Source organism: Camelus bactrianus, chromosome 28 (assembly GCF_048773025.1).
Source record: "Camelus bactrianus isolate YW-2024 breed Bactrian camel chromosome 28, ASM4877302v1, whole genome shotgun sequence".
In the NCBI taxonomy this organism is placed as follows: domain Eukaryota; kingdom Metazoa; phylum Chordata; class Mammalia; order Artiodactyla; family Camelidae; genus Camelus; species Camelus bactrianus.
The window spans coordinates 10,723,557-10,782,029 of record NC_133566.1 but is presented as its reverse complement, the minus strand read 5'-3'; the positions used below and the strand labels follow the sequence as shown (position 1 = coordinate 10,782,029).

The window sequence follows — 58,473 nt, the reverse complement described above, 5'->3', positions numbered from 1 at the left end:
GTGTTCAGACTTGCCAAGCATTCCTGTTTCATCAAAAGACAGAAGAAAGACTAGTTCAATAAATACATAATAGCCCTAAACATTTTTGTCCTGTAGTAAGATTACTTTTTCCTGGCTTTTTTTTTTTTTTTTTTTTAGTATGTTTGAACTAGGATAATTATATTTCTTTGGCTAATAATTAAGCCTTAGGAGGCTGTAAAATACCCGTTAAGGTAAAATTTATTTTCCATAAATTTTATAAAAACACCCTATCGAGCTAATAAGCCTTTGGTTACGTCTATTCCACCTTGCTATTTAATTTTTTTAAGTGAACTTAAAAAAATAAAACCTTTTCTTAAGGTAAGTTTCAGATTTATGGAAAAATTACCAGGATGGATGTCGCTTGTCTGTAACCGCCTCAGGAAGCCCCACAGATGGGTGTTTAAGGGCCATGAAGAGCACAGGTCAAAATTATCCATCATCCAAACAGTAGGGGAAATGGTACTGCGGGTGAGATGCAGTGGAAGCGTCAGGTGGGAGACAGCCTCAGAGTTTTCATGTAAATAATCAGGTAAAATCAAGCAAGTTGGCTTGCTATGTTTAGAGAAAAAAGGAAGCTTTTTTTTTTTTAACATTTTACAAAAAAATTTTTATTGAAGTACAGATGATTTACAATGTGTTAGTTTCTGGTGCACAGCACAGTGATTCAGTTACGCATACATACATTCTTTCTCAACACAAGTTATTACAAGATATCGAATACACTTCCCTGTGCTCTACAGTAGGACCTTGTTGTTTGTCTATTTTATACAAAATAAACTTTGTATGTGCTAATTTCAAACTCCTAATTTAACCCTCCTCCCCTCTTTGGCAACCGTAAGTTTTTTTCTATGTCTGTGAGTCTGTTTCTGTTTTGTAAATAAGTTCATTTGTATCATTTTTTTTTTCAGATTCTACATACAAGTGAGATCATATGGTATTTGTCTGACTTACGTCACTTGGTATGATCATCTCCAGGTCCATCCATATTGCTGCACATGGCATTATTTCATTCTAAAAAAGACAAGCTTTCAAATGACTGTTCAGTACAGGGAACTATAAAAAGTGTAACACATTTTAAGTTTTTTTTATTTTTATGAAGATATCACAAAATACTATAAAGCTTGAAAAGTCTTCTGCAGCTCAGTGACTTTACATTTATATGACTATATGTTCATATATATATATATATATATATATATATAAAACAACTCCCCAAGTCAAGATACAGAGAAAAGTTGGCAAACTTCCCATAAAGGGCCAGATGATAAAAGTTTTAGGGCTTGTGGGTCACGCCGTGTATAAATGAATGGGCATGGCTGTGTTCCAATATAACTGTTGTTAAGAAATCAGGCGGTGGGCAGGATTTAGCCCATGGGCCACGGTGTGCTAACCACACACAGAACATTTCCAGCAGCCCAGAAGGTTCCCTCAGGTCCCTTCCCAGCCGGGGGGTAACCACAGTTCTGGCTTCCATCTCCATTGCTTAGTTTTACCCACCGACATTCATCTTGTGCACTTTTATGGGTGTTTTATTTCACAACTTAATTAAAGGGTTGCTTAATGACAAGGACTATCATAGAACTGTGTTACTTTAGAGCCAGCCAGAAATACCGTGCGCTGTGAGGATCCCACGATCCCACCCGCAGATGCCTGGGGAGACGTGGGGAGAGGCAGGGGCACGTTCCGTGGGTGGTTGGACCTGGGGGGGTGTGACAGCCTGAACCTCAGCTCCCTTCTGTCAAGATTTCTCCTTCTCTCTTTGGCTTTCCCCATTTTGACTGTGATGTGTCTGGGTGTGGATCTCTTTGCATTTTTCCTACTTTGAATTTGTCCTGCTTCTTGGATGTGTGTTCTTAGATAAATGTTTTTCATCAAATTGGGGGAAGTTCCCAGCCCTTAATTCTTAAAATATTTTTTCTGTCCCTTTTCTCTCTCCTCTGCTGGGACTCCCATTAGGCATATGTTGGTACACTTAGTGATGTCCCACATTCCTCTGAGGCTCTGTTCATTTTCCTTCCTTTTTCTCTGTTTCTCAATTTCATAGTCTTTATTGATCTGTCTTCACTCATTTTTTGCCTTCTCTCAACTCAAATCTACCATTGACCTCTCTGGTAAATATTTTCATTCCACTGTAGTTTTTGACTCCAGAATTTCCACTTGATTCTTTTTTGTCATGTTTATCCCCCTATCAGTTAGTCTCTGTCTGATGAGCCATTTTTCTCATGCATGTCCCTTCAACCCTCTACATGTGGTTTCCTCTAGCTCTCTGAACACGTGTATAACACACATTCAGCAGTGTTTGTTGGGTGGGTCTGTGCGCCCAGTAAGCCCACTGCTCTTTGCTGAGGATCTGGTATGGCCTGGAGAATGCTTTCAAGTCTGTGCACATCCCACTCTGATTAAGTCCACGCCCACAGTCTCCTGGACCCCAGGGATAAGTGGGGTCCCAGGAGGGCTCTTCTCAGCTCTTTCCTCAATTCTGTGTTAGACTTTGGACTGGTCTGCCATTGTGCTTTCTGCTGTTAGCATCATGGAGCCACTAGCCCTCTCTTAACTGCTTGCCTCTAAGATCTTCATTGTTTTTGACAACCCTCTCAGGCACAGATCTTTTGGTACCAAATAAAGTCAGTGGCCTCAGGCAGAGCTGCCAGTTCACAGCCAGGGAAGTGCTGACACCTCCTTTTAAGTAACAGTTGTGATGCAAACTCAGTTAACAGGCACCCAGCTCATTTACCTGCAGTAACGTGTTGTTTACATTTAGACCCCTAATATTTCATCATTTCATACACCGCGCCTGACAAAAGATTTTGTTCTGATAACTTTATTATAAGCCATGTAATCTTGCTTTTGGACCCGTAGGACTGAAAGTCACACCGCTGTAAATACCAACTCTTCGTTACCTTCCATAGCTTGGAAACGTTCAAGTTCATGGTACATTAACTGCGCTTAAAAATCAAATACACGGTGAAAGAAAGATATGTTTGTAAAGAAATCATTCAAAAGGGTTTGGACACTTGGATTTGCCTTACTTGATTACAAAGATTGAAAACCATCTTCCCACCCCAGGTTACACGGGGTCTCCGCCCTCCCTGGGATTGACCAAGCACGGGGGTTGATTAAAGGGTTTACACAAATGTGAGCATCGCTGAGAAGCAGAGAGGAGAGTCTCGAGGTGGCCGGTGGAACCAGGACATGGCATGGCCGGGGGGAGAGGGGGGCGTCCGTCTCTCACAGCGCAGGCAGTGACTGCCAGGGACCTCAGATGTCCTTCCCGCAGTCCGGGCACAGGATGTCGTCCCTCTCTGTGAGGAAGCCCCGGCCCACCAGGGACAGGGAGCACTTCTTGCAGTTGAAGCAGTCGTTGTGCCACTGCCGCTCCTCAAAGGAGATGTACTTGGTGCCGCCCAGCCCTGCCAACCGAGGACCAGACAGACAGGGGTGGACAGAGGAGGGAGGAGGGCGGTTAGAGCCAGGGGACTGGAAGGAGAAAGGGGCTCAGGCTGGACCCATTTCAAGGGCTGGCTTGTATAACGCGGACAGTATGAGTTTCCCCTGACCCGGTGCCGGGGCTCCACTTTTTTGTTATTGTTTTTCAGTGGAGGGACTGGGGATTGGATCCAGTACCTCATGCATGCTAAGCACATGCTCTACCACTGAGCCACACCCTCCCCCTGATGACTACTTCTTATTAAATATCTAAGGTATGTAGACAGCCTACTGCAGTACAGTGGGTGTGTCCTGCCACCAAGCCCCCAAAATAAAACCAAATCAAATACACAGAGTTATCTTTAATGAAACATGGATAACGAATTCCAATGACAAGTTCTTTCTGGAGGTAACGGTCCAGCCTACCACGTTAGGAGCAGGGTAACCACACCGCCTACTCCATTCATCAAGGTTTAGGGTCTCAGACTAGCACGTGACGTCACTGACTCCCCCAACAGTTGTTCCTTTCGCCAGTTCATTGCTTGGGCTGACATCTGGCATTAAATCTGTTCACAGGGGGGAGGCCTCTGAGCTCATCCTCTGGGCTAGAGAGAGAGAGGGCCGGGCAGGCACCCAGGTCTCCAAGGCAAGTTCTCTTCAACCCTTAACCCTCTGCCACCGCTGGGGCTGCGCCAGCAAAGCTCCCCATCCTTCCCTGAACACCTTCGATACTAAAACGCTGACTCCCCTCACCAATCCTAGACTCGCAAGGACCAGGAGACACCCTCGGGTCACACAGCCCAGGCTCTGGCCCCAAGGCAGAACCAAACCAGTAATTCAGGCCTGAGAGTCTCAAAGTTTTCTGCATATTTGAATCACCTAGGAAGCTTTTAAAAATTCTAACACACAGATCACAGCCCAAAGCAATTAGATCATAGCCCAGGCAGCAGACAGGTCTAAAACTCCCCAGGTGTTTCGAATGTGAGCATTTCCAGGGCTGGAGTCTGGCCAGTCCGCTGCTCTCCACACTGAATTTTCAGCACGAGCTGTAGTTCAACCAGACTGGGGCCCTCACTCTGCCCAACCCTTGGGGGATGCAAAGGAACTACCCAGCGTGGGACCCCCTCCCTCCTAGAGCCAGACCTCAGAGGGAAAGTCTCTGTAAGAGGCTGGGGAGCATCTTCCAGAGCCCCGCACAGCTGCTGAGCCTGGACATGCCGGTTCCCTGGGCCAAAGGGTCATCACAGACTCACAGCCTCCAGTCTGGGAGAGAATCCAACCGAAAGCAGAAATCAGCCTCTTGAGGACAGACCACAGGGTTTGCAGGGACCAGGTGAGTGAGAGGGGAAGTTGTGACCTGCGGAAGTGCTCCGGGTGTGACAAGGGGGAAAGCTGGCTGTTCCCAACCTCGATGGGGGGCCCTGAGAGTCTAAATCCATCAACAGATTCACAGCTAAAACCTCACCCCCGGGTCGACCTGCGGGCGGACACTCACCGCTGATGGGGTTAGCGCACCCGGCACACTTCTTGGCGTACAGGTCGCAGAAGCAGCCCAGGCAGTAGGCGAACTCGTCTCGGGAAGTGAAGCGCTGGCCGGACAGCGGCTTCTTGCAGGCGGCGCACACGAAGCACTCCTTGTGCCAGGGCTGCTCGCGGTAGGTGACGCCCCCGCTGGTGATGGGCTGGGGGGGCAGAGGGGGACGGTCAGTGGCCACAGTGGCCCCTCCTCACCTGGGCGGTCACCTCTGGAGGATGAAGGTCCTGCTCATGTTCAAAGCCCCTGAGAAACTGCAGCCACCCCTCTGCGCCCCTTCCCCAAGCTCCCCCGGCCTCTGATGGGACGTGGTGTCAGGGCTCAGACGTCTGCTGGGTGTCGGGGCAGCACCGCCTCCTTGCTGGCCGGAGGGTGAGGGGTGGGGAGACTGCAGCTCAGAGACTAGGATCTGATCCTCCCCCTGCCAAGGGACGAAAGGATGAGGCGCAGATCAATGCACTCAGAGGAGGGGGACTCAGGAGCAACGGAATTCTAAACAGTAAAGAAAAGCGGAGCTGAGAGAGGAGACCAGGGAGAAAGCCTGGAGGAAAATCAGCAGCACGGCGCCCTGGGAGAGGGGTGCGTGGCAGGGCGCCCCAGCCACAGCTCAGGAGGTGCAGGGGACACAGCCCGGCTGGGTCCCTACAGTGACCCAGCGAGTCCTGCAGCTGCAGGGCCCAAAAGGTATGAGGGAGGGGACACTCTGGAGGGCACAGATGGGGACAGGAAGGCAGGAGGGAGATGCCTTCCCCGCCACACACCCCCCCGGAGTTGGAAGTTTCCTTTCTTTAACCCAACGGCCCCCTGGCAGTCGACTGGACGGAAGGACGGCAGACAGACATGCGAGGCCCGGGGAGGACGAGGCACCCACCTTCTGGCACTGGACACACTGCAGGGCGTGCTGCTCCTCGTAGCAGGGCACGCAGAAGTTCTGGCCGTCCTTGGGGATGAAGCTCTTGGTTCCGATGGGCAGCTGGCAGCCGTGGCAGACGAAGCAGGTCTCGTGCCAGCTGCTGCCCCTGTATTCCATCTTGCGGGTGCCTGGCCGAGTTGAGGGAAGAGAGAGGCGTTAACCACCGGCGGGAGGTGGGGAGAACCTGCGGGAGCTCAGAGCGCTCCCAGGCGCGCCTCTCCGTGGGAATCATCCCTGTTCTGTGCGGGGCGGGGACTGGTCCTCATGGGGCCCTGCCACACACCAGCTCCTGGAACCGCATCTGAACTTCCGCGGTATTTATTTGTTGGCCAGGGTGATTTTGGACATTAAATGAGGAAATATTTGTCTATCCCTCAGCACTGCAAAATTACAAGGAGGCATCTGGCAGAGATGGTACTAATCCTACAGAGCGTGAATTTGGAGCACAGAGACCTGTGGATAAACACCCATCTGGTTCTCAGAGGGAGGGAAATGGGGGGTGTAACTGAACCCAGAGTCTCACACCTGCTTTAGCGTCACTCGCCTGACGCAGCCGGCTGTGTGGACCATGCTGAGATGTGGACCCAGCTGGGCACTTGTGACAGACTGTTCAGCCTGCTGAGCCCCAAATGTTACCTGGCTCCTTACGGGAAAGTGTGGCCACCCCCTGGGAGCACTTAAGGGACGGGCTACAGCAGGAGGGGCACAGAAGTCAGACTCAGCTCGGATCAAGGAGCAGGGGGGATGAGGCCAGAAGCAGGGCTGAGGCCAGGGTGGCCTCGCTCTGGGACAGCTCAGGACGCACAGCACAGGCGTCTGTACACTAGTCTTCAGCGCCAAGACTGCGACTGAAAGGTAGAAACGACAGGCCAAGGGCTGCATTTCCGCTGGTTGGAAGGCTGGTGAGGTGACGTCCGTCTCTCCAGGATCATGATGTGGTTGTTTCAGCAGATGTCACTTTGGGGTCACTTTGCCAGCTTCACGAATTTGCTGTTGCCAGTCACCACCTCCCACCAAGTATACAGAACACTCAGGGTATGTGTGCAGGTGCTGGGGGTGTGTCGGGGCATTGGGGGGGGGGCACACGGTGATCTTCAAAACTATGGAATTCAATCATGGGGCGATGAATCCTGAAAATGAGGTAACTTACACTGGGCAATTCAATTTCAAGTAAAACCGGTGGAAGGATTTTGATATAAATCCTAGAGTGATTTTCCTTGGTCTCCGGGGCTTGGTTCTCCCAGGCACACCTTGGTCAGTTGCTCTTTTAACCTCCGACCCCTCTGATCATGCAGCCCAGAAACCGAAGGATTTGTCAGCGAATACAGGACGATCGTGATTGTCACTAAAACCCCAAGCCAGACCACGTAAGTGCCTTCTGCATGTCCTGGATGACAGTCTTCTGTCGACTGCAGCGCTCAGGGATCGGTTCCGTCCTGGGGAGGGCACCTGCTGGCACCCCTAGCCCCAGGTTGGGGTGGGGCGCACACCTGAGGCGCCGTAGACCATGAGGTCATTACACAGCGTGGCCAGCAGGGGGCGGCAAAGCTCCTCCTCCTAACGACCTGCGGCTTCGGAGCCTCCCAGAAGGAGTCCGCCTCCTGGAGGAAGAGGTGTCTTCTGATGTAGAGAAGCAAGTGAGGAGCCAGAAGCCTGGTGCAGGGCTGGTGGCAGCTGAGCCTGCTGGGGGCCGCGGGGCACCTGCGCGCAGGGCTCAGTGTCTGCAGGCGAGGACGGCGCGCGATGATGTGGGGGTGTGCGCGGTGGGCCAGCTGTCCCCTCGGTACCTGCCCCTGGGCCTCATCTAAATGCACCGCGCCAACGGTCAGCACTGCTTTCCTCTCAGTTTGGTTGCAGCACCTTCTAAAATCAAACCAAGGAAGGAAGCTAGTGCTCTGGTCTAGCCTTTATTCCTTTTTTGGTTTTAAAAAAAGCATCTCGTGCTTGCATGCTTTTCCTTCTTCGTCGTCATCTTCTGCACACACCAGGCCTTCTCCTGACACCCTGCCTCTGGTCCACTCCCCTGGCCAGAATCGCCCTCTCCTGACTCTCCACCCGTGGGCTGAAATCAGCTCATCCTCCAATGTGATCTCCCAAGGGCCCCATTCCTGGCTGCGGGCTCTGGGCTCTGCCTCCCTCCCAGCAGGTCCCAGCCAGGCTTCTCCACCTTTGTACCTAAAAATCCCAAAGGCAGAGACCTTGTGACGCACATCCCTGGGGTGAAGGCCCCGTGTTGCCAGAATCAAGAAACGTCTTGGAAATCTCAAGGATTTTAGGAAAATTTCACGTTCTACTCTTAGATATATTTGTCTTCATCAAAAATGCCAGTTAACATTTTTCTTCCCAAACTGGGATTTCTAGACTGTTGGCCTGGGAAGCTGTACCTGTCCCCACACGCGGGGCCCATCACTCGGGGGCTGCGGTCAGTCTCCCCGCAGGCGCTGGTGCTGCAGAGGGGGGGCCCTGTCTGGCCCGACCATCCACACCTGACAGCGTGTGTGGTTGAGCTGACTCTCCCCAAACGTTACCTCAGGAGGTTGCCCCCTGGACCATCCGGTCATCTAAAGGGGCTCCCTGGGGCTCCTCGCTCAGTGACAGCGTTCAGGACTGATGTCTGCTGAACTGTGGGGCTGCAGCACCCAGCCACCGTTTCCCAGACTCACAGACAACAGAGAGCAGGACTTCCTCGGCACAGGGACCTGGCAGTTGGAGACCCCTGCCTGCAGCCCGCCCAGCACCCTGCCCTCACTGCTGTCCCCCCACAAGGAGCCTCGTGCCCCAGTGTGTCTCAGCCCGTGACCTCACTGTGCCACTGGCCACTCCTGGCTCCAGGCCTGCCGTCTGCAGGCCACCCTATTCCAGGACACTATGCAGGTGGAAAGTTCACAGGTCCAGGAAACATGCCTGTTTCCACATCGTGGTCTCCTCGCCAGAAAGATGAGAGAAGGCAGTCCTCAAGACCCTCCCCAGTGATGACCCCCCCACCCCAGGCTGACTTACTTTGAGTCCAAAAAGGTCCAGCAAACGAGACATCACAGGTTTCTCCCAATCTGTGTGCCTGTAGGACCACCTCCCCTCGGGGGTCCGAATGACCATCCTCTGCTTTGGTCCTGTGGCTGATGGCTCCGGTGCAGTAGGGATGTGGGGCGACCTGGTTTGTTTCCCCGACGTCTCCTTCACTTGGCTCCACCCCTGCACCCCCACTTCTCCAGGAAAAGTGAGAAACACATGAGTTTTTCTTCCTGGCTTTCCTGTTTTGAGGCTCTGATGTTCCACTGGTTCCTGATCCAGAGGGAGGAAGAGGCCCACATCTCAGAAGCTGGTCTGACAGTGACTCATGGAAATGACTTTGCCATCTCAGTCCAGGGCCGCTCAAGACTTTCCACACTTAGCACTGCTGTCCACACCCCACCTGGGAGCCGTTGAGACCCATCCGGGAAGCCTCAGCCCTCGGCCCTCCGCCTGCCACCTTCAGAACCCCTGCTGTCACCTGCGGGCCCTGAGGCCTGGTCCAGAGGCTCCCGGCTCAGAGCTGGAGCTGCGGGTCGGCTGTTTAAACTTGTGGTTCTTCACCGGTGAAATGAGTTGGGCAAACCTCAAGGTCATTTTGGCTCCACACTGTTGATGCTTTTACAGTTTCCTGTTGTGGGACTGAGCCCCGTTCTCCTCACAAGTGCCTGGGCTGGGCTCTCCTCCTTAAGGCTCATGCAGGGCCCCGTCGCCAGATGCACAGCCACCCCCTTGGAGCCTCGGTGCTTCTCCTGCAGGTGGGCCATCCACCAGTGCCTGGGGCTCTAGTCTGGGCCTTGGGGCCTGGTCCTCAGCCCACTACCCCACCACCAGGAAGGATCCCGAGGAGCAGAGGGGGCAGGACCTCATGCAGAGGGCAGGACACGGCTCAGGAGGGAACCAGCCACCCCGGAGGAGGGACACGGAGGGCTGGGGGGAGCAGGACCAGAGCCCGCCTGCGCTGCGGACAGGAAGTCCGCGTGCTGGGAGGTCGGTGGAGAGAGGCTTGAAGTCACCAATAGAACTTTCTTGGGCTCTTCTCATGAAGAGCTGGAAAGATTTCATTTGTTTTTTAATTAATTTTGCGGTTCCTGTCCTGCCAGGACTGCCGGCCAGCCCAGCACTGTGTGGCTTTAGTTCTCACCGCGCTGTGGCCACATCTGGGCCCCCGTTTCGAACATGCTCTGCGTTAACCTGACTCTGGGAGAGACCTTCCCGCCTGGTCTCCAGCCCCGTCTTCCCCACACGCCCAGCAGCCCGCAAGACCTTGTCTGGGTTTTTCAGTGTGGCTGTTACTTTTCCAATGTATTAACCAGAGCAACGTCGTAGTGATAAGAAACCACTTACTGAAGGCCTAATGATCTCCCTGCCTTTGTAAAAATTACTATTTCTCATTTAATATATCTTCCTAAAATATCACTTCCCGCGTGTCTGTCCAGTATCTCTTCCCTGCCAAAAACAAAGCAAACCAAAAATAAAATAAAACTCCGGAGCTTGGCAGTCAGTCTTCCACTGACGAATCAGGAGTCTGCCTCTAAATTAGCCCTAAAGCCTCACTCCTTCTCGGTGTGACCCAGCCCCTGCGTGCGGTGTGGGGACTCAGCAGGTACTCTGGCTTCTAGAAACTGACAGTCCCTCTATTGAAGTCAAAAATTCAAAACTCTCACCTGAAGTCCCTCCTGCACACCTTGTCAGTGCCTTCACAAATACAGAGAATTTTAAAAATCGTTTTTAAGGGGCATTTCTTTGTATCCAGCTCCGTTCACCAACATAGTGAAATGAACTCCTTTAAAAGTACATTTGAAAGCTTGATGTATTTGACATTCCTTTTAAGCACCTCAATAAAAAACCAGACCTCCGGTTCTTAAGGAATTGTTGCTGGAGTGAATTAAACCTAATAAACACGATGAATCATGACATAGCTTAACTGTCAAACAATTGACACAGAAAGAAAATTCCAGTGTAAAACCACAAGCCTAAATCGCTTATTCAACAGCACACTTTCAGTCAGAATCGTAAGGTTAATTTATTCTTTAGACCAATGTTTTTTAAACTTCACTCATACTTTTATCAGATCATTTAACATAATATTATTGCGCTGGGTTGGATCCGCTATAAAATGTGCAGCCTTAATTCTAAACTTCCCTGGGATTAAAGGAAGCGTATCTACCAGAGAAGTTGCCTTGAGGTTGGACACCTTCCCTGCGCAGCTGCGTCAAGCTTCCTGAGAGCTGGGGGCCCGGCCTGTGCCCCCCACCCCCTGGGCAGCCTGAGCCTGACTCAGGGTCTACAGCCCCAAAGACTGGCAGTGGTTTTAGGTGGCCCTCCAGTGGGGATGCCAGATTAAAGGGGCCCCAGATCAGACGGACACTAAAAAATGAGCTGAAATTCTGATTTACCTGGAAATCCTGTATTTTATTTGCTAAATCTGGCAAGTCCAAGGTCCGGGCACCCCTCACTGGTCACGCAGAGGACATCCCTGACCCTGTGTGGCCAGTGAGCATCCAGGGTCCAAATCTTAGGTTCTTCTCCATGGTTACCCTTCTTGCCCTCACTCTGTCTAACAAGGTTTATTTTTTAAATCCCACCTAGTATTTTTATCCACTCTGTTTTTTAAAATAAAACACTCCTCTCTCAAACCAACAAACTAAGGACCCCCCGCCGAAAAAAGCAGCCCCATCCTCCCCATCAGCAGACATGTTCCCATCCTTGGCACCCGCCCCGGCTGTGGCCAAGTCTTCAGGAACGGAGCCTGCAGCAGGGCAGAGGGCCCGCTGGGTCTCCAGCTCACTGCTCCCCAGCGCCCAGCCCAGCGCCCGCTCCAGGAATTCAAGGAGTAGAGATCACACGGTGGTGCGGGGGGCGGGGGCGGCCGCGATCCCCACCTGGCGTGATGGTCCCCACCTGGCATGATGGCCTTCTTGCACTCCTGGCACCTGGACGAGTACTCCTGTGAGTAGCAGTCCGTGCAGAGCAGCTGGTCCTCCCTGGCGGCGAACGGCTTGTCCACGAGGGAGCCCCTGCAGCGCGAGCAGTGGAAGCAGGCCTCGTGCCAGTGTCGGTCCTTGTAGGACAGGTCCTGTGGCCCAGAGCACACGAGACGGTGAGGGCGACCAGACCTGCCGCCCGCCCGCCCTCCCCGCCAGGCGCTTCCCTGTGTGCATGTATGTGTATGAGAGAGAGAGATACTTCTGAAAAACAAGTGGTTTTCCCTCAGGGATGGTCTGTAAGACAGGGAAACATGGAACTCATTGGCATGTGTCCAGCACACAGACCCCAGGAGCCCTGTGACCTCGAGGAAGCTCAGCAAACCCAGCCGACCCGGCAGGGTGGACGTGACCCCCGGGTGAGACACCAGCTGCAGGAATGAGCCTCAGGATGGGGCCCTGGTGGGAGGCGGGTCCAGACGGACATCCACTAGGTGCCACCAGCTGAACACTGACCCGTGGGGGCAGTGAGCTGGGCAGAGGAAACAGAGGCCCTGTTGGGAGGGGGCAGGGGGCGGAGCCTGTGTGGGGGAGGGGGGCCAAGACCAAGGCCAGGGGGCAAGAGTTCCCGTCGGGCCAGACCAGGAGGCCCGCGGTCCGCAGGGAGGGCAAGTGCATCCTGGAGGCCGTGGAGGGAGGACGGACCTTAAACGGAGACAAGGGGACAGGGCTGTGTGTGACAAGGGGACAGGGCGTGGGAGGAGGGAGGAGAGGGCAGATGGAAGATGACACAGAAGCCCCTGCAGGGACAGGGATGGGGACACGGGAACAGGCACCAGATGGGGGACGAACTGAGGAGACGGAGTCCACACCTCTTAGCACAGGTGAACCCAGGAGAGGAAACCACGCCGGCTCAATGCCACCGTGGATCCCACCCGAGGAGTAACAGGAAATCTCGCTCTTGTCTTTTTAAAGGGCAGTTTCTGTGTGGGTGAGGGCACAGCTCAGTGGTAGAGTGTGTGCTGAGCACCTACAAGGTCCTGGGTTCAGTCTCCAGTACATGCATTAATATAAATAGATAAATAAACCTAATTACCTTCCCCCCAAAATAAAAAAACAAAAACAAATTTTTAATGAAAATTTCAGAAAAAAAGGGCAGTTTGAAAGTGCCAGTGTGGACGCGTACTCACTATTTACCCCAGCTCTGTCTTGGACGGGGTTACTTATCTACTGTTCTTTGTCCTCCCAGCTCTGACCTGCGACGGTCACCCATCTGTGGCCGAGGCAGAAACAGCACTGCGGGCCCCCGCACGGTCTCCCGGGCCGGCTTCCAGCTCCCAGGCGGCCCGAGCACCCGCTGCTGCCGCAGACAGTGGGGAGAACACCCTCTGCACCCCTGGGCACCCCTGGTCCTGAAACCGACCTCGGAGCTGGCGCGATGCCCGGGGCGGGCTCTGAGAGCACACGTCCTGGACCGGATGAGAGAGCCCCCAACCCAGCTCATCCCGGAATCCAAGCTGGAACACCGGTTCTCGCCCTGACACATCGTGTGTGTGTATGTGTGTATGTTCCCAGGGCCTCGACCCAAACCACAGTTACCTGAGCCAGTGATCTGCTGGCAACTCGACTCAGTTCAGGGAATTTAAAAAAAAAAAAATATGAACCACAAACACGGAAACACTGGGAACACTGTGGAGGGTGAGTGTCTGCGAGAAGCTTGCTTCGTTAAGTATCTGGGAGCGGAACTCTGGCCAAGCACAGAACCCTCTCAGCGCAGGACTGAGGATCCCAGCCCTGCCCAGGGCTGCTGGTTGCTGTCCTTCCCCAGATGTCAGCTCAGTTGAGTCACCGGCCGCCCCTTTCCTTCAGGGCAGTGTCTCCATCGCTGGGGCTCACAGCTCCGAGCAGATTTCCAGTTCTGGGTTTTAATACCACACTAGTCTCATCTGGCTTAATTCTGTTATGTGCGAGTCCACCATGTGGTCCCCAAAGACCCCATTTAGATGCCGGAGGCACAAGGTTGGGAGGTATAGACTTGCTGACTTACTTTAAGAACTTTGAAATGTCCTAGAAATATCCAGGTTTTAAGGTCCTCTAGAGAGACAGTGAAGGGGAGAGGGAGAAAGAAAAAAATCTTCTGACGTGTCCCAGAAAAAATACCAAAGCAGATCTTGTGCACAGAAATGTCATAAATCGCAGGAAAATGTTGATAAACAATCCAAGCCGAGGCCCAAGCACTTCCTTTCCGATTTGATAGTTTTCCGGCTCAGAAACGCTCCTAATATGGGAAGGCTCCTGCTTTGCCCCAAAAGTGCCCTTGAGGAGACTCGGCTGAGCTGCGGGTGACTCGGTGGCCTGGAGGGACCCAGGGCCCTCCTCCCAGTTAACGATGGCAGTTCCGGGCAGCGGGGTCACTCATCCCCGTCTACATCCTGTCCCTCCTGGGCCGGAAGAAGTTCAATTCCCAAACCAAACATTCCTCAAATCCACGAGATTCCACCCCATACATGGATTTGCCATGTCATTTGCGCTCAGCCCTTTGCGAAGATGTCCTTCACTTTAAGACCGTCAGGGTGTCATGTTTCCAAATGCACCTACTTCCAAATCCTCCAAGATCAACGCTGACAGAAGCAGCAGCAATCACTCCACGCGGCCCCCTTGACGGTGAGCCGTTTAATTCCCACGCAGTCCCGTGAGGTCGGCAGACCCAGTTCTCAGATGTGGGGACTTGAGGCCTGTAGGTGGCGTGACTCACCCACATCACACCGCCGGTTGAGGGTGGGCCCAGGCCGCCCAGCTGAGCCCTACCTGAGCGGGCGTGGTGTCACCGCTGAAGGCTGTCCGCCTTTGTGGCCTGCCTGCAGGTGACCCCGTGGTTTTCGTGCACTGGGTTTTTCCTGTATTGCCCACTTGGTCAGCTTTGTTGTAGGATCTGAGGATCCTGCATTATTCAATTCCCTTCAGAAACAGATTTTTCCACTTATAGGAGTTTGTCTAAGTAAGTATGTGTATTTTCAGGGCTCGTTACAAACTCTGTGGACAAATTACACGGAGACGCTAAAAAGGTGATTCACTCATTAAACACTTAAAAATCACCTGAACAAATAAAGAAGGGCCGATATGGCGTGCTGGACTGCGAGAACGTGTTGGGAACAGCAGCTCTTCCCAGAAGGGCCCAGGAAGGCCAGCGGGAGAGGCCTGTGTCCTGCTTGAGGGCAGGACAACCAGGTTTTCCAATCTGTCCTATGTCTCCTAAACCAGCCTCGGCTGGGAGCCTCTAAAAGGGTGACAAGGCCACCTGGACTTAACCTGGGCGTGTGGACACCTTCGTCTATTTCAGGGTCTCCCAGCTGCTTTCTGTCCAAAGACCCCCAAACCTTTCTGTCTTCCTTCCAAACGTTGGCTGAGAGACTTACTGATCACAGACTCGATGTTTCCCACTTAATTCCTAGGAGGCTGGAGGAGCGGCAGACACCAACAGAGCGGCTTTTCTGGGCACAGTCCTCCCCGTCCCACGGGGCCCGGGAGACAGCAGGAGGCAGCCGCCTCTTACCCACAGCACTGACCACTGATCAGACCCGCATCTGACCTGAGAGCCCGGGCTGGGGTCCCCGAGGCTGCGGGGACGGTCAGGACCCACCGCACTGCCTCTCCGCCTCTTGACTCTGTAACCCCGGAAAGACCTCCCACCACTCGAACCTCAGTCGCTGCTCCGTAGAATGGGATGGAACGGGCTCCTCCCCGGAGGGCGTCACCTGGCGTCTGGGTCCTGCGGTTAGGGCATCTTCACGGGCCTGGGACACAGCCATCGCCGGTGTGCAGCAGCGTTTATAGCTACGCTTGGAGCCAAGCCTGAACGCTAGGTTAGGACCTGCAGCTGGTCCTTTGTCCATTACTACCTCTTCCTCCTTGGAGCCCTCTCTGGACACATGCGTGGGTGGCTTTGGTGGCCCATCTGACTTCACAGCCCTGCCTGCAGAGACGCAGATGACCCAAAGTCTGTGCCAGGCACACGGCTCAGAGTTTGCTAAAGGCCCCTGATCTGTGGATGCCGGGACCACCTCTGAGCACTGGCCCAGCCTGTCTTCTCTTTACTTTCTTGGCTTTTTGAAGCCCAGGCCTTAAGTAGACCCATCCCCCAAAATGTCTGTAATCGGGCTAATAATGTATTTCGCTAGTATCCATGGGGATCTACGAAAAATTTCAGGAACAGCAGAAGGACAGAGAATCATGACATTCTGTTTGTATGACCTGTCGTCAACTAGTCCACTGGACAGAAACATGAGTGACTTCTACCGCCAGAGATTACAGCATCTCCTCGGAGAAACTAAACAGAATTACAGCACGGAACGGAGAGTCTGCATAAAAATGAAACTTAAACATAGGTGAGCTGACCACGGGAGCAGGTCCTGAAGTCCTGCTAACACCCACAGAATCAGCCTGGCCCCCACAGGCTTGCTGGGGTTTTAACTGATACACACACATCCTTCAGGGAGAGACCCGCGTGGGGCGGGGGCGCCCCTGCCCTTCTCAGACAAGAGAGGGGCCCCGGACCCGCCAGCTCGCTCGCTCTTCCAGGCCTCGGATTCACTTCCCGAAACAGGCACGTTTGTCCTGCCGTGGCTTCCTGAAAGCCAAGAAAACCGTTCCAGATATTCGAAAGCCCCAGAAGGCAGGCTCTAACTTCAAGTTCACATCTTTTTTCCTTCCAAAATGGAGAAAAAACCCATGGAAACCCCACAGACAGTGAACCGTTACCCGGGTTGAAAAGTTCAGCGTGATTAATGCCTGGCTGTGCAGGAGTCTTGTTGATTTTGGCCCCGTTTGGGGGCTTCTTGTTTATTTGCCCATAAAACATGTGCTGGAGGAAAACTCGTTTGAAGGGTCTTTACACGAAACCATGTGGAAGAAATGATCGGTGACTTCGGTTTTGCCTTTCCGTTAGCCCCCAGCCAAGGATGACGACCTCCACATGTCCAAATGTCTCCCTTAACCCTGAGCTGTTCTTTGTCAGAACGGTATCTAAACCTCTCACCCACTGATGCCTTTTTCAAGTAAAACTTTAATAAAATAACTTTTTTTTCCTGCCTCTTGGTTCTTCCTCAAAGTGGACTTTTTTTTTTGATGTTCCTCCAATGAAAAGTGGTAAATAGAGAGGGTGACACGTGGAGAGGCGTGGGGAGGGGGCCTGCCGCGGAGAGCAGGAGGCAGCAAAAGAGGAGGGGGCTGGAGTTCATGACACCATCAGCCACTCTTTAGAGAGCCGAGCCCTTTGTATCTACACACCCTGAGAACCCTACGAAGCAGGCTCCCGTGTTGTAGCTCCGTTTTATAAACATGCAGCTGGGCACAGAGGGGTCAAGCCATTGGCCCAAGATCACACAGCCAGTGAGACACAGAGGCAGGCTGAGATGGGGCAGCTGGGTGTCTGAGCTCTGAAGTATGGCCCAGGGGATGAGTGCAGAGGGACTAACCACATGTTAGGCAGGGCTGGAGGTCAGAAGGTGGGCACCTTTCAGATGAGCAAGACTAGCCTTTTTTTTCTTTTTTAAATGGAGGTACCGGGGATTGAACCCAGGACCTCGCGCATGCTAAGCACGTGCTCTACCACTGAGCTCTACCCTCCCCACTAGACCAACTCCTCGTGGTTGTCCAAACCTCTGCACGTCTTACAGCCGACACAGGATGACCTGGGTCCCATTCCATGACACGTGGCTGCAGCTTGGGCTCAAGCAGCAGCCTCACACCCCCTTCATCTCTGCTTGGGGCCAAGGCTTCCTTCCTCACAGGATGGAAATTATCGCTCGACTGTCCTAGACACCAAGCAGAAACTGATGGTGTGGCCGGCTGCTGACTGCCTGTCCTCAGAGGGATGGGAGGAAAGACAGAGACAGAGGGGACAATCCTTGGACCAGTCAGAACCGCCCCACGGCAGACCTGGACCCCACTCCGCCCACAGCCACAAATTCTGATTCTCCCACCAAGAGGAAAAGAGCCCCTATTGCTCAGAAAGCCCATCGGCCTGCGGGCTGCGCTGGGTGCCTCGTGCACAGTCACTCTGCAAATATTTATCGCACAGCTCCTGCCGGGTGAGTCAGCCCGGGAGCGGGAGCCCTGCCCTCGGGAAGCGCGGGACTGGGTGGCAGGTGGCTGCTGAGATTAGGACCCCGATTCCGGGACTATGAGAAGCGGACTGAGGACGCTCAGCACCCACATCCGGGGAAAGCCCTAACCAAGGGCAGCGAACGGATGGGCAGAGACCAAGCCAGCGGGGAGGGGGCGGGGAACAGCCCACTGCAGGCTCCCAGCCCAGCAGCCTGGGGTGTCCACAGGTGATGGGGACCAGGACTCAAGCACAGACCACGCAGGGAAGCACATGGTTCTTGGGGAGCCCGGTGGTGGGGACAGGGGGAAGTGGGGGGACGGGGGGAGGTGGGGGGGACAAGTACCTTGCAGTCGCAGCCAATCAGCTTCCCGCACTCCTCGCACGTGCTGGCGAAGAGGTCCTCGAAGCAGGCCACGCAGTAGGGCTGCTCCTCCCTCAGGACGTACTTCCTGCCGAAGAGGGAGCCCTCACAGTGGTGGCAGTCGAAGCGCTCGGTCATCTTGGCACCACCGGCTTCTCAGCCACCTGCCGGGACAGAGAGTAAGGACCGGCTCCAGGCGAGCAATTAACACTCACCCTGGAAACAGTCGTAATTTTCAATGACCCTTTTCAAAAACTTAGTTGGGGGCAGTTTTGCCTTCAAGGGCATTCCAGTCCTTTAAAAACCCCAATCCCTGGTGACTGTCAGAAAGTCATCTTGGTTCTGGACACAAGGCGGAGTTCACATCAGAGCCCTCAGCCCATGGGGGCGCCTGCCTGCTTCGAACGGGACGGAACCTCCCAGCTTCCGCTCTCCCCGCCCCAGAATAGCAAGGCAACATGTTCGTGTCTGTAAAAAGATTTTCCGTGAGCTTTCTGTCAGTTACGACTCATGAATTCGATTAAGAAGAAACTGCAGAGGCCCCGGAAGGGGGATGTTGGAGCTGGTTAATCGAGGCCAAAGGACCATTGTCATCTAGATGCCAGCCTCCCTGGGAGGCACACCCCCCCGCACAAGAAGAGATTCCCTGGGGCCTCGTTCCTCCCTGATGACGAGATCGTCCATCCTTCCTCCGCCCAGGTATCCAGAGAGCAGGATAAAGGGAAAGGCTGCCTTCCAGGAACCAGGATTAGCCCAGCGGGAAAAGCAGTGACCGCAGTCACCCGCCTCTCCAGACAACACCTCGCGCTGCATTTTTCCAGGATGAGTGTGGGCTGTGTTTGAGCAGGTGTGAGCAGGGCCAGAGGGAGACCAGAGGTTCCCCTCCCCTCCTCCTCCTGTGCCGTCCCCACACGTCAGAACTGCCCCAGGAAGAAGTCCACCCTGGGAAGACTAGGTGTGGGGGACGTGCCTCCCGGCCATTAGAAACACAGTCCACCTTCTTGAGAAATGTCTTCTCAGCTGGCAATATTCAATTTGCTAAAAGTGAAAAGTTCTATACACTGAAATCTGTAGACAGGCTGCCTCTGTAACTCTGAGCAGAGTTTCACAAACTCCAATTAAACTTGATTCCACTTTCGGTCATTTCCACCCACTTGAGAGTGAAATTCCTCAATGATTCCCTGCGAAGCAAATAAAATATTGCTGCCTGGTTTAGGAGGACAGCGATTGAGTGTTTATTCATGTTGTACTCTTGTGTACACAAGGCCCTGACAACTGTAAGCAAAGAAATGAACAACTTTCAAGCATCCATACGTGGCTGCTTCTTTGTTTACAGGACGATTGTTTTCCAGTAAGTATTAAACATGCAGCTGGACACGCGTGGCAAGACCCGTCCTCAATCGCTCTGCCTGGAGTGAAGGAAAACACTGTCTGGACGGTCCTGCGATAACATCGCAAGACGAGGCTCTCGAGTGTTTGAATTATTGTTCTGAAACCCAACATATAAACATCCCTTGTCCTAAGGCCAAATCAGATCACAGAGGCAGAAGATTCGATGCTTTCCTGTCATTAATTCCTCTGTTATCGGCCTTGGAAGTGGCTACCGTTGAGTTCACCCCGATGGAGCGATGCCCTTACAACATGCAGATTTTTCCAGTAAAGCTGCCATTTCCCTGTGGAACCAGAGGCTTCCTGCCTATTTGGGTCCCACAGATTTAAGAAAAATGAGGATTTGAAATAAGAACAAGGAAAGGAGAGAGGACCATCGCCATACGATTTTGAAAGCTGGAAACAACTCGGCATTTGATCTATGATTGTCTGCCTCATTTTACGGATGGAAAAATGAGAGACCAGAAATATTAATAAAAACAGAAGATTCCCAGACGCGTTCCCAAACAGCCAGCTCACTTAGGAAAAACAAGCCCCGGATCTAAATGGAAAAGTGGTTCCCGGTGGGTTCGGACAAGCACAGGACAGGCTGGGGAGAGGAAAGGCACCCAGGCTGCACCCGCCACCCCCACAGAGCACCTTCCGCTGTTCTCGAGGCAGGACCGGGGTGAGCTGTTCTCCAAGGTGATGCCCCACAGTGCTCATGTACCTGGCGGGTGCTTGCTACCTCCTCCGATTCCACGGAACCAGAGCAGCAGTCATCTAAGAGAGTGAGAACAGGCAGGGCTCGGCCAGCCAAAGCAGGACCGAGGCAGCCCCTAGACAGCGCCCTCACCACCGACACCGACTCCCGGCAGGACCAGCGTAGCTGCGACCTGCCTGGAGGGTCCGATGCTCCCATTTCTGCAGCATCAGTTCTGATGCCGGTGAACCTCCCTCCCACCTCGTTTATCTTCTCCAAGAAGTCACTGCAGTTGTAGGGATTAGGTGAGCACTTCGGCTTAACCCAGCAGGTTGGGGTGAGAGTGGAGCAGAGCACACAGACACGACCTGAACGGATTTCCAGAGACTTGCAAGAAGCACAAGCCTTGAGAGTCAGAATAAGAGGCCCCAGTGGGGCTAATGGGGAAACGAAGCGGCTCCCTTCTACCACAAAGGGTTTAAGACCAATTCTTCTTTCATCAAATGCTACCAAATAGAAAAGTCTTTTACAAAACCATGTATTTAAAGATATACTATCACTCTTAAACCTCTTTCTAATAGGAAAAATTTAGCCACAGCCTTGCATCAGACACCCCCAATAAGTCCATTTTTAATCTTACAAAATGCCTGATTATTCATTTACTCAAGAAGCATCTGTTGAGCGGGAACTGTTACGTAAAATGCTGGAGGCACAAAGATGAGTGAGATCCAACCCCCCCCACCCCAGGCAGGACTGCAGTCTAGTGAGAACAGATACACAGTGCATATCAATCAGGCGTTGGGCTTCACGCTCGGGGCAGTGATGGGAACCTCACACGGCATCTCGGGGAGCCAGAGGAGGAGCTCAGGCTGCCTAGGGAGGTGTCATCAGTACCGGGGAAGGTCCTCCAGGTAATGCTGTGGCAGAGAGCAGAGGCCTGGAGACGGGAAACAGTGGGGAAAGCAGACACCCCAGGAAGACGGGAGGGACTGCGGCCACTCAAGAGCAAAGGTGAAGCTGAAAAGACAGAGGCCAAGGAAAGGCGGGCCCGTGGCCGTGAGGTAGACATGGATGAGTCCTGCGGGCAGTGAGTTGTGCATGTTACAACCCGCAGTGACGGAGATTTACCGCGAGACAGCTTGACCTCGTTACGTGGGGCTAGGGGAGACAAAACCAGGAGGCAATGACTCTGAAAATGTTTTCAGGGTGTCCATGGCCATTTCTGAATCACGTCTTCAAATAAAAACAGGACACCTTGGTTCTGTAAGGATTTTTTTTTTTACCTAATTGTGCACAGTGTGCCTCCCCTTTCGGACCCCCCGGACCCTCCCGACGGGTTACAGGTCAGCTCTGCCCATCACCAGGTGCAGACGCTGACAGCACTCTGGAGCTGCAGGCAAGGAGACACGTGGACCGAACCCAAATCCCGGTGTCTGGGTGTTCTGACCCCTCGCCCACCTCTCAACAACCAGGCTATGTGAATGTGGGTGATTTTCATCTTGGGAGATTTAAGAACTGTCAAACAAATGAAACAAACGAACGGGAGGAATAAAGGAAGTAGAGAGGGAGGAGGAGGTAGCTGGTGGGTGATGGAGAGGTAGGCGTTTAAAGCCAGGAAGTGCATGCATTTTTGTTTTTTTTTAAACCAGAAACATTTCTCGGGAATTGAGGGAGGACCGAGCTCCAGGCCTTTGGCTTGTCCTTGCTGAACAGGAGGCCAGTGAAGCCACGCGGAGTCTCGGTGAAGCATCCTTCTCAATGCTCCCTTTTTTCAACCACCTGCTCGAACCCCAAATGTCACTTTCCTCCCCGCCTCCTCGAAACCCAAGCCTTTTTCCCCATCAGCGAGCCTTTAGGAAACTCCCCGGAAAGTCGAGCCCTCAAGAGAAATCTGCAAAAATCCCCAAAGCCTGTCCTCCCCCCGGAAGCAGCCTCCGTCAGTCAGTCCCCGAAAAAGCCACCCCCATCTTTCAGTGCCACCCGCTTACCTCTTATCAACAACCAGAGCTTTTAAGAGAATTAAGGAAAGTGGCCTGTGGCACGTGGGCTCTTTTATAGAATGTATTTGAAAATGCAGTGTTTTCAGGACCACAGGACGCTGTGACCACCTGCGCACCCCCATCCCCAAACCATCAGTGCTGCGAAGGTGGGCCCCAGGATTCCTGCAGCCTCACCAGGTGATGGATGTCTTATAAATACCCAGAGAATGACTGAATGAGCGAGTAGATGGACAGCAGTGAATGTAAACATCTCAGAGCACAAACACGTGGCGGCTTCCAGAGTGGAAAGAGCGAGGTTTTAGGTGAACAGCCCACTTTGCACAGCAAACCCAAAGTGTACCCGGGTCTGGCATCCGAGGCCATCACAGTTTCTAAGGCAACAGATCCGAGCTCCAGTCTCTCCCCTCCGCCTCGGGCCCCTCTCCCCTTCCAGATAAACTGCTGCTTCCACAGCGGGTAGAATTTTTCTGATTGTGTTTGGATCTGAACCCACATGAACCCACAGCAGAGTGCAGAATGAGGTCTGGTCAGGTCGAGGACCACGAGCCAGCCGGAGACGCCCCCAGCATCTCTGCATGGCCCTGCTCACACCCGACTCAGGCTCCAGGTACCAATGAGGCCGGTGCGTCCTGCACGGACCCGACAGCCCGGAAATCAGGGATCTGCCATCCAAAGGCAGGGCCTCTCCCACCCAGAAGGGAAACCAGGGAACACTCTGCACCCGTTTGTTTTTCTGTGGACGGAAGGGTCGAAACGCAGACCAGCTCACGCCAATGCTCTTTTCCTTTAGTCCAGCTGAACCGTTTCTTTTAAATAAAAATTTTGTTGAAAGGGGGCAGGGCGTCAGCTCAGGGGATGTGCTATTTTAAGAAATATGATCATGTATTTAGAATCCATTTGAAATCAATCTGGGGGTTGTTGTTAAGAATGACGATGCCCCTGCCGTATGTTCACGGGTGGATTTAATGAGCCTTTACTGAGTATACAGGCAGGGGATCGATTATAATTTGGTATATAAACTGGTGACTTTCAAATACTTTCAGGAAGCCTGATTTATCTATGATTATTTTAGGAAATGTTTTATATGAGAGACAATGCTTGAAGGTGAAGGGCTGTCTCTGGAATTATCTTTTGGATACTGAATAATGAAAAGACATGGGAAATGGGAAATGTTAGATTTCCAACCTTAAGACCATAAAATAAGAAGAGTGAGACTTGTTTTGATGTCCGGTAGACTTTTAAATCTGGTCAACAAAAATGTATTAAGTAAGCTCTATTTTCAGGCCCTGGGAGACTGAGATAAAACACAGTCTCTCAAGGAGTTTAGTCTAGCTCTGCCTCTGAAGAATTTAAATCAGCTTTAAGATACTATCTTGTAATTTGATCTCAAAACGTGTTACTTCCGTCTATGCAGGACAGCCTAATTACACAGGCGAGAGCAGGGGATGGCCTCAGGTCCACACTCACACGGATGTGGTGGGGTGGGGGACCCCACCCTCTCTCTTCTGCCTCCCTAGGAACGTGTGTTCCAGTTACTCTTGCTCTGTTTCCACAGGGACAAAAGGAAAAGCCCTCACTATACTTCATCCGTCTCCTCCCATCCTCCCATCCTCCCATCTCCAAAAGGTGGCTCACTGTTCTTGTCTGCTGCCTTCCATCTGTCCTGACCCCTACTTCCACTAAAGACCAGCCCCACCCCATCCTCAAAATCCTGTTCCCCGCGGTGTGTCTCTAGCACAACCATCAGGAACCTGTCACGACAAGTGTGAACATCTCCCGCCACTCCCTTCACTGACCTGCTAATTAGGTCCAAAAGTTGTACCATCAAACACAGACAGAACTGTTTTCTTGAAACCAAAATATGTACAGACTTCAAGGGTGCCCTCTGACACTGGTTTCATTTACCCATAAAGACAGGGCAGCTACTGCTCTGATTGGCACAGACATCACCTGCCTCTCTTAGTACCACACACCTAAAGGAGATGTTTAGGTCACAGACTGAATCAGAGCAGGACAGGTGTGGGCTACAGAGGACAAGGAGGGTGACACGTGATGTCCAAGTTCAGAGGAGCCCATGAGAACTGGACGAGTGATGGAGAGACCAGGGGCTGCCCCAAACCTGTCCTCAGAGATGGGAGAGGGCCCCCAGATTTACAGTGAAAGGACAGGAGGGACCACCAGGAGCAAAGGAGCAATGGAAACTTCAAAAAGCAATACGGGGAGGCTGTGGGGAGAAGTCTGAAGCAAAATTACTGGGGAGCCATAGTAGTCAGGCTTCTCCAGAGAAACAGAATGAGTAAGATATATATATATATTTATATATTTATTCATATATAATATATATATAATAAGAAGATATGATATGTATAATAAGAAGAGGTTTACTATCAGGAATTGGCTCATATCTGAGATCTGGACTCTGGAAGCCCAGGAGAGCTACCCTGTGGTTCGAGTCTGAGTCTCAGGGCCTGAGCACTGGGGGCCAGTGCTGGAAGTTCTACTCTAGAAGCTGACAGGCTCAAGACCCAAGATGCTCTGGTGTTTCTGTCTGTGTCTGGAGCTGGGAAAGGACATGTCCCAGCTCCACGGTCAGGGAGGCGGAATTCCCGCCTCTCAGCCCTTTGAGTTCACTCAGGTCTTCAGTGGATGCTGGGAAGGGGGACTTGGTCTACCGATTAAAATGCTCATCGCACCCAGAAGTACCTTCACAGACACACCCAGAGATAATATCTGTGTCTTGGCACCTCGGAGCCCAGTGGGGTTGACACAAAATTAACCATCACAGGGGCTCACATCGAAAGCCACCATTCAGGAAAAGAAGGGCCGTTCATGTGACTCACCCTGAGATCTCAATGCCAGCTTGGTCTCCAGAAGACCGGGCTCTCGGCCACTAGAGAAGGGACCGTGCATCTGATTCAAGGTGGTCATTTTCAGTAAGTGGCCTCTCAGCCTAAACGCACGTGACAAATGTGGCTCTGATAAAACTCGCATAATAAACCACACAGGAAGTATCCAATGTCCCTGTTCGCCGGAGCTCAGAGAACTTGGTATCTCACGGTGCTGAGTCAGAGCAGCTCACCTACCCGGCCCCCTCGCTGATAATGCACCCTCAGTGCAGGAAAGGCAGAGAACCCAGGCCTCCTGAGCCCAGTCTGACTTTTTAAAGTAACCTGCTGAGCCCTTTTGTCTACAACTCAGATTCCTTTCAGCACTGGAAGCTTTTTAACCAGAATCTTGGGTGAAAGTAGGCAGCAAAAACCTCACTAAAATGTTCAGGTGAGACCCCCCCACAGCTTAATGGTTAGAACTCAGGCTCTCGAGTTTGTCTGGGGCCAGATATCGGCGCCAACATTCATAGGCTGGGAAACCTTGAGAAAAGCTTCTTTGATCTCTCTGTGTGGCAGTTTATCTATAAAGACAAGGCTCACACCAGAGCTGCATCCCCGGCTTGTGATGTGCAGTCTTCACAGCGACCCTGCCAGGAAGCCAGCATCCCTACCTGTACTCTCCAGCGGTGCAAACTGAGGCACCACGAGATGAGGTGACTTGGCCAAGACTGCACGGCTCGTGGCTTAGGGACATGGATGTGAGTCCAGCCCAAGCACACTGGCTGGCAGGTCACGCCTGCCTCCAGGAGCGTAGGGAAACGAGGCAGCCATCTCGGTGCCTGGAAGTGCCTGGCCGGTCAGAAACCAACGTAGCCCTGATGAATACACAGCTGTGCCGAAGCGTAGGAAACACGCCACGGTGATAAACACTGTGGAAACCCAATTCTATACATTAATTGATAATTCTGAAAAATTCAGGGTGAAAAACACTATGAAAAAATATATATAAATGCACAATGAAATGTCCTTCACTGTTTGGTTTCATGTGAGTTTCACTGTCAGAATTCCTGTACTTCCAGACTTGCCTCAAGTGTGTTTAAGTCTAAATCACCTTCAGAAGACCAAACCTCCTCACTCTAACATATTATTACAAAGCTCACATAAGCAGGGTGAGCGCCAAGTGGGGAGAAGTATTGGACACTGTGTCCTGATCGGGTTATCCGGATCAGAAGCCCCAGCGGTGATTTACTGCCTTCCCAGTGCCTGCTGCAGCATCTCATTTAACCGGGTTATTCAGACTACTGGGAATGGAAACCCAGATGGGGATCTGAAAGTAAATAGAACTGATTTTCATTTAAAGCCTAAACATTAACTCTTTCTGCGATTTCAAATATGCTGATATCACACGAGTGCAAAAGTGCAATTTAAGATGTGTACATTTTTTTGTTTAAAATACCCCCCCCCCTTTTTTTTTATCATGGTGGCTCAATTTTTTAATTTCCCTAGCGGTCCACGCCTGAGGCTACCGCAAGCTCACTCCTTTCTACTGCGGGGAAACGCCCGGGCGCCCACTGCGACCCGCGGCCAGTGCCCGGGGGCCACTGGCCTGGACCCTCCTCTCCAGATGCCGATCAGACGATCAGACGTCTCTCCAGGATGGGGCGAGGGGAGGGGGCGGAGTCCCTCCCACCTAAGGTACCCCTGTGGTGCAGCTCCCCTCTCCTGGGTCCTCCTACAGCTCTGCTTCCCTGGCCCCAGGTGTCCCCCACCCACCCACTGCCGTACTCCCTTTCCCACCCCCACCCCCCAAAGCCTGGCTCCCCCACTTCAGTCTAACCCACTGCCAGATTCCCCTCTCCTGGGTGTCCCCCTCACTGCACAGCTTCTCAGGTTCCGCACAGCCTGCTTCCCTGTCCCCTGGTCCCCCACCTCCAGGCTCCCCGGCCCCCTGGTGCCCCCACCCACAGGCTCCCTCTCCCCTTCCTCCCTCCCCAGTCCCCGGAGCCCCCTGCCCCTCGCTCCCCTGTCCCCGAGCTCCCCCTCCCCGGCTCCGCTGTCCGGGCCTGGGCGGCGGGTCCCAGCCGGGCTGGAGCGCACTCACCGCGCGGCTCTCTCTCGGACGCACGGCGGCAGCGGCGGCGGGCGGCCCGCGGGGACAGGCGCGCCCCGCCCCGGAGAACCCCGCGTGTCATTTGACCAAATAAGGAGACGCTCGCTCCAGGCGCGGGCGGGCTCCCGGGGCTCAGGTCGGCGCTGGGACCCCGGCCCGGCCCTTTGTCTGCCGCGGGCGTTCCCTCCGTCCCCGCGGCTTCCCGGGCGCGGGTCCGGGGCTCCGCGGGTCCGGTCGGCCGGAGGTGCGGGCGCGGCCGGGGAGGGAGGCCACTTACCGGGTCTGCGGGAGCGGGTTGTGCGCCCGGGGTGGGTGTGCGCGGGGCGTTTCCGCGGACCCTCCCTGCAGCCCTCGGCCCAAGTGAACCGGCAGATGCAGGAAGAATGGGTAAGGCCAGGTCTTTGTCCCGCTGCGGAGGGGACAGAGAAGGTCCAGCCCCCCGCACTCCAGGCCAGAGGGCTCTCTGGGCGTTCTGTTGTCCCCTCCAGGGCGGGAGAACCCAGCTGAGGTGGAGAAAGCGCCTCCCACACGCAGAGCTCAGGCCCCGAGCCCCGAGCCCCGAGCCCAGCCTGGTGGATGAGGGCACCGCCCGGCAGGGCCCGGGGCTGGGGGAGGGCGGCGGGGAGGGAATCGCTGCTCCGGAGTGGGTGGCCAGCCTCCACGTGCAGCCGGGGTGCGGATGGGCAGGTGGGCCGCGGGCAGGGGTGTCACGGCCAACATCAGCCGGCCTCTGAAAAGGAGCAGCTGTTCCATCGCTTTCTCTGGGTTGATGCTCAGTGTCTGGTGGTGTTTCGGAGGCTCCGCGCAGGTCTCTGTCACGGAGTCACAGAACTTGAGGGCCGTCCTGTTAGGTACCACCCACTGAGATCTAGCTCTCAGGGCGTCTCACTCCATCCTCGCCCCTTGAAGGGAAGGATTAATACCTCGGTTTTATGGTGAAGAAATTTCAGCTCAGCGAGGTCTGCTCAAGGCCCCTGAGCAATGGTTATGCAGCTGCGATTTGGCCTGGAGTCCGTCCAAGGCAAAGCCCTGTATCTCACAGGGCAGAAAAGGCCCCTGGCCCCATCAGTCACTCCAGGGCCCTCAGGGGGCTGACACCTGAGCCCCCAGAACTGGGTGTGGTGAAGCCAGCTCTCCCTCCCTGGTGCCCTCCCTGCACCTCGCAGAAAGGAAGTGTGGGCTCTGGGCCTGATTCCCCACCTGCAGTCAAATCAGCCCCATCGTGAAATCGAGAGCAAACTGTTGAAAAGCCTTTCCCCGCTGACTGAGCTGGATTTGATGTCTGTGTGGCTGCAAATTACAAAATGGTCTTGTTCTCACATGCTGACCCCACTGCTTCAGTCTGTGAAAACAAGCTGAAAAAATAATGAAACAGTAATTTCTGCATTTGTCTTCTTTCTGCTTTCTTTTGGCTTACTTGATTTTATTTTATTTTTTTAGCTTTCTGAATTCAATATTTAATTCATTAATTTTAATTTTATTTTTATTGATATAGTTATTTTGTTCTATATGTTTTTTTCTAATAACTATTTTAGTTGTGTCACACTGATTCTAGTGTGCTGTGTTTTCTTTATTATTATTTTAAGAAATCCTACAGTTTAATTTTGTGTATTTCCTTTGACCTAAAAGATAGAGGAACATATTAAATGACCCTTTAAGGATGTAATCAGCAAAATCCAGACACTGGAAGCAAATTCACTGAGTCTCTACAATAATATTGCTAAAAAAAAAAAAAAAAGAAAAATCAAAAACAGAGAGGTGGAGGAGGAAACTAACAGATTAAAAAGAGTTAACTAACTGCAGTGAATGGATGGACCTTAGAATCTGAGTCAAAGAACACAATACTGAAAAAAATAAATTTTCATGAGACAATCTGGGGAAATGTGACAATAACAAATGATGACATCGAGAAATTAATATTAATTTATTTTAGGTATGATAATGAAATTACACACATATTTTTAAAGCCCTTACTTTTCAGAATAATACCAAAATATTTACCTATGTAGAAATACTATGTCTGGGGTTCTTTCAAAATAATTTGGGGTTGGGGGAATAGGAAATATACATATTATACTATTAATTATACTATATTATGTATTATACTATATCTACAAATTATACTATTTATTATAAATATAAATTATTTAATTGTTATACTATTATATGTACATACCACATATATATGAAATAGTATCAGCATTATGTGTTATATTTCTGATGATGGTGACCACTGAAAGGTGCTGACAGGTAGGCAGAAATTCCTTATACTATTCTCTTTCCTGTTACAATGCTTGAAAAATTCTGTAATGAAAATGATTTTAAATGACAATGCACGTATCACGTGCCCTTAACCCAGCATCTCCCCTTATAGGGAATCATCTTACAGGGAATCTTGCTCATGTGTAAATGGATATACACACAAGAGTGAGTTGTCATTGCAGAATTGTTTGTAATGGCAAAATATTGGACCATGTTATATGTTCGGCAACAGGGCCTAATTAAATATCACATGGTCCATTTTAGAATGATTTCTAAATGCAGCTGTTAAAAAGAACGAGGTAACTGTATTTATGGATTTGGCACTTTGTAAACAGTAACCAACTATTTGTGTTAATAAGGAAAGGAAGAGGGAAGACACACATGTAACAGTGGTTGCCTCTGGGGAGATCAGGGTGACTGGGGGTCAGGAGTGGAGGGGGGACAAATTTTACTCAATGTCCTCTGTTTTTTTGAATTTTGAGCTGTACAAATGTATTGTTCATTCAAAATAAAATATTTTAGAAGTTAAAGTAACACATGCTTCTTTTTTAAGAAAAGAGGAAACAAATTTGTTAAACTGGGTTTTTAGAAAGTCAAAGACGGTTTGCTAGAAAACAAATAAGAAGAAAGAGGAATGCATTCTGCGCTTAATGACATAGGTTCTTTTCTGAACAATTTTAATTAAAGGACAAACTATTAAAAAATAAATTTTCACTGGACATTCTAGGAAAACAGATTTTGAAAAGTTCTGTTTGTACAACATTGTGCATTCATCTCTCGGTATCCCAAGGGGACTGGTTCTAGGACCCCTGAGGGCACCAAACCCAAGGATGCTCAAGTCCCATATATAAAATGGTGTAGTGTTTGTACATAACCTATGCACATCCCCGGCATACTTTAAATCATCTCTAGATTACTTAGAATCTCTAATACAATAGAAATGCTATCTAAATAGTGGCCAGCGTGGCAAATTCAAGTTTTGCTTTGGGGAACTTTCTGGAACTTTTAAAAAATATTTTCCATCTGAGGTTGAATTCTAAGATGTGGCGCAGAACCCACTGTTCCGGAGGGCAGACGGCATTCCCAGGACCTGACTGTAGTGCAGGGCACAGAGTATGGGCTTAGTGCCTGTGGACATTGAATGAATGGATGGGCCCCAGAAGAACTGCTTAATATGTGACAAGTCTTTCATTCTGTCACTGATTATTTCCTAGTAGAGCAGATGGAATATTATAGAAAATATAACACTGTCTGCAGCGGTAGAGCTGATCTCTGGATTGAATCCCAGCTTTGTGGCCTTGGGCAACCACAGAACCTCCCTCTGTTTGCTCGTATGTAAAATGGGCCGATGACGTAGAGCTTGCAAAATTGTTGGGATGGTCCTTGGACGTGACGCATGTAAGCTGCTCATCACTAGTACACACTTTTAGTAGGCCCTCATGAAATACCAGCTTTTATTCTTTGGGTAACAGGGAGATGAATCCAGAAGAAGAAGAAAATGGGAAGGTGGTTAAATGGTACAAACTTTTTTTTCCCCAGTTATAAGGTAAGTAAGCCCTGGGGATGTGATGGCCAGTGTGGGACTCTAGTTAACAATACTGGTTTGTATACTTGACAGTCTCTGAGACAGAAGATCCAAAAAGTTCTCTTCACAAGAAAAAAAAAAAAAGTTGTCACCTATGCGAGGTGATGGATGTTAACGAAACTCACTGTGCTCATCAGTTCATAGTACATACAAATCGCGAATCGTGCTGCACCCCTGTAGCTAACAAAATGTTCTATGTCAATTAAATCTCAAGTAGCAAAAGGCAGGAAACAGACTTAATTCTCGTCCGAAGGGAAGATTCAGGTTTAAGTCCTGTTCTGAAAAGACAAGACTGCCTTTTTGAGAGAAAAATTCTCTGCTGTAGATAAAAGGTTAGTTCACAGAAGGAAAAAAAAATGAAGAAATTGTATTTCACGAGAGAGGGATGGAGTGGGAACTCGGGCAGGTTATTCAGGTCTTCTTTGGTTGAGTTCAGACCTCCTGCACCAGCCAGCACTGCCCTACACCTCCTTCCTGCCTGGTTGGGGTTTGGGGGAGAGGCTCAGCTGGGAACGAGGAAAGAGAGGGAAGGCTTTATGGTGTCGGCCAGTGGTTCTCAACGTGAGATCTGGAACCAGAAGCCTTAGGGTCACCCAGGACTCGTTAGAAGAAAACACCCTGGGGCCGGCTCCATGTTTGAACAAGCCCTCCAGGTGGTGCCGATGACTGATAGAGCTTCCAGTGAAATGCCGCCCCGGGATGCTACCTTTGGACTCCACCTCTGGACTCCGTAATTTACCAGAATCCCAGGGAATGTCAGTTTCTTTGAGGGAGGGGATAGACTAAGCACAGACCAGGCCCAGGGGCTCGAAAATGCACCTGATGCTGCAGGGCGCTTCTGAGGGGAGCACAAGGTGGGACCCTCATGGGTAGGAAGTCCCAGACTGCGTCTCAGTGATACAAACGCTGAATTGTAATTCTCTCCTCCCAGCCCTGGAGGAAGGCCATCTTCCAGGAGTGGGGGCCCGACTGCAGACCCTGGGTGGGTGGTTGGGGGGAGGCCATCCTTCAGCACGGGGGCCCTCACACCACCGGGAAGAGAGGGTCCTGGGAGCAGACTTCCCAGTGACAGTTATCCTACCCGCCCACCTCAGCCGAGATCTTCAGAACACTTTTCCCCCCATTCCAGAAAGGCTTTCTCACTGCCAGTCAGTTCTGCCCACTCCAGCCCTGGGCGGGAAACCGGTGGATGGTTTGCCCTTGATTCAGAGGTAATCACTGGTAATTGCCTCGTGGTTGGAGAGTGAGTAAGTGTCTCAGATCACAAAAGCTGGCGGGGAGAGGGTGAGTTCTCGCTGGGAGGGGAGGGGAGGGTGGGGGAGCTGGCTCAGGAGGCAGGAGCCCACGTGGTGGCTCAGACACCTGGGCTCCCTTTTTTTGAAAGCGCCATTTGCTCTTATTAAGCAGGAATCCCTCTATGGGAGATGGCCCCGCAGGGCAGGAAGGGTGCTCACCCCTCCCTGTGCCCCTGAGCTTGGGGAGCAAATGGGAAGGACGTGGTCTGGTTACAACTAGATCCATCGTGAAGGACCTGAGTGTTGCCCCTTGGCCTGGGAGACTTTCAGGAGAAGCCCAGCCCTCACAAAAGGCAAACCCTTCTTTCCCTGCCCCTCCCCTGGCCAGGCTCTGGTTAGGAGGGCAATGCCTGGCTCTTCCTTAAGATGCAGAGTTCCCGTACCCCTGACTTTGCTCTCTCTTTTTCAAAAACTGACTTACTGGGTGCAAACGGTCAGTGTCTACAGCCTCCAAACGCGCCTGACTTGGAGCAAATCCACCAGCAGCTCCAGGACCCTGACTGCTGTCGCTGGGTTCTGCGTATGTGAGCATTTGACCCAAGTTTCCAGGGTGCCTTTGCTAAGTCAGTAAGAACATGCTGTCGCGGGGTTAACGCCCAGGGAAGGAAGCCGTTCACACTGTGGTTCCTTTGGGTCCATTTCGGATGAGGAAGAGCCGGATTTCTTCAGATGAAACTGGACCCAGGAGAAGTCGTCTCCTGCTGCTTCCTTGAAATCGCTTTGTCTCTGGTGTCAGTCCTCTTCCGCAGCAATCCACCCACTTCTCTGCTTGCCAGCAGTCGTGTGTTCTTTTGCTCCTGTCAGCTATTCCCAAGTCCGGTTGAAAGAAGTGTGCATGTCCGAGGTCTGTGCAAACCTGGCAGGAGCCTGTTCTGAAGGAACTCTGTTTGCACCCCTAAAATTCCCAAAGAACTTCAGCCTCTGACAGTCCTTCCTGGCATCTCCGGGAAGGGAGCTCTCCACGCCTCACTTGTTTCTCAGAATGTTGATTTTAAACCACACTGAAATCGCAGTTACTCTTTGTCAAGGAACTTTCCGAGTCAACACTGCAACATTAAAATCCCAGCATCTCTCCCCACTACCACCAAAGGCCTTGGCACTATTTCCGCCTTGAATCAGGGCCATTAACAGAAAACCCAGTGGTCCAGCCAGAAAGAGCCTAGGAGCCAGGCCCCGGGAGGGAGAGGCTGGGCTCTGGGCCAGGAACTGCCAGGACAGGTAACAAACACCCTCAGACTCCCCTCACCTGTGAGACACAGGCTGAACCACCTCCCTTCTGACCTTGAAGTGTTAATTTTCTAGTTTTTCTTCAAGTCGTTTTTATGGCTAATGAATAGTGGAAAGATTTCTGGAATGTCTCCTGTGGACATTTCTTCATCATGGTGTGGATTTATGTGTGACGAAAGCTGTATTTCAAGTTGATTTAGGTTCTTCTAAAAATCAAGTTAAGGGCTACCTTCCACCTATTTCAGAAAGTGCATTGACACCAGACCTGCGGGTCATGACAGAGCTTTCTAGAACAGCTGGGCTTCCTTCTACGTCGTGGCAATGGTAGTGGACTGTTGAGATGCCAGGAAAAGATGTTCTGAAAGGTCCAACCTCAGCATCTCCTGGCAGCACGCTCTGCCTCCCAAAACATCTTTAAGAATTCTGGGCCATCCTCACTGCACAAATATTTTTGGAAACTTCTGCACAGTTAGATGCTGAGATCAGTCATGCACCTCCAGCAGGATGGAGGGGGCTCCGGGCACAAATTACTGTCAGGTGTCCAAAACGTTCATCTCGCTGTCCTTAAATGCAAGATGTCCGTCCTTCCTTTCTTCCTTCCTCCCTTCCTTCCTTCTTCCTTCCTTTCGCCTTCTTTTCAGCAGTTTGTAATTCTGTGTTCACCTGGCAGGTGGCCCTCCCATCACCCAGCTCCCTGACCTCGTTAATATTCCATGGACTCAGCTCTCTCTCCCATCCGTGTGTGTGTGTGTGTGTGTGTGTGTGTGTGTGTGTCTATTTCCCTATGTCAATATTGGTGCCTTGAGCTCTCTGGACGCGCTAAAAGCAGATGAAGGAAACGCATGAGAGGTTCCTTTTCCTAAGAATGTGTGTGGAGAGTTATCAGGTCAGGGGGCGGGAACTGCGCCCCTCAGCTCGGAGGTCTCTGAGACCCCTCCCACCTGTCCCTGTAGCCAGTGACCAAGGCTGTCTCATCCTGTGGCTCCTGGAAGTCCTCTCCTCACTCTCTTCTGCCTGCAAACTCCCGTGCATCCTTTAAAATTCAGGTAAAGCGTCCTGCCTAGGGCGGCTGTTGGGGGCCTGTCCAGAGCCTTGGTTCTGGTCATTCCACCTTGTCTCATCTCTTTCACATGTACAACTAAGCATACAGTGTGAGCTTCCTACGGGCAGGTACTGCGACGTGTGTTTCTGAATCTCAGTATCTGCTGAGTTCAGTTCAGGTCTCCTGAAAAGGCCCAGGGCCGCGGCTTGCAGGCTCTTACGGGCAATCAGGCTCTGGTCCAGTAGGCCAGTTCCAGTATCAGGGCTCTGCGCTGACATCCAACTTGCAAACCACTAGAATCAAAGCGAAGCAGACGGGCCTTCCCTTCCAGATTCTGCGTCATGTCACACGGAGGAAGCCCTGGGGTGTGTCATCTGCAGGGAGGTAGGAGGCTGCAGGGGCCACCCGTGGATGTCCTGGGGCGGCACTGCGACTGCGAGAGTCTGGCCCCGCCTGCCCTGCTCCTACCCCCGCCCCTGCCATATTCCAGTCTTTTAATAATGCTTAGATTTCTTTACCTAATCATCTGTCGACGAACAGACTCACAGACAAAGAAAACAAACTTACGGCTACCAAAGGGGATGGGGCAGGGATAAATTGTGAGTTTGAGATTTACAGATACAAACTACTACATATAAAATAGGGGCGGAGGGTGAGAAGGGATAGACAGGATTTCAAAACTGTAGAATAGATAAACAAGATTATATTGTAAAGCACGGGGAAATATACACAAGATCTTATGGTAGCTCACAGAGAAAAAAATGTGATAATGAATATATATATATGTTCATGTATGGCTGAAGGATTGTGCTCTACACTGGAATTTGACACAACATTGTAAAATGATTATAAATCAATAAAAAATGTTAAAAAAATAAAAAAATAAAATACATAAACAACAAGGTCCCACTGTACTGCCAAGGGAACTCTATTCAATATCTTGTAATAACCTATAAGGAAAAGAATATGAAAAAGAATATATGTATGTATAAAATAGATAAACAAGTTTATACTGTATAGCACAAGGAACTATATTCGATATCTTATAGTAGCTCATGATGAAAAAGAATATGAAAATAAATATATGTTATGTTCATGTATGACTGAAGCAATGCACTGTACCCCAGAAGTTGACACAACATTGTAAATCGACTATACTTCAATTAAAAAAAAAAAGAAAAACAGGAAAAAATCCCACCCTGCAGCACCCCATGTCTGTCCTCCCCCCGGGTCCAGAGCGCCCATGGGTGGGACTGGAGGAGCGCGGGCCGGGCTTATCCCCGGGTAAGGAAGCCATGGCTCGCAGGGCCTCCTGGGCAGGTCTGCTGGGAAGACAAGCCGACTCCTGCCTGGCTCCTGCCACAGGGCCCAAGGCCAAGTTAACCCTGAGGAAGGGACATTCCAGAGGGGGAGGAATACCCGGAGCCCGGCCGGATGGATACCAGGCTGGGGTGGGGACCCGGACCACCCTCTGCCCTACGTGGAGCAGAGCCTGGGACTTGGGGGGCAGGACCCCCCAGGTGGGACAGGACAGCAGGAATGTGGCAGGAGGGCATCATCCCCCAGGTGGAGGCAGCTTGCCAGCTGGCAGGGGACCCAGGGTAACTTCACAGCAAAGCCTCCACCTCCTGGAAGGGTCTGCCTCCTTTCACCGCCCTCGTGCTAAGCAGACACGTGCCCCAGTAAGGGAAATAACCCCCTAAACTGCAAAATGAATGATTTCCTCCTCTCTGCACCTGGAGGGTCCAGGGCCGGTCTCAGCCTGCGTGAGTCCCTGCCGGGTCACAGCCCCGTAATTGAGAGTCCCCAGCAGGCCAGTCCTCAGTAGACACTGCTCTGAATGTCTGCGAGCCACCTGCCAGCGGACGTATCAGGGCGGTGCCTTTTGAAGTCATCTGACTGCTCATCTCTGGGGAATGCGTCATCTATTAGGTGGCGAGTTGATGCCGGTGTCTAACACAGCACTCTGGATGGGCTCACCCAGACCAGCGGGAGTTCTCAGCCCTGGCAGCCGGAGGGGAGCGTGGGGTGCGCACATCTCCTTGAGTCAGCTTGTGTCCCTGTCATGCCGGTCAGCAGAGGGGTCCACACAAGCGGAAAGACGCACCAAAGACTCCCCTGCAGAGCAGCGAAATGAAGGATCCTCTCCGGTGGGAGTTAACAGCTTCAAAGCTAGAGACAGGAGGCGGCAGTCCTGGCTGCGAGCACTTAGGAACTGTCGGTAACAAAAGTGTGCTGAGCTGTGTCAGGAGGTGGCACACTAAATCACAAACCAGCCTCAGGTAAGATGTCCCGGGAACAGTATGCAGGGTTTTATTTTAATTATTTCCAAGTTCCATTTCATCATTTACCAAGCGTTCACCAGTTTGGCCCTGAACCTGTGGCTTGTTAAATAAATCCTCACCAAATGTGAAGGGCAGGGCAGGGCAGGCGAGAAGGAAGGTGAATCAACCCAAAAGAATTCCAAGTGGGCCTCTTGGGGGTCATGTGTTCACATTAATATCATCACTTTAGCTATTTAGACTCATTCATTTCAGTCAATAAAACCGGTCCAATAAACAACAAGGACCTACTGTATAGCACAGGGAAATAAATTCAATTTCATAACATATAACAGAAAAGAATCTGAAAAAATACATATATGTACATAAAAAATAAAATAAATAAAGCTGATCCTAAAGCTAAGGCGGACTCACACCCAATCTATCCTAAACTGCAGGCAAAATTAAAGGGCAGAGCGTAATTTCCCAGTATTATCTTTGAATTAAAGTTTTAAAATGGTACCTGTAGAAAGAGGATTATCAAAGATCCATGCTGCCACACTGGGAGCAAGTTTTTAAAGAAAACTAAGCATAACGTATGACATTTCTTTCTCATTAATTCTTTTCAAGCACAACTTAATAGCCCTGGTCTCTTATTCCTGGCTTGAGTTAGAATCTTTTTTCTCTACTCGCCCAGGATTCTAATCTTTGAAATGAGACATTTGTGAACAGCCCTGGAACTTAGAGCTATGTTGATGTTAAAGGCTCAGATGACATCCTTGTGACAACAGCTGGTTTGGAGGGGTGGGGTCAAGAAGAAGCTGTACTGAGCAGGAAATTGCTGTTTGCTGAGTGAGTCATCCTCGCCATGCCACTAAGATACGAAACACTCAGGCCACCTCCTCCAGAGCTTAAAGTCCAGTGTGACTGGGAGGCAGGCGGTCAGCTTGGTAAAGATGAAGTCCCAGTGAGAGCTGCTCAGGGTTAAGCTATGCAAAGTGTATCCCACCATATTCAAAAAAGTTGAAAGCAGAGTCTCAAAGAAATATTTGCCCTTGCATGTTTACAGCAGCATAACTCACACCAGCCGAGAGGCGGAAGCAACCCAAGTACTCATCAGCAAAGGAACAGAGAAACAAAGTATGGTATATGTGAGCAATGGACTGTTACTCAGTCTTAAAAAGGAAGGGAGTCCTGTCACGCGCTCCAGCACGGGTGAGCCCTGAGGACGTCATGCCCGAGAAATAAGCCAGTCACAAAAGACAGATGCTGAATGATGCCACTTATATGAGGTCCCTAGGGTGGCCCCATTTATAGAGACAGAGTGTAGATGGTGGGTGCATAGGCTGGGGGAGGGGAGGGGGAGTTGTTTGATGAGTAGAGAGTTTCAGTTTTGCAAGATAGAAGCACTCTGGAGGTCTGTTGTCAACGTGAATACCCTTACCACCAATCATGGTTACACTTGGACACCCAGGTGGCGACAATGTATCTCTGTGGAGGAAGTTATGGGGACACAAGGACGGCACTGAGCCCCACCTGGGGGTCTGTGACTTTACAGGTCAAGTTGCCTGGGCCACAGCGGGGTAGGGGCAGATATTTGGTTAACCACTGTTCTGGGTGTTTTGTGAGGGTGGTTGTGGATACCACCAGGTCATCAGTCTGTAGACCCAGTAAAGTGGACAGCCCTCCCTCACAGGGGGCGGAGGGGGAGCTTCCATCCAACCAAGTGAAGGTCTGAATAGAACAAAAAGGCTGACCTCCCCCCACCCGCCGCCCCTCACGTAGGAGAGAATTCCTCCCATCTGGTGCCTTCGAGACCCGGCATCAATTTTTTTCCTGCTTTTGGACTGAAATGGAAGCCTGGGCTCTCCTGGGGGTCTCACCTGCCCACTCACCCTGCAGAATTTGGGTCCCCTCGGCCTCCATAATCACACGAGATATTTCCTTATGATAAATCCCTTGAGATACATATCTCTGGAGAACACTGACTGACCGAGACAGGGTCCTAGGAAGACTTCCTGGAGGGGATGCCGTCTGACCAGAGCCTCGACAGACAGGCAAGACGTGGCCGGCTGGCCAACATGAAGAGGGCACAGAGGGCCCCGTGCCACGCCAAGGCCTGATCAGGGCTTGGCACACATTTCAGGATTACTCGAGCCAGGGATGGGGCGGAGGAGCTGGGGCCAGGCCAGGGAGAACCCTGTGTGCCTGGAGGTTAGCGCCTGCTGCTCAGGCCTGCAGCCAGCAGTGTGTAAGGGGCGCCTCGCAGACCCACAGGAGCCGGCACGCGAGGCTGAGCTGGGAGGGGCCGGCCAGTCCCAGGCTGAACAAGTTCATACGTTTCTTTCCCGCAGGATTTTTCAGAGCCTTTCAAGGAGCCAGTGTCCAGCGCAGATCTTCAGGAGAGGATGTATTTTAACCCAGATCCCTCCCCCGTCTACCTCTGATTCCTCTTACGACGGGGAAGGAAGCCAGTTTCCACAGAATGCTGCGGGGACCCCAGAGCCCAGGGAAAGGGCCGAGGTGGGAAACAGCCCGGGCCGGCTCTGATTGGTGGGTGGCTTTGGCTCGAGTGTAGACATCTACCAGGGCTCATTCAGAAGGCGTAGGAGATCCTCTGCCCGGACCCCTGAGGTCCCATTAGGTCCCCAGGTGCTAGGAAAGGCAGGGGTGCTAGGGAGGATCAGGGCTCCAACACAGGCATCAGGCAGCTTGTGGAAGGACGGGAAATTATAGTTTGACTTTCAGTTATTCAGAAGCCACTTGACGTCAAAGGCATATTTCATGACCCTTGACAAATAGAAGGATCGGCCTGTTGGAGAAGAGATGGTGGGACAGAGAGAGGAAGGACTTGGGGAGCCCGCGGTGAGCCCACCGCGCTCTGCGGCTGGAAAGTGTTTATCTGCACGTCTGGCCCCTCCGGGGAGAAGAGCTACTTCCTCTGCGTTTTGTCACCGGGGCTCTTCCACAGTGGAGGCCGTGTGGTGCCACCTGCCTCTGTCAAAGTGCTCTGGGCTCTTGGAAACCGAGTTCTCTAGTGCCATAGGAAAGAGAGAAATTCCCAGCCTTCTGAAAGGTGATATGCTGTCTGCCTTAGCCGCTGACCGCCATCCCAGCCCCGCCTTGGAAGTCAGCATTCACTTTTGATGCATAAAAGTCACTGTATCGAAGTTACCTTAACCAAGAGTCAGTGTTCCATAATTCAAGTCAAAAGTAAACAAACCCGAATGAAAAACACATGGCCAAGAATGGAAACAGCGTGTCTATTAAAATACCTTGGCCAGTTTGCTTTATCGCTCCTTCCAGGCATCCTGCTCCCTTCTGCTCTGCACCGGGGCCCTCTTGGCCCTTCCCCTAGCCAGCAGTCACCAAAGGCAGCCTTTGATGTAGGGGGAACCAGTGAACCACCCCCCCACAACAAGGCCTTCTGCCAAATTACAGGAAGAGGCTGGGAGCCCAGCACAGCACAGAGAGGCTGAGACAAAGCAGAAGGGGCCTCAGGCTGTGGTGTTTCTCCTTATTTCGGGGCACGGAAGGGAGTTAGAACGCACACACAAACACGGGGACCTGGACACCAGACACAGTGGTGCTGGGGGAGATGCTGGGCTGGCGGGGTCCTAGGCTCCTCTGAGACCCTGCTCACAGGGCCCACTCCCTCGTGGGTGAATGGCCAACAGTGCTTTGTTTTGCTTTTGTGTTTTCCTTTTTCTTTTTCTGGGAAGACTCGCATTTCTAGAGCTGATCAAGAAGGAAACCATTTATTGCATTGGCTCCCGCCTAAAGGATCGCACTGAGCCGCCTGCAGAGAGAGAAGTGTCTGGGGCTCCTAGGAGGAGGTAAGGACCTGGGCAAAGGGAAATCCCACACAGATTTCCGGCAGTGTCTCGAACGCTGAAACCATTGCAAACTAGGAAGTCCATGTTTCCGTCCCAGCCGCTTCCCACGGCCCCACGTGCAGTGCTGACACAGTCGTGTTGAGACACGAGACAATTCTTGTCTCTATTATGTGAGATGCTTTCTGTTCTTTTTTATTTCATCTGTCCCCTAGTCAATTTCATCTTATTGTTAAACATGTGTAGGTCTCCATCCACTAGGTGGATTTTGTGGCTCCCTAAGAACTATGAAACGGACCCCGAGTTGGAAAAGCTTGAGTTTAGGGGAGATTCAGGCAAAGGAGAACTTCTGGCAAGTTCACGTTCCTTACGCACATGGGGAGAGAATGCAGAGAAGCCAAGCACCCGATTCAGGAAAACGTCTCAAAGGTCAACAGTCTGTTGGAGAAAGAAGGACACCAGACTTTAACATGGTGGCAGGGTAAGGGTCACATCCCAGATGTCCCTTATGAGAAACTGGACTTCTGGCTTCTTATCCTTGTGAAAGGAATAAAAATGTCTGCAAGAAGCTTATGGGGGGGGAGGCAGGAAGGAGGGGTGTGATATTCTTGAGGGAGAGCCTGACCTAGTGCACCAACAAGTGCAAAGGCCCTGGGGCAGGGTGGGTCTTGGCACCTTGGGGAGGAGCAGAGTGACTGGAGCTTCCTAGATGGAGGGGAGAAAGCAAGGCGATGAGGTCCGGTTCTGGGGACCGGATCGTGGAGGGCCCTGCAGGTTATGAAGTGTCAGGCTTTATTCTGACTTGGGAAGGGATTGGGGAATTTTGAGCAGAAGAGAGGTGGGTCTAATATCAGTTGGAATATGACATCAAAATTTAGAGAGACTTATAGTAAAATCAAGCTCATTTTGGCCTCTGGGGCTGCCCGGCTGCTCCTGCCTGAGGCTGGCTCGGATTTGCTGAGCTCCCCAGGAAAGAGACATGCAACCCCAAAAGCAGAAGCAGCTCTGGGCGGGTGCCAGGACTTCCTGAGCTCATCCACAGGGGCTGGAGGGCGTGTGCCCTGCTTATCTTGGTGGTGAAGGACTTACCGTCCTTCTGTCCAAATTACATTATTTGCATGGTGTGGAACCTGCCACTGTGAATTCTGACTTGCAGAGAATTATGTTTTAATTAGAAGATGCTCACTTCACCCTCCTTGCTGCCCTGAGAGTTTTCCGACAGTATTTTCCACATGGAACTGTGGTCATGAATATTCTCCCCTCACTTGGAGGGCTGCTCATGTGGGTGAATTTGATGCCAGCAAGTGTGCCAACAACCTGTTCATAGGATTTTTGCATTTTTCAACTTGCGGGAGGCAAGAGAGAGAGGCGCCTAAAGGGAGCTTCTCTCGTGCACTTTCAGCATCTCTTCGCTGTCTGGGTGCTACACACACCTTGTTATTTTCTCAGGGAGCCTAACTGATTGGAAAGTCTTGTGGTCCTCTGTCTTGATTTAGGGGTTGGAAGGCATAACATCTGGTCTATAATTCAGTGTAATTAGTATCTCCATTCCTTCCCCTTCCCCCATCACATACACACCTCCCCCCCACACACACATACAACCCCCACCACACCCTCACATACAACACACATACCCACATCCAACACACACACACCTCCGCACGCCACACACACACTCAGACCCACTGACTGTGGTGAATGAGAACTTCCAAGCCAGAGAATTTACTCCCTGGGGCTACATTACCATCACATGTTAGTATTACTTGCCCAGTAAAAATTCCATTAAAAACACTATTACGATCACGAACCATGACCTTGTGTACCAAAGGGCGGGGAGTGAGTACCGAACCCATTTCCAGGCCAGCAGTGCAGGAGGGAAAAGTACTGGCCACAAGGAAAACCTCCAGCCCCTTCCTTTGGATCTTAGCACTTCTCAGCTTGATTAAACCCCACGACCCAGCTCAGGAAGCGCTTCTGAGGCAGCTGCTGTGGGAAGGCCCTGCTGGCTCCTGGGGCTTTGACTAGGGGGCCGACACCCGCCCCAGGCTTTGAGAGGGTGCTGGAAATGAGGGGAGAGTTAAACAAGTGCAGTGAAGGGCACATGGAAAGCCCTCAGTCCCCTTGCGGTGAGCTGTCCCTGGTCCCCCTCCGGTGGTCCCAAGGTGGCACCGCCCAGGCCGCCTGAGCCCCTTCACCCCTCACCAACGCGAATGAAGAATGTTGCCTGTTATGTCGGTAAGCAGAGGGCGCCGCAGTGGTCAAGCTGTCACACTGCAGCCGCCCCGAGGGGACACAGGACGGGAAAGCACAGGACGCTGGCCCTGGAGAGCCAGGTGCACATCACAGGGACGATTTCAATGAGCCCAGACTCTTGCATCTTCCCAGAGAAAAGCGCTAAACTCCTTAGCCTGGGATGTCTGGTTTTCTCTCTCTAGCATTAGTCTTCTGATGTTCCCACCTGGTCTTTGCCCCAAGAGCTCTTCACCGTGGCCCCTCCCTAACCTCCGCGGAGCTGTCCCTCAGAGCCACCTGAGAGGCTGTGTCCCAGGCTCGAGTCCTCAGAGAGTCCGCCGGATAAAACACAGCTCTCAACTTTCAGGTTGTGCATCTTTTTCAGTCAACATGTACAAATCAGAGGCAGTCCTCACGGAGCTGTGGTGCGCACACACGGGAGTGCGCGCGTGTGCGCGTGTGCGCACGCGCGTGGCACCCAGAGCGGGGCCAGCACCCCAAGCTCCCAAACACCAGCCACGGCTACCCTGGAACCCGGAGCTGCACAGTTCACATTCGGGACGGTGCTGGAAATGAGTCCTGACAGATCTTTGTGAGAGGCGTCTTCCCTGCTTCACTCTGGGGAGCCGGGACACCTCTGCATTTCCTCTTATAAAATCCTGGTTTTTAGAAACATCTCAAAGAGACCAGAGAGGAGCAACGCGACCCTGTCCCTGAGTCGTCAGGGCTCCCCTCCCCAGCACACACGTGCACACACACACAGAGCATCTCTGCTCCCCAGGGCCACCCCCTCCACCTGGCCAACCAGTCTACTTCCAGCTCCGTACTGTTCACGCTTTCCCCTGCCTCTCCACAATTCCTTAGCCTCCACACCATTGTCTATGCAGCCTTTTCCCCAAGTCCTTCCTTCTCGTTCCCAGCGACACTCCTGCAGGAACACCAGCCGCCTTTGCCGCAGCATTCCCGCAGGCACTCAGACCCGCCTTACAGTTTCCTTCTTCTGATGCCAGCTGGGTCACCAAAGCTGAAACCAGACCTTGCCTTTCCCTGGGTGGCATCTGCTGGGGTGATGACACTTTTCTAAGCCTGTTTCTTAATATAATAATAATACTACCTACCTGTAGGGCAGTTGTGTGTTAAGTGAGCTGACACCAGCCTCCTGGATTTTGTGATCAATCTGATACATTTTTACCTCCCGCTTTAAGAAGCAAGCCATTCTGAGAGGCTACTTCCCATTTTTCTAGTTGGCGGCGATAATTAGAATGCTTTATATTTGCATGGAGCTTTGCCATAAAAATTTTTCATGATTAGTCTCAGCATAGGAAATTCATCCAACTATTTAAAATGTAGAGAAAATATAAAATTACTACTCATCTTTTTCCTTAAACACAATAATTTTGTGTATTTTGATTTCTCTTTTCAGCATTTATGTATTATATAAGATCATTAATGATAAGCATATGGATGGCTTGATATCTGATTTTTGGAAAGTAAAAATTCCATGCAAACTTTCCTTTGAATGACCGTACACGGTACACCATGGCTCTGCCACGATTTATTTAACCGCCTTCTACTGTGGCGTGACCTCACTGCTCATCACTTTAGTTATTATGTATAATGTGTTGTCAAATAAGCATTTATACCTTCATATCATACACTTTATCTTCCTACAAAGGCCACGAATTAGACAGAAGTAGAATAATCAACACCCTTTATTTTTCTGTTTTACGTTCATGCTGACATTTTGAAATCAGTCTGGATTTATCACACAGACCCGAACCCAGGCAGGAAGTGCTCTGGTGGCCTTTACTTTCCTTGAAGGCAGCCGGTCCCCTTGCCCTTCAGTTTCACCAACCCCACCCCCGACCCCTTCATGCTGAGCAGACAGGTCCCAGGCAGAGAAAGAAGGCTCATGTCTTAAAAACCAATTCCTACACTTTCCTTTAAAACCTAATTATGCACGCCTTTGTAATAACATTCCTGCAGCATATTTTGTGTGTCGTTGGCTTGATGTGGTTTCACTCCAGTTTAACTTTTCCGTATTACTTTTTAACTACAACAAAACCTTCTGCTAAAATGAATTTTTATTCCTCTTCTATCTAAAATGTATCTTTTAAATTTAAACAAAGCCCCTAAATTGTAAAAATATCCTCAAAGTTAAACTGGATTTTATTTTTATAGACTTACCCTTAACATATAGTAATATTTATGAAGTAGATCTGTTAAATATCCAATTGCTCAGAACTCATGTTCCTTTCTATTTTTTCATCCTTATTTTGGTATACTGGAGACTAAGTATGAAAAACTGACAGATCAATAATAATGAAGAAAATCAGTAAAACGAAATTTGGAGGGGACACAGATCCAGGTCCTAGGTGGCTGAGCTGTTTCTCTATTCAGTAGGTAGCATCAATAGTGTAAAAATCAGCAGATCATACTTGGAAACAAGTTATATTTTGATAAAAGTTTCTTATCTATCTTATCTCATTTTATGATTTTTTTACTTCCCATTTATCTCACCATTATGGATATTTTAATGTTCTGGCTAAATGGAAAATGTCATATGTAGTATATATAAAAATTAAAAACCAGTTGTCAAAGAATGAGAGTTTGAATACACAGTAGAAATACACTGACTATAAATTGGACAAAAAGCAGATCACCAAATAACCTGTCATACATTTTGATATATATTTCCTTAATTACAATTTATATTTCATCTTAATCTGTACAACATAGGGGGAATTTTTTCCCTCTTTTAAAGCTGGTGTTAAATTAATGGTTGATGTTACAATCAAGAACCTCTTAGAATCGAGAAATAAGACAAATCATGAAATGCTAAAAGTTGTTATTCCTGCATAGTAGGACTACACATAATTTTCCATTTTCTTCTCTCTGCTGGTTTGTATTTTCTATGGTGAACACATCTTTGTATAGTAAGAAAAAAACAAAAGAAAATATAAACTCTATGAATGTAATTTCTCCTCTTTCTTTTGTGGTGTTAAAAACAACAGACCCAAAATGGAGTCGTGCATGCTAAGCCCCCTGTCACAAAACTGAGACTTAATTACAGGTTCAGCCCTCCCGGAAATGGAGTCTTAAACCAGTCAATCAGGAATCGCTTGACCAGGACTGGTGAGGTCATCTGCCTGGCAGGCCCCTGCTGTACCCTAAAGGAAAGTGACCTTTCCGATAACCAAGTCGTTTTTTTGCCAAGTATGACTTCCTTGTTCTGCTCCCTTCTGCCAATAAGAGTCTATCACTGCATCCAGCTCCTTGGAGCTCCCTTCTCTCTGCTGGATGGGATGCTGCTCAATTCATGAATTGTTGAAAAAACCAAGATCTTTAAAATGTACTCAGTTGAATCTTTTTTTTATCAGTGGGGAAAAGAGAATTTAAAATCAGTGTGTCCTGGCCATCTGTTCTTAAATATGGAGTTTTCAGAGAGCAGCAGAAGTTGTGCTGGTGCTGGGGCGGCAGAGGGGGGGGATGCACAGGGAGTGGCGTGGCCTGGCCTTAGGGGTCTGAAGTCAACACAAGCACTGAACAGGATCATGAAATCTCTAAGTGCATGATGTCCTCGGAGACAGGCAAGATGAGGGCGAGCAGTCAGGGTACACTTTATGGGAAAATAGGCAGCTTTTCATGGAAGTGATACATTAATATTTTCTTAATATTAGAAAAAGCCTCCAAAATGTAATGACTTGAGTCAATTAGTTGGCTACTGCATTAAAAGCAAAAACTTTTTACTATAGAATGGATCCCCCAACCCAAGACTGTTACAGCACATTTTGCTGTTATCAACCCAGCAGTAAGAACAAGATTCAAATAACATTTCTCAAGAAATAGACAGCAACAAACAACCCAGAGAAAACATGTAATAAAATAGCATTAACCTGTAACACAAGTATTAATCGATCTTTTGACCTCAGAATTATTTTTTTAAAAACTGATCTGATGGTTTTTTTCCTTTTCGACTGGATTTGGTAAATGCCCTGCATGGAGCCTGGCAGGAGGATGTTTAGACGTACGGTGCCCATTAGCACATATGCGTCATTCCATCAATATTAACATTATTACGCAGCTGGCCCGAGCGTGAGGGCATTACTCGGGACTGTGTCTCTGGCGTATATCCTGCTCTAGAAATTAGTAAAATATTAATGCATTTCCTTTTGAAAGCTCGCAGCAGAGATCTGTACTTTTGAACCACCAGCCGTGACAGGTCATCCTGTGTGAACATACTTCCCCGGAGCGATCAGGCTCGCCAGTCATCTGCCTTTTACCCCAGGCCATCCGGAAAGCCCACCAGCGAGCAAAACTCAAGGGCACTGTGTTTTTCCCCACTTCCAGTGTTGATCTTATAATTTCTTTTCCTTGCCTTTTTTTTTTTAAAGTTTTTTCCCCAGTGTCCAAAACTCAGTGTAAATTCCTGATTCCCACTGAGAGAGGGCAAGATGAACGAGGGTGCCCTGTGTTCCCAGTGTCCCTGTGGGTTCCTGCTGTAGCTTTGGGGACATCAGGGGCTTTGCTGCTGGTGGGAGCCAGCCGCCCATGCCACCTGGGTCCCCGTCTGGGGTCTGAGTCCACAGTGCCAGAGAGCTCTCTCCGAGGGATGGGACACCCCTCTGCACCACTGGAGGCAAGTTTGTGCAGACATGGGAGGGAAGATGGCAGGGAGAAGCAAGGAAGGGAGAAACTAGAGCCTTACCTGTCCCGTTTCTGCCTCCAGCCCAACCAGAGGGGACAGCAGACGGCGACCACCCCGGGGGTTCACCAACGTGTGAGCAGCTGTCAGCCAGTTGGACTATAAATAAGGTGCGTCCAGAGCATGGGAGATAAGAACCCAGGCCCTTGCTCCTGCAGGCCTTTTAAGGTATGCAAATTAAAGGCGTTCAGCCGTTCAGCCCCCGGATGGGAAGGGGCTGCCAGCTCCCCATCTGGCTGGCCTGCCTCAAGGACATCCCGGGCCTGGCCTGGAGCATTTTTTCCAGTGACGGAGGAGGAGCAGCGGAAGGAGGGGAGAGCAGGGCGCCAGGAAGTGTCAGGCAGAGCCCTGAGGTTAGATGCTGGTCATGGAGACGCAGAAGCCGGAGGAAACTTTCCAGGACAAACAGCACCTCTGTGGCCAGAGTGGATTTTCAGCTGACACCCCACCCCCACCCCCTCTTGGCTTCAGGAGCTTTTGTTTGGGTGAAGATTCTGGGGAGACCAGGGGATCCGCAAGTTAGGGTTGGGGGTACTTACAGAACATCCTCTCTCCCCACTCTCCCTGCTCCCGCCTGGCAATGAGGGTTTCTACAGCCTCAAGTCAGTTCCTCTAAAGAAAATGAGGTCTTACTGGAGTCGTTAAAACCTGCGTGCAAGACGGGGCAAGGGCTCCCGGCTGGCCTTAGATTCCTCACTTACCACACTTCTTTCGAAAGGCACCTCCTCCCAGGGCCCCCCGTCTGCGTGATCATGGCAATTCCAGGTCTGGGAATGGATTCTAAGGAGAGAGTCGTGGATGTGGGCAGAGATGCAGCTGTGGGGACATTTCTTGCTGCTCTTTGCATCATTGGGAGAAGCTAGACACAACCTGAATGGCGAACCACAGAGGGCTGGTTAAAGAGGAAAAGTATGTCCATAAAGGAAATGCCCTGATACCTTTGGAAACGACACAGAAGAGGGTTTAATGATATAGAAACAGTATCATGATAACTGGGGACAAGAACGCCCCTACTTTAAGGGGAAGATGGGGGACTGGTAGTAAGTTACTGCACAGTCATATGTGCACCAAATGCGAAAATGTGGTTACTTCTGGATGACAGAATTATAGCTGATTTCATTTTCTTCTTTGGCTTATACACAAGCTCTTAATCATCTTGTATTGCTTTTATATCAAAAAACTTCATTTCATGTAAAATCTACGTTTCTGAGAATCAGAGCCCTCTGTGTCTCCGCACTAAGGAACCCACATTTATTCCAGGATGACAGAACTCCTTGGGGTCTCCCTGGCCTGTGGGGAGGCTCAGACAGCGGTCAGCAGCCTTTCTTCACAGCAGTATCAGCAGTGTGATGTGGCAAGGCCAGCAGAGCCCCCAAGAGCCCCCGCCAAGGTGAAGGTGAGTCCAGAGGACAGAGAGGAAAGAACAAGAGAGCAAAGCACACTAGGAGAAAGAGGGGTGAGAAGGTGAGAGCGTAGGTGATGGGGTGACGGAAAACCCCCACGGCCCTAGCTCGCCCCTGTCTGACCTAACACGTCCCATCCCCACTTCTGCTCTGACCAGGACGTGACCGAGGCCGCTCTGTCCTTCTATGTGTAGGACTTGTATGTTCTGATGACTTCCTTTTTCATTGATTTTGACTGAAGTAGTCGAACCTGTATGGCAGAGCACATCTCACTGACAAGTGTGCCTGGGAGGGGCTCCCGGGGCCAGGGGTACAGAGGGGCCCCATCATCTGACGGCCTCTCTTCCAGCTGCAGAAGCCAGAGCGGGGCCGCCCCCTCTGTGGACAGGCCCTGGTCTACAGCAGAGAGCGGGTAGTTTCAAAGCACTTGTGTTGAGCTGCTGTCACGGGAGGGGGGTGCCCTGTAATAGACACCCCCCCAGGGCCAGAGCCTGGAGGCTGCGGCTGAGCAACCTTCTGAACTGCTCTTCGGAGCTTTCTGGGCCCAAGCGCCGCTCGGACGGTCCCCCTGTCGTCTACCTGACAGCCTGCCTCAGACTTCAGTGCTTCCTCGTGGTGGGGGGGCCTGGTGGGAAGGGGCAACTCCAGCCTCAGGCCGGTTTCCCAGACAAGGGGAGAGATCAGCGCAGGGATGGGCTGAAGGGGGGCTCCTCTTGGAGGGACCCAGGGCCACGCAACGGGCGAGCTCTGTAAGGGCTGGTTTCAGGGCCCTTCCCTGAGCTCCAGGGGCAGCGCTGGGAAGCATCTGGTGTGACATTTGCCCATCCACTCCGACTTACTCCCCTCCAGGGGGACACACGTGCACACACAGTCCTGGAGGCTGGGGGGAGGTGACAGACTGCTGCCCACCTCCACCCTGGAGCAGACCCGTGTCAGGGCTGTGGCGCGGGGTCTCGGGGTGTGGCCAGGACCGGGGGTGCCGCGTGTTGGTGGGCACTCCCTCTCTTCCACAAGGTCACAGAGGCAAGGCCAACCAGGATATCTTGGTCCCCTGTTCAAAGCTCGGAGACCAAAACCAAAGACCATCCAGGCCTGGGACATTCTGATTCTACCCAGCAGTCATGTGCTGAGCTCCCACCAGGAACCAGAAAAGGTGGGCACGAAGACAGAGAGGTAATGGAGACCCCCGTCCCAGGACCTTCAGGGCTCTGCCCCCAGCCACCACCATGGCCAGCATCTCAGCTGTCCGGCCCACCCTCTCAAGCCCTTTGCCACGAGGTCCTGAAATCCCCGTTAACCCAGCTGTACTATTCGCTCTTTTTTTCCCCCCAATAAACACTCATCGTGCTTCGTCCATGTGTCAGGCACAGGGCAGATCCAGGAGCCTTGGCCCCTGAACAAAATAAATGACTCTCCCGTGTGCTGTGGTCACAGCTGGAGCCTCTCACCTTGAACCTGGAACATCTTTCTCCCCGCTCACTGTCGATGCCGTTTGCCACCGTGCCGCCGCTGTCACCTTTCTGCGGGGTCACTGTCACTGGTGCTCCCCGCTCTGGGGTGGGCAGCCCTCGTCTTTCTGCGGACCTTGTCCCTCTGCCCCTCCCGCCTATCAGGGCTGAGCCTCCCCCAGCCGCCTGACTGCAACCCGGCCCTGCCTCTGAGTCTGGGTGTCACCAGAGCCCACCCTGCCTTTCTGGGGACAGCCTTGCCCCCGCCCTCCCGAGTGGGAAGGTGAGGGGACTAATGCACTTGGCCCTAGCGGGAAGGGACTAGTCTCTTCTACCCTCGTGGGCATAGCAGAGTCCCTGACAGTGGAAGATGAGCTGACCAGGCGGGGAAGGACCAGCAGGGGCAGGAGGAGGGGCACCTGGTGAGGAGCGAGAGCCCCCAGAGAGCAGCTTCATGCCAGAGACACAAGGAACGGGGTCAACTCTTGCAGACTGAGGGGGCGAGGAGGAAGGGGACCCTGCTCTTCCACGCTACGAAGTCCTGGTGCAGCCAGCGTGTCGGGGCGCACAGGGCAGAGGTTCACGAAGTGGGGCGTCCGCTGACTGTCCATCCCCAGAGCCGGAAGGCCAGGCCCGGCATTTGCTGCCGTGTCCTGGTTTTCGTGGTCTGCTCTGTGTGCTAGGACCGAAATCTCCCCATAAACATTCCTTCCGCGCTTCCCAGAACAATAAACAGGCGAGCAGGGCTGCATAAACGTCCCACAGTGTAAATACGGCTGCGAGCAGCTCTGCAAAGTTTCAGCCTGGAAAACAGCATCACCATTTGTGGCTGAGACAGAACCCAGGCGCCCGTCCCGTGAATCTGGCTTACGCTGAACTCGCTGGGTTGTTGAAATGAACCACGTTCCCAAGTCAGAGCGCTAACTCGGGGTCCTGTGAGCCACCACACTTGCAGGAAGAAAGCGCGTGTTTGTGCCCAGGACTGGTCTAAGCTCTCCTCACTTAAAAGCCCCGGGATCCGACACGTGCCTCTGCTTCAAGTCACATGCCAAAGACAAGCAAAAAACGCCACACAGGACAGAAGGCGTCACTCCTCCCCTCCACACACTGTGTGCTCTGCTGCTCTCGCCCCCGATTCCCTGTCACAGTGCTGATAACATGCGGTGATCCTCTGCCTAAGGTTAGCCCCTGCCGTCGCTCTCAGCTGCTGGCTGGGTTTGGCCAGAGGAAGGGACCAGCGGGGAGCAGAGACAGGAGAGAGGGGTCAGGTCCACAGTGCTCCCTCCTCCCTGCGGTCTGCTCTGCACCTCTGGGGAAGTCCTCTCTGGTCTGGTGACAGCTCCTTCTGGACCCTGAGGGCTGCGAGTGGGATGACTTCCACGGTCCCCAGCTCCGGGGTCCTACATTCTTCCTTACTGATTTCTCTAAGTGCCCACACCTTTGGAGAGAGTGCCTTTGTTAAAACTGTCCTCCAGGTACCTGGGTGGGGAGTGGCCTCTCTCCTGCCCGGACCCAGACGGATGCAGAGGAGAAAGATGGAGTATCTTCAGAAGCAGTTAGACAGTGGGTCCCATGCCCCCCAGCTCTCGCCCCACGGGGCTGTGAATGAAAGGGAGGGGTGGGGATGTGGCCGGGAGATTGTGTCCAGTGACAGGATTGCCTCACCCCTTGTATGGGGTGGCACCAGCCTCCGGATTCTAGAACAGCAAATGTCAGGAGGGAACCCAGTACTGGCTGGGGGAGACTTTCCTACTGTGCTGGGGGAGTGGGCCCCCACGGTCCTCATTAAATTGTTTTAAGGGAAGCAGTATTTCCTGCACAGCCGTGTTTTCAGATGGGGATGCACGCTGCTCTAACGGCCAGTTCCCCGCCACTCACTGGGCTCTCACGATGCGCGAGGCCCTGTCCTGGGGCCCTGCCGGCACGCCGCACCCTGCAACCACCAGCTGCACCGTCCCACTTAGAGGCCAAGCCATTGGTCCCTCCCCTGGATGGGAAGCTGGAGAGGAAGCTCAGGCAGCGCGGGGAACGGCCGGTTAGAACCCCGCGGTCCCTCCTCCCCAGAGGTGGGCGAGGGGACCTCTGGGCTGCAGGAGCGGAAGACCCAGCTGGTCCCCAAAGAGAGAGGGGCGTCCACCAGCAGGAGGCCCTGGTTCTCAGCCATCTGAGTGGGCTGACATCCTGGAACCAGACTAAAGAAAGATGGGAAAGACTGGGGGAGAAGCTCACTCCGAACTGGAATGCCCGAAGCAAGAGAGGAAACACCGACTGTCTCCTGCTGGCCGCACTGTCAGGTCCGAGGCGCCCCTCACTCCTTCCCCAGGGACTAAAGTGTTTACTGACTCTGCTCTGATGACCCCTCTCTCAACGGAAGTCCTTCCAGCTACCCGCTCTAGGCCGGCCTGCCTTGCTCAGAGCCCAGCCTAGCGTCACCTTATTGCAAAAGGCCAAAGTGTCCCACTGATTGTAAGCAAGAGTTCTGTGAGTCACTCAAGGCACAGCCCCGTGACTCATCCTGCACCTGCAAAGGTACCTTCAAGTGTCCTAGACACCCAGATGTACGGGTACAGCTTGGGAGGAAAACCACAAGGTAAATGTTTTTAAATGTTCGTATTTTTCATTATGGTAGAATATATAGACATACAATTTACCATTTACCCATGTCAAGTGGACAGTTTGGTGGCATTAAGGACAGTCACACTGCTGTGCAGCAGTCACCACCATCCATGCCAGTACTTTCCAACTGGAAACTCTGCACCAATTAAATGTTAACTTCCCCTCCTCCCCCAGCCCCTGGCAACCACCACTCTACTCTGTCTCTACAGTTTTGATCACCTTAGTTTCCTCATATGAGTGGAATCACACAGGATGGGTCCTTTTGTGACTAAAGGGAACAAAACTGTTTTTCCCTCATGCTCTCACACTTCACTTCTGACACCAGACCTGTGTTTCTCCTCCATCAACCAACTCTCCATTTCTCTGTGGACGTTAAGTGTCCGACAACTCCCTTCGGTTCTGACACTGTCTAGCTGGCTTGGCATCAGACCCCACAGGTGGAGGGCTCAGTCCCACAAGGCTGCCTACCCTCGGACCCCAACCACGAGTCTGGGCCCCCTTCTGACTTCTGACCAACCGGCTCTGATCAGCGGTTCCCATGACCCTCTCCTTGGAGGCTACACTTTGCTAGAACGGCTCAAAGAACTCAAGAAAAACACTTATGCCTGCTTCATACAAGGACTGCAGCTCAGGACCAGCCAGACAGAAGAGCTGCCCGGGCCAGGGCCTAGGGAGGGGCAGGTGCACTGCCTCCCGGCATCTCCCGGCTCTGCCAGCACCCATCCTTCGGGCGTTTTATGGAGGCCTCATCACATACGCGATTGAGTAAATCACTAGAGATAAAGTCAACCTCCACTCTCTCCTGCTCTGAGGTCGGGAGTGGGCTGAAGGTTCCAGCCCTCTAATCGCTAGGTTGGTTCCCTTGGCAACCAGCCCCCCCATTCTGAGGGGCTTTCCGAAAAGTCACCTCATTAACATAAACTCAGGTGTGGCTGAAAGTGGCTTGTCGCTGCGCAACAGGACCCGCCTCTCACTTTTACCCTCTGGAGCTACTTCAGGACCTGGGACAAAACCCAAGTATTAGAACAAAAGATAAGCTCTTTGTTCTCACCACTGAGGGGACTGCAGGGGTTTCTGGCCATCAAGCTGGGGACAGCACACGTGACTGAACACCTCACCCGGGCTTACTTCAGGTAGTACTCTGTCTCCAAGGCTCTCCCACGCTACAGTTGTGCCAGAATTTCCTTCCGTTAAGGCTGAATCATGCTCCATTGTATGCATATCCTGTTAGAAAGAAACCACTGGCCCCAAATGGACTCATTTGCCCCGAGGACGGCAACCGAGCCTTAATTGTAGTTTCAACCTCTCCCCAGAACTGGACCTTTAGATAGATAATCTGAAGTTTCCTGGTCAGCACTGGTGAGGTCACCTGCAAAGTAAGACCTCTGCACTCCCCCCAAGGGAAGGTTACCCTGCCTGAGACAGCCCTTTTCTTCTCTTCTGCTCCTTGCTCCCACCCTCCCCCTTCCACCTATAAAAACCTTCCCTTTTTTTCACTCCTCTGAGGGTCCACTGGATAAAGCCAACTCCATCTTCCAATGACCTCCCTTGAATCTTGTTTTGTAATATCCCTCTATCAGTAGAGGGACACTTGGGTGGCACAGGTAAATAGCTGCTTTCTTCATTAGGTCACCTTGAACTCTTTAGAATAAATATACACAAGCATAGTTTAAGAATTAGAACAGCTTGGCCCATGTGGCTCAGTTAGGAGACACATCATGAGTGAGTGTTTCATGAATGTTTCCCTGCCTTAAAGTCGCCAGCACCAGTTTGGGAATCTAAGCTGCTTTGTTCAAAGAGACCCCTTGAGAGGCCCTATGGGAAGCCCCAGCCAGAGCAATCAGGCAAGAAAAAGAAAAAGCATCCAAATCAGAAGGAAGAAGTAAAACTGTCTCTGTTTGCAAATGACATGATCTTACATACAGAAAACCAAAAAACTACTAGAACTAATAAGCAAATTCAGCAAAGTTGCAGAACATAAAATCAATAAGCAAAAGTGAGTTGACTTTTCCATTTCATTTTGATCCCCCAGCTTCTGACAACTATCATCAGGGCCATTCACCCTCTTCCTATATTTTTCTTTCTATTTCCAACTAGGGTGCAGCACCACGGGCAAGAGACACAAGGGGCAGGGAGCCGCCAAGCACCAGGAAAAGGCTCTCAAAACTTTCAGGAAACAAATGCCAACAATGAACCATTAATGTGAATGATTTCCCCCTAAATCAGTGAGCAAATCCCAGCCCTCTCCAGCCTTTGTCTTTCCTGTTCTTTCCAATGACTGCTTCAGAGGACAGAGGTTTGGCTGTTGGCTGAACCATAAAGGTGAGATTAGAGCACAAGAATGCTCTCTGGGTTATCAAGTCAAAACCACCTGGGGATTGCCTTGGGCCCCAGGACACACAGTAAAATTTCTTTTTTAAGATTGGAATGGTTGTGCTAAAAGTGAAAGTCATGTTGGGTTCAGGGATATGTGGGCATAGAGTGAGTGAGTGAGTGAGTGTGAGTGTGAGTGAGTGTGTGTGTGTGTGTGTGTGTGTGTGTGTGTGTGTGTGTGTGTGTCTGTGTCTGTGTGTCTGTCTCTACACTTGCAGAGAACCAAGGATGCTCAGAAATTAAGAATGAACACTTTCATAAGTGTGTTGTTGGCACACACGGAAAAGGAACATTTTGACCGGAATCACTTTCCACACATCTGGCAGCCGAGTGATCCTGGCAGGAAAATGTATCACTAGAGTAGCGCTAGAATCTTCTGGGTGGGCTTAGCTGCAGACACTCTGCCCTGTCCTAGCTCAGAGACAAGGTACCGATGGATGAACCATTTGGTCAGCTGGGTAATTTTTTTTTTAAATGGTAAAGATTGGATGCAGGTGTCTGAGGACATGGTCACACCCACCTCTACTTGGACTAGGTGCACAGAAAGGCTCCAATTAAATCCCATATTTAAGAGAGCAAAGGACCATCAAGAGGTAGACTGGATGGACTGCTTCAGGGCTTTTCTCAAGGTCTGTGTATTTGATAATACATCTGCCTTTTCCTAATTATGCTTTTCATATTCTTTAAATACACCATGAAGGTTGAAATGGGGGTTGACATTTTTTGGACTAAGATCTGTATATCCAAGCATGAAAATAGTTAATTTGAGGTTTTAGGTACGTTAAGTGTTAAGTAATACTAACACGTTTAACAGGATCTAGGAAACACTGTGCAGAGACAGCACTGAGCTTCGGAGCCTGCAAGGACTGACAGAGTGGACCCCTCGGCCCGCACATGGTCACTTAATTTCTGCGGGGCAGCCCAGCCTAGCTGGAGGGAAAGTAACCAGTTTTGTGAGGGCAGCAGGCATATGGCAAATGAGTTTTCGCAAAGCATTCAGACCGTAAAAACCAATTTCGTTAACCCAGTGGAGCAATTAGCTATAAAGATCTGCGAATGGTATTCAAATGGAGGGGACTGGACAGAGAGTGTCAGAATTCAGACAGCAGTGGGGTCTAAGCACTGGACGTGAGAAGGCTTCAGAGCCTTCCAAGTTAGGCAATTCCTGATTTAAATGTTAAAATCTTACCACGTGTAATGCAAAACTCTTAATTAAATATGTTTGTATGCAGATTAAAGAACTATTCCTAGACCTTAGCATAGAACTCAGAAGAAAGTATTCACCTAAAGGTATATAGTGCATTTATACCATATGTTGATCATCTTATCATATACATGTAAGATTATAAACTTGTTAGGAATTTCCTATCTGCGTACTTTTGAACCAGAAGAAACAGAGATTTTGCCAAATTTAGGAGCCTCTTTAATCATGCTGGGCGCTTGGCGTGGAGCCACACTTGAACTTTGGAAACTGTAAAATCTGCTTATCCCTAGTAAAATACAATTTCCTGTTTAGGGGCCTGGGAGGAAGAAAGCCTTTCAAAAGAGGCTTGTTGAAATCTCTCAAAGTGTTTTTGGACATTAAGAAAACAAGAGCCGGTTGTATTAAGGGCAAATGTAGTGGAAACACAGGGGTTATATTTCACCTAAAGTACACATGAATCTGAAAGTCCAGGAAGGGAGAGATTTGGTTTTGCTGAACTCACATAGTTGAAAAATAGTTGGTGACATTTGACAAAATCAAGATGTTACCGTATTTGTCAACTTCCCCTTGAAATGAACTCTTACCTGCCTAAATCAAGGGGCCTTGTCCTTTAAATTACTTCACGGTCCTGGGTCACTGTAATTTATGAAAACATGGGAGGTGTTAGGGCAACACAAATTTACCAGTAAGACTCTCCAGACACACAGGGAGGGACTCGATATTAACTGATTCTTTGAGGATCCGCTGGTGCTACAGTGAAGACATTTTAACAGAGGCACAAAGACTGACCCTCGAGGAGTCGTGGAGGTTAAGGGTGGTGAAAAGAGGTTAGCAACCCTTTGAGGCTGGAATCCTACCATCAGGCGGGGAGCCATGGGCTTAGGTTCTAAGGAGGAGGCAGTGGGAGGGCCAAGAAAGGCTGCGGGAGGAGGAAGCGAGCGGCAGAGCTGGAGAGGAGCAGGGGCTGGGAGAGAGCGAGGGAGCTAGAAGAGAAAGACGTGAAAGATGTGCAAGCAGGAGGAAGGGGGTCAGAGCCCTCTCTGCCTGATTTAAAGATACCCAGAAAATACAGGACTGGTGAAAATGCTACAAACTCTCCAACAGTTACCTTGGCAAGCAGATGGGGCTGCTCCTCCAAGAAAAAGTCAAAGAGAGAAAGTAGGCAACAAACCTTCCTTCAGAAGCAAACGGAGAGGAGCTGAGCCAAGCGGCCCCTTCCCCACCAAGCACACTTATTTCCTTACACGTGGGTTCTGTTCTGTCTCGGAAACAAAGATGGCAGCTGTGGAAGAGGTGATACCTGCTGTGACAGCTGCATTCTTCAAATGTACAGTTTTTGCCCTGTTTTTCCATCGTCAGGGACAATCAAGAGGAAAAAGGCCTCCCAAATTACCCTTCTATTTTGGGAGGAATCAGAGAGGGCTTTGAGCAAGGAGTCAAAATCTGTCTTCTATCGTGAAGATATTTATTGATTTTAAAACAGTTAAGGTGTGCAGGAAGTAGAAAAAGATCAGATAAAAGCTAAAAAACAACAATGAAACTTCATGCCTGCTGACTAGTGCCCACACTCACCCCTCCCTCCAGCCCCCGGCAACCACCGCTCCACTGGTTGATTCTATGAATTGAATTTGACTATTTTAGGGTCACTCAGATAAACAGAAACATGCAACTTTCCATGACT

General features: G+C 51.2%; 1 protein-coding gene and 1 long non-coding RNA gene across 4 annotated transcripts; one reads left to right on the top strand and one right to left on the bottom strand.

Moving 5' to 3' along the window:
• Window positions 1-884: 884 nt before the first annotated feature.
• FHL2 (four and a half LIM domains 2) lies at window positions 885-47,906 on the bottom strand. 3 transcript variants are annotated; one of them, XM_074354689.1, is made up of 6 exons: window positions 47,752-47,906; window positions 18,280-18,461; window positions 11,808-11,982; window positions 5,853-6,022; window positions 4,943-5,129; window positions 885-3,431 (listed from the first exon to the last, which is right to left on the bottom strand). In XM_074354689.1, the coding sequence occupies exons 2-6, from the start codon at window positions 18,433-18,435 to the stop codon at window positions 3,280-3,282; spliced, it is 840 nt and encodes a 279-aa protein (XP_074210790.1). In that variant the 5' UTR covers window positions 18,436-18,461; window positions 47,752-47,906; the 3' UTR covers window positions 885-3,279. The 3 variants fall into 3 exon arrangements, with proteins under 3 accessions (XP_074210790.1, XP_074210792.1, XP_074210791.1); XM_074354691.1 differs by lacking the exon at window positions 47,752-47,906 and adding an exon at window positions 27,584-28,503; XM_074354690.1 differs by lacking the exon at window positions 47,752-47,906 and adding an exon at window positions 27,298-27,445.
• On the top strand, window positions 47,735-53,925 carry LOC123618063 (uncharacterized). The gene is made up of 3 exons (XR_006726431.2): window positions 47,735-47,858; window positions 49,009-49,144; window positions 50,213-53,925. It is a non-coding gene; the product is annotated as an uncharacterized LOC123618063 (long non-coding RNA).
• Window positions 53,926-58,473: the final 4,548 nt, after the last annotated feature.

Coding starts and splice junctions, on each gene's coding strand:
- FHL2 (XM_074354689.1), bottom strand. CDS start 18,435: ATGACCGAGCGCTTCGACTGCCACCACTGTGAGGGCTCCCTCTTCGGC. Junction 5,130..5,852: donor AGTGTGTCCAGTGCCAGAAG/GTGGGTGCCTCG, acceptor CTGCCCCCCCAG/CCCATCACCAGCGGGGGCGT. Junction 3,432..4,942: donor GTGCGCTAACCCCATCAGCG/GTGAGTGTCCGC, acceptor CTCGGTTGGCAG/GGCTGGGCGGCACCAAGTAC.